Genomic DNA, 72,089 nt, shown 5'->3' with positions numbered 1-72,089 from the left:
CTTCTGGGTTTTCCGGGTGCTAATATTTAATATGCAAAACAAGTAACGGTAATCAGATAAGATCAGACAGGAATATAACACAGTGTATTAATTTCAAATCAATCGGAAAATAACATTAGCCAATAAAGATTTTTAAAGGTGAATAAGGGCAATACCTTTTAAATTAATCATAGGCTTCCATCACTTGAACACATTTAATGACACTCGAAAGATAACTTTATCATTTTGAGCATTCACAAATTTTCAAAGTAGACAAGGCAGAATATATTTTCCGGAAGTTGTTGAAAATCAGTAGGTTTCCTTGACGGGTAGACAGATGGGGGCGACGACAACATACGCAAACAATGTGAGTGTATAAAAAAATGGAGGCCATTTCCAAGACGCGCTCATCCTAACAGTCTATATATTTAGGTAGGTAACCCGCTTTTGTTTTCAACCTGGTTTCTAATGGGCCCATGACTACCGCCCAACAGTGTTTATCAATTATTTATGTCTTTTGTTTTCAATGAATGCTATTTTATGTCACTAGAGTCGAGTGCCGTCTGATTTTCTTCTATGTTGGATTTGCATGGTTAGATAAATATTGAGGATTTGTATCGATGTTCATAATTCTTGTCTACATGCCATAGCTCGTTTACTATGTGCTATTATAAATTTTTGATGTGAAATCTACAATAATATATTGATATAAGAATTCAAATCGTGTAGAAAGAGATTATATAGAGAAGGGAAAGGCTAGAAAGACAACAGTAGATTAATTGCTGTAATAACTTGACATATTGTGATGTAAATTATTGCTTTTTAACGCGTTCTGCTTCGAGCAAAAAGTTTTAAAATGTGCTTCAAATGTCGATAAACTAGCATCATTATGTACAAAATGTAAAAACTCGGCATTTGTAACTCTAAAACAGATCCAAGATTTAGATCATTTATTCATTTAAAGATGCATTATGTAAGAGTTCGATAAAGAGCTGCCCGTTCTTGCTATAACAGGTCCCAAATAGATAACGAAAAATGAATGTATTGAAAATTTCAGTCAAATTACTTTATTCTGAGCCAAGTTTTGAGCGTTTTAAGGTTTGACAAGATCTATCGTAGGTTGATCGATTTAAATCTCAGCTATCCAATGGTCAAGATTTCTTAATAATTTATATAACATTTGAAACCAAAAGAAAAATCTGCAATAAGCAGATTTAGCTCTTACATAATGCATCTTTAATGTGGACGTATATAGTTGCCATCCTTGTCTCTCTGCCCGTTGGTCCACACAAAAATTGATTATATAACAATATCACCATTCAAAAACCGACTACCGTCAAGACTGCTCGCATTACGTCTCTATTGTAGTGATTACTAGTGAAGCCTGTATAACGACGGATTCCCAGATCCATTCACTTGATTTGATATTTGGTTTTATTTCTTGCAATGTCTGTGTAGTTTGTCTTGTCCGCAGGTTTGTCTTGTCGGGTTTGTTTGCGTGTAGTGTGGTTCTCCTGCACTTACTAATAGGATATCAGGTCACCCAGACATCACTTGATCACCCTAGTTCGTCGGATATGGCTTGCATGCAACAAATGACTAATTAGCGTTTTTGTTACTATTGTTAGTCATTTATTGTACGTTTCCACGTCAAAATAATATTAAAACACAAGCCCATCCCTATGTTTTTACCCTCCTCAGGGACCAATTATGTTTATTTTCAGTGCTACCATATTTTCTAAAAGGGAAATTGCAAGTAATACTGCATAATACATCATTTCCGTGACGAAAACTTACGCTAGGTTAAACAATGAACAATATTATTTGTCTTCGTTCATGACGTTGTAAGTTATCCCTGTGCCTTGAATATATTCATCGATATTCTCTTTATTATTCATTACATACTTTCAGAAAGCCAATAGGTGCAATCATACATAACTTAAACCTCGAAAACCCGATAAATTTTCTTTTTTGCCATATCAAACTGATTATGAGTATTTTAAATTGACAATTTATATTGTTTTTCAGAAGAAATGCAACATTTACGTCGATGGTCGGCATTTGCATCTTGTGGACTGTGTCTATTTGTTCATGGCTTAATTCAACCTAACGGGTACTCGAATTGAAAAAAAGAATTAAATATCAACAGCAGATAATCTACCCGTTTTGATTTTGATTCAATCGAATTAAAAAGAGGACATCAAAATATTTCGTCGAAAATCTTAAGGACACTGTCTCTTTTTTTTTTTTTTTTTTACCATATCCGGTGTTGGCCAAGAGAGTTCATCGGGATTTTCCGGTGTGGTTTCCCCTTGTCAGTGGTGCAGGAAGGAGGGCCTGACAAGTCTACAAAGTATCTAGTCCTTCGGACTAGGATGAGAGTTCATCGGTTTTTCCGGCGTGATATCCCGTGTACACATTGGCGTGCATGTAAGATATCCCTTGGCAGATGGAATTCGATATAAGATTTGGCTGAAGTGCCGCTGTCCGGGAAAAATTTCCCTCATAGCACACTGTATGGCGTATGCCCGTCTTCGTCATTAGCCCAGTCGGAGCAGAACAGTAGGGCGTTAATCCCTATTCATTTCATTTACTTTTAGCCAAGTCAAATGCTGATAATGAATTAACTTCACCTTATAAATTATTTATTAGGTAATCGGAGATTTTCAAATGAATCCTAAACACATTTGACAAAACCTTTACTGTGCATGTAACTTAATTAAAACGAGTTGGTGCAATATGACTAACACTGTAGCTAAAGACTAGCTCACACTGTACGGTTGTAGTCTTTGGAACACCAAAATGACACGAGGGGTACCGTGAGGCTATTAAGTAAAGAAACTGGCTCAGTCTACCACTGATATATAATTGGCTGAAAGCAAAGCAGTTTCTTGTTTTTTAAGACAATTTTTGTTTTCGCGCTTGACATTTTTTGGGGGGAATACAAACATGTTTGAACTGAGCGATGAAATGTTTGGCATTCAGTTGTAGTTTTGTGGTTTGAGGGACAACAATTGCCCCGGTTACGCTAAGCATAACCCTTGAATTCCAGCCTTAAATCCAAATTATCTAGAAGAGGAAATTAGAAATCATTGTTCATCAACTGTAATTTTAAAGAAATATATAGAACTGAATTTAATGAAGGGATTTACATCTTCGGCAGTATGCATTGGAACAGGAATTTATTGTTCTTGAGGGCGACGCTCTTCGAAAAAAAAGCATAAGGCTCCGTCAATTAAAGTACGATCGACAAGAAACTTGGCACGATTATTCCTGAAACAATCGCACATCGATTAACGTACATGTACTTCCATATTATTTGATATGGCATCACAATTTCAAGACGGCTGTGATGACGGCATGTTCGATTCCTGGTCCATTATCTTAAAAACAAACTTTGTTGCCGTGTATTTTCAAAGCGAAGAGTTTTAATGTGAAAAGATTTATGTAGATTTGCAATGAGCGGAGCTAGTGAGCACCATTTGAGTAGGTGATGATGCTAAATAATTAGAGATGGATTCAAGGTTGTGTAGTATTTATGTAATGTTGTCCCTTCATGATATATTTTATGAATAGGTCAGCAGTATGACCTTTAAAAAAATTCCAATGGCATGGTATACCAAAAACATCAGTGCGTTCCCGTTATATAATTTAATGTCTTTGGACCAGTTTTATTTCGGAAATAATTTGCAATCTTAAATCGGCATACATAGGTATTTGGGGATTAACTGTTGATGCGATAAATTAATGAAGACAAATTCCCAGAACTGTATCTGTCGCCGATTCGCTGGTAATCTCTAATCTCGTAAAGACACAACCTGTCCGATAGTTCACATAGATCTAAAGTCTAAATATGTGTACTATTTTAATAAAAGAATATTGTTATTATGCAATTACGCACACATTTTTTCTTTACAACCATATTTGGATATGCGGCTACATATTGACCCGGAAAGGAAACTTAGCCCTAAACTATGGTATACCGGACAATTTATTTTAATTTTCTGTTTACATACCTATCAGTTAAACGGATTTGCTACGGGGTATACATTTTATGCAGGCTTTTAGCTAGGGGTTTATAAGTATGATATTTAACATCGAAGCTAAAAGCTGCATTAAACGTACTCGAAATATGCGATACTGCTTTATTTTAAGATCAATAAAGTAACTAGCATTCCTTTTTAAAATGCATTGTATAATGTTCCTCAAGCCTAAAAGTTTGAGGAACATTATACAATACGTTTATTTAAACTAGTTTTACTTTGAAAATATAAATGGTTGCCTTTTGTCTTCTGCAAGTCACAAGTGACATGTTTGTGCAATGGTTGTGCAAATTGGTTCTACTCTTTCGCCAACATATGGGAGAAAACATAAGTTCTCATTTAATATTAATCAAAATAATTTAATGAAAAAAAACCTTTTTAAATAGGTTTGAAACGATTTATGCCCCGGATGTAAACTGTTAAAAATAAATGTAAAATTACAGTGAAAAATATGTAATTTATTTAAACATACATTATGCAAGAGCTAAATCTGCCAATTGCAGGTCTTTCTTTTGGCCTGAAATGTTATCTACATTATTAAATAGACTCTAATTAACTTATCCAGACCATAATCAACTCTCGATGGCATCGCTAGCCTGCGATATTTGGTCTGCTGCTTCTGATTAAATCTAAAAATGGATAATCGAGACTATGTTTTTATCGTACTGACTTTAGTAATAATGATCGAGGCTAGGTCGAAATTTCAGTCGCTTAATTCTCGGTTCATAGTGGACTAATTTGACTGAAATTTTCAGCAAATTGCCTTTACATTATCTAGTTTTTAACTATTATAGTGAGAACTGCAAGCTCTTTATCTAATCTCCCATAATGTATCTTTAACATAACGCTGTAAAAATATAACTGCATGTTTTTATACTATAAATTTACTGTATTAGTGCGGTAACATGGGATTACTGTAAAAGACTGGTAAATTAACAATAAAAGTGTAGTTTTATAAGTTAAAACTGTATTTTTATTACATGTAATCTGTATTGATACAACTGTATTGGTTAAAAGTACATGTATGTTGTCCTTTGGCTGCTTTTTATGGGAAATTCTACAATTCAAACATGTTTATATACGGGATTTGTGTACAATTTACAAGAAACTTGTTACTCTACATATCTTTTGAACTTTAACTTTGATAGACCTTTTAAGGATATATTACTTTACACTACTGCTTCAAATTGTCCATTAGAACATTATTCAGGCACGGTGAAATGAACAATAAACCCCCAATGACTTCGAAACGGGAACGTGTTTATCGATATTATAGCCCTAATATTTAGGGATTTCTTTGGAACTATTTAAGAAACATTTTTACACCTAATTTAAAATGCCCTTATTTGGCCGCGTGCTGTCGTTCATATACCGACCGTCCTCTTTTATTGCAAATTTTAAAATGCTTCAGTCTCGAGTCGCTGGTAAATGAATAATGAAAGGAAATGTTATTCAGATATCGCCAATAAAATATTTTTAATGTACGAAGAATAGGACATTAGTCTAATTGCGATGCTTTTTGCCGGTAATTTATAATGTCTGCACTGTGAAAAATTTATATAAAATTACAACGAAAAATACGTATTTTTTTTTAACATAACGATGTAAAAATACCACCGCGTGTTTTTATACTATACATATACTGTATTGGTGAGGTAACATGTGGTTACTGTAACGATAGGTAAATTAACCATAAAAGTGTAGTTTCACAAGTTAGAACTGCATTTTTTTAAAACAATTTTTTACATGTAACCTATATTGATACAACTATGTTTATAAACTTTATGTGTTAGCCAGGATTGAACCTAGGACTACTTAGCCAAGTGGGAACAAACACATTCCCTTTAAAAATGTCACCTTTTCAAAGTATATTTCAAGTAAATGTACACTTCAAACTGTATTTTTGCCGTAAAATGACTGGCAGAAAGTTGCCAGTAAAATCACTGTATTTTAACACTGACTTGTAAAATTACAACTAAATGGTAGATTTATCTTTACAAACAGCATGTTAATTTACAGTGAGTATAAATAACTTTGAGGTAAACTTACAACCACAGTGTAAATTTACAGTGAGTGTAAGATAAATTTGAGGTAAATTTACAACCGCAGTGTAAATTTAGAGTGAATATAAATTTACCCCACTTTCTATTTCCAAGAACAATGCAAATTTACACCTAAGTTATTTTACACTCACTGTAAATTTACATGGTGTTTGTAAATCTAAATCTACCACTTATGTGTAAATTTACAAGTCAGTGTTAAAATACAGTCATTTTACTGGCAACTTTCTGCCAGTCATTTTACGGTAAAAATACACAAATATTATTTACAGTGTATTAGTTCAATTTTATAAGTCAATCAATTATTTTAAGGAAAGTTAAATTCATAATCTTTAAATGATTTACTTACTCGTCTTCCCAACAATTAAAATCAGCAGTAGAATTAACGAAAACAAAAACCTTTTAAAATAGTTGAAACTTGTTTTGGAACTCGGTAAAACTTGAAATGGGCTGTAGCGACTTATCCCATAAGGCGGTGCCAACATAGAGCGCGTGCTGATCAAGAACGACTGTCGATACTTGATCTGAATTTATCAAGCAGACGATCTGCGGGAGTGGTGACGTCACGGATACTTTGGCTTATTAGATCAGTTGCATTGATGGAGGTAAAGTGAGATTGACATACGTTACTAAAATGGATGAATATTCAATTATAATCTTTGTTAATGGTGTATAGATTACCATGGTGACAAGCTTGTTCTTTACCTGTGTAGGGGATAGTAATGAGTTATTGGCGAGCGGCTAGTAATCTCGTTATACTGAAGGTATCCAGCTGATTTTGGACAATTGGTTCTTCCAGAGAGACCTCCAATTGCTTGTCTATCAAACCCAAATTCATATGTCCCCAACGGTTACAAGAAATTTGTTTCGCTTTAGAATTCCTACTTATTGATCGATAGGTAGACAATTGAAGAAGATAACATAATCAAGCTTTAATGTCAAAACAAGTTACTTTTAATATGGTGACTAGTTACGGCCGATAGATTCTTAATTTTAACAAAATAAATATAGATATTGAATGATTATTATACGGCTACGCCAATCAAATCATTTCACCTGTCAGTCTATGATCTAAGAAAGAGATAGATATACGTGGATCTGTACCCTTAATATATCTCAATCTAATTTCAACTAAATAGTTATCTGAAAGTTTTCCGAAAACAACATTACTGATTGTCGTACATCAAAATTTCATTTAGTGCTCTGTTTCTATATCGATCTAACTTATGTCCATACAAAGATGTGGCAAAAACTGCTTCGGATAAAACACGAAATCTGAGCGTACCTTGGTAGTTTCAATTCAGCAGAACTGATTATATTGGAACTGCCCGTCATATTAACGTTCTTTGTAGTCCCGATTGTCATGTATACTTTATGTTTATTTTTGGACCAGAAACTGGTCCCAGAGCACTATCCATCTTGTTGCTGTTCTTGTGAGAGACGCTCTCCGCTAATTCATGTACGATCTACATAAAACTTGACATGCTTGTTTCTTGGACAATTGCGCATCGAATTATAATGGAACTCCATAATGCTAAGTGAGCAATATGTATAACTCAAAAGTAGACCTAGCATCTACAGTGGCGGATCCAGAATATTTAAGGGTCGGATGGAGTCCAGAAATTTCAGATCTCTATATTGAAGTGTTGTAGTAATAATTCGCGTGTGCCGAAGATGCGAAAAGCACACGGCGGGGGAGGGGTGGCTATCCTAGAAAATTTGGAAAAGAGAAATGCTGGAGATGCCAATTCCGATTATTTCGGAACCCGGATCCCCTATATTGAGCCTGAGCGTCTGGACTCCATGCCCCCCTCCCCCCGGATCTGCGACTGAGTTGTCCGTAATTTAAAATGACCAGCTACGGGGCCTACTATCAGTTAATCCTTATTCTTCCCGTCTTCCTAAAACGACTTTTATTCTATTCCGTGCCACGTGCTTCAATTAAAGATGAGTTGTTTCCCCGGGGTTCATCAGACCATTCATTCAAATGTAACTGATTTTGATCGGAAGATATGCTTCTAATGCACAGGTGAATTAAAATGCAAATGATCTTACACAGAAATATACATTAGTTACCAAATATGGAATATGTAATAATAAACTAATTTTATAAGCGATTTAGATAAATTCAAGTCCGCATCTTGGTCTTTGAAGTGGAGGAGGTATCATGGGACTACTAGTAAAATAAGCAAGGCCTATAGTTAAAAGTCACGGAACCGGTATTATGTGAAATATATAGTGAGCACAGACTTTAGTAAATAAAAATAGTGATATAGAAAATAAACTGAGAATAACGCGTAACGCGTACAATTTTATTACTGTACAAAAGTATACAATATTATATGAACTTATACTCAACGAATTCGTGATGCATATTGGCCGAAAAACGATACATACAAATACAGAAATGAACAATTTTTGTTGAAACTGATCTAATGTAATGATTAATTTCATGTTGAAAAAATATCACAAAGAAAAACAATACGAATTTTTACGCACGAAGCCCTATTCTAGACAGTTTCATATGTGTTTGTCGCAAGGGTCGACCGACCATTCAAAACTGTTCCCGTGAATTAAAATTATTTCCGAAGACTAATAATTTCATAACAAAAATAAAATCGCTAAAAGCACCCCAACATTTTTTTAATATCAGTTGATATTTTACACTAACAAAGATAAGGACGCTGGTATTTCGACAGTATGGAAAGCTTTCGAGCGAAACCCCGTGCTACCCAGACCCAACTCTGGGAAATTTGTCTGAAAAGCACCGATTTTACTTTACACAAAAGGACATCAGGCCCGTAGCTAGTCCCAAAATGTTAGGGGGCAAGGGCTTCTGAGGGCGCAGATGTACCTATACATTTGACGGTCCACGGCGAACGGCGCCGTAGACGCGCCTCCTTTCGGAAAAGGGTCTAGGGTGATCTCCCCCGATAAAATTTTGGAAAATAGGGTTTGCACTAGAGGAGAGGAACTATGAAAATGATGCAACATTTCAATTTTGAGGCTGAACTTGCGATATTGGCGTGTTATGATATTTTGATATGAACATAATAATTTATGAAAAAAACGAAAAGTTCGGAATCGGTTTAGGGTGCGACTTGTTTGAATTTTGAAAATTTTCACGCCTGGTGCGGGCTTGAATCAATCTCATCCCCATCGTGATTTTGACCTGGAAAATTTCTTACAATCTCCAATTGGCTTTCTTAATGCTTATGGTAGATTTCTTAGGGCGTCAGTATGCGGTCGGTTTCTTGGTTGGGCGCCCATGATCTCGTCGTGCACGGCCCACCAATCCCGGCATGGTTTGAGGCACCCAACAAATCATGCCGTTTTGAGCGCCCGATTGATCAAGTTGTGGGCGCCCAACCAATCTCACTCGGCATTATGCCGTATGTGCGGCCCGACAATCATAATATATTGTCATCATGTCATTAAGGGCGCCCCTCCGGGATGAGGCACCCAACCAATCATGCCGTTTTGAGTGACCCATTGATCAAGTCGTGAGCGCCCAACCAATCTCACTCGGCATTATGCAGTATGTGCGGCCTGACAATCATATATTGTCATCATGTCATTATGGGCGCCCCTCCGCCCTCCGGGTTAAGGCAACCCACGGATCATGTCTTGTTGCGCGCCCCATCAATCAAGTTGTGGTGTTAATCGTGTAATTCATTATGAGGCGCCTCGCCATTTGGAGGGCGCCTCATATATAGCGACATGATTGGCGAGGCGCCCATAAAATCAAGTGGGCGCCTAACCATTATCACTCGGCTTTGTGGGCACGTTGGTCATTCACGTTCGCTTCGTATTACGTCCAATGGAAAGGGCGCCGATTTTTTCTCCACGGGGAGGGGGGAGGGAGGACGCTGCCCCCCCCCCCCCACCGGTTGCTACGGCCTGTGTGTCCATTGTTGTTGTTTTATACAATTCTTATATATTTTTGTTTGAGTATAATCTATTAGAATAAACTTAGCGCAATCTGTGGAGAGAGGACAACGGCTAAAACCGGTCGCCACATACGGCGTATAACCCATGCATCGTGTCTTACTACATATTTTGGAACAGCCCTTGATCGTCTAGTATTGTCTCTGGTTATATTTGTTTCTTAATTTCTGCCACTTATTCAGTCTATGGTTACACACAGGAAAAACCATACCACATTTCGTTTCTACATTATATATTATATACAGTAGCGGATTATCAGTGAGGCTGATGAGGCTGCAGCCTCAGGCCCAAAGATTTTGTAAAAAAAATAATTTTAGACTTGTCTGATACGATTAAAAAGGCATAGACAATGAATGTTAGGGGGGTGGGGTTTAGGCCCAACGGGAATCAACATAGGCCCTGACCCGAAATTAATTAGACCCACGCCATTTTAAATAGGCCCTATTGTTTGGAGATCTGATCTTATTTTTAAACGTAGGCCTACAATGTACGTTAAATCCTTGTAAGTTTTCGGTTATGTCTTGCTTAATATATTGTATCCACGTGACGTCATGTATGGGCATATAAAGTTACATTACGTTTTTAATGTTAGCAACTGCCTTGGCTCTAACTTTTAAAAACTAAATATTCCCTCCATCAACTGTCGCCTTAGGCCTTGGTGGAGCTTAATCCGCCACTGATTATATATATAACTGGTGTGAGTGTGATGGGACTTCAGTCCGGCAAAACATGATTTGACATTCTTTTTTAAAACTCGAGCTATTTTAACACTATTCGAGCGGTGGCCATGCAATTTAGATTAAGTCGTCAAACATCCATATTGGCCCTGCATATTGTACAATACTTTTTTTTAATTATTCCACTTTAAATAGTGTACATGTGTTTGTTTTTTTGGGGACACTGACATATTTTTTCATCGTATTCTCTAGTATATTAGTAAGTGTAGGAAGACCACATTAAACACAAGACAAAGTCGACAAGACAAACCTGACAAAAGACAAAGGTTTAAAGTAAAACAATACACACTATATATGTCATTTAAACATGATGGTGTGAGATAAACTAAACAATAATAAACATGAATATTTTATTGTTCATTAACTATCCTATAGAAAATAACCAAGTTGATATTATAAACACTGATAATTCATTATCATCATAAATCAATGACCAAGTTTTTTGTATAGATATTGATAAGTTACTGCACTTTATTCCAAACAATAGTTGTAATAAAATATAGGTGGACCATTATATTACAACCTACATGTACAAACAACCAGCCTATTTACCATTCTCTTTCTGGTGTTGACTTAGATATTGAGGGTTTTTTTCAGGGATACAAGGATCACTGATTAATTAACCCTTTTGACAAAAATTGCAAAGAAAAGACAAACCCTCAGGTGAAAAACAGAAGTAAACAAAGCATTCATTATAAACATTTTATTATCTTTTTGTCCAATATACAAATCTTATGTTAGCCAGTATAAAAGTATTATACACTGTAAGAGATTAGTACAGAAACTGATTTGTTTTATCTATTTCATACAAGCACAAGATTTATAATAAGCCTACAGCTATTTTTCAGGATTTTCATATAACAAGTAAACAAATATTTATTTCAAAATAATTATCATAAAAATAGGTTGCGATGCAACAAAACATGTGCCCACAAGCAGCCAAGTCATTTGAGGGGCAGTCACATGTTTATTTTATAGGTAATGTGAGCATTTATTTACAGTACACTAAAAACTGATCAAGGACAACAACACAAGAAATAATTACCAGAAATAATTGAAGTTTTATAGGCTGCTAGTTCTTGCTAGAACTGACAGAAATTAGGCTTGTATTGTGAACAAAAAACCTGTCTATCAATTTCAAATTGAGTGATAACTTGGGTAACTTTTGTACTGACGCTGTACGACGGACAATGTGACGATAATATATAACCAAATTTCTATGTGGGCATATATCAAACTTTAGAATTTTATTTAATTGTAATTTAGATCAATAATAGTATAAGATATACTGCTTTCACTAGCGATTGACTATATGACAAATATCTGACCTCTCATGTACCCTATGACAAAAAAAAACAAATAAAAAAACGATCTGAAACATTCATGAAATATATATTTAACATGTCACACACATCAATTCAAAATAGAAGAAATCGTAATACTCAGATAAACAGTAGCTCTTAATCTAGAATAAAATCCATATGTTAATTCTATTTTACTTATATAATTTAATTCCCATTATGTGTGTGGTGTGTGTCATTTGTGATTAAGATGTTACTTGTGTGATAAATGTTATTTGTGTGATATATCTTGCGTGATGAATCCTTGCCATGTGGTTAAATATTGAATCATAAAATCATCCAGATACTTGTAATATTTTATTGAGTGAATTTCTCTTTTTCCTTGATGCCTAATTTTTAGTTACTGTTTCATATATTTTCCTTTTAGAAGCAATTAAGCATATTTTGGCAAAAGGAAAATATTTAAATATTAACAGTAATACTGTTACTCAAGTCTGTATCAATTTATAGAACACATACAAAGGGATATAACTCTAAGAGTTCAAGTAAAATAAAGAATCAATGTTTGCAATTAGGATATTAAAAAGTTGATCTGTGTATGTTATTTTTCCCCAAAAAAAGGTTTAATAGACTAATTCTTAGTGATAAAACAATATTTCAAACACAATCCTCAGCTGGGACAATTCTACGGAATACAATTACTGTTTATTACTGAGCGATATAATGCTTGATAAACACCAGAGAATTTGGATTGAAATGTTGCTTAGTAATAAATAATAATTAATGTACTGTATTCCATAGACTTATGTCCAGTGTATATCCAGTTTAATAACTAAATGCCATTGTAACAGTACATGACTCAGTATGAGCTTATTTTTATATTTTTAAAACAATCTATCTCTAATACTCTCTTTAAATGCACTGTTATTTTAAAGGTGTCGATTTTAAAAATATATTGTTTTTATTTATTAAAATTGAACATTGGCTATTTTACACAAAGCTTTAGAAAACATATATAAGAAAATCACTGACATACATGAACAATATATACTATATAAGGCATGATTTGTACGTTCTAAAAATTGTCCTTTTAAATTTGTCACAAAAACACAATTTATTAAAATATCTAACATAAAAAAAAAACATTGCACAATAATTATAATAATAAATGGACGATGGCTTACTTAAACTTATATAATTTATTTATTTCACAACATTTCTCAGAGTAAAAATGTACAGAATTAATTTCAAGATAATTTTTACTTTTTTTTGTGTCCATTGCAAAAAAAATCCAAATTTTAAATTGCAAATAAATTAATGTTTTGGTTTTCTGTTATAATGTTCCAATTACGAAAATGTATGGTAATCAATATTTCTAATGGATGTGGCCTATGAATTGGTCATCAGAAAATATGTAAATCTGTATTGACCATATTCAAAATTAATTAACAGTTAACAATAGTAATAAATACAATATATTAAGTTAAGATAACTATACATAAAGCACTAACCGAGCACTAGAATCTAGTGTTTATATAATATTATAGTCTTCTTCATATTTACATCATTTATCACAGCATAATGATATGTAAAGGCTTCATTAATGACAGCGATTGTTACACAATTTAAATTAAAAAAAGCATAAACAATACTTAAATTAGAAGTACAACATTACTGATTTCTATAAAACAAGAAAGAACTTATCAAAATAACATTAAAAGAAACAATTAAAATGTTAAAAGATAAACAATTTGTATCAAATATATGTGGGTAATTGAATAAAAGTTCCATTGTTGCGACCTTACAGTTTAAAGCGTGGTCTTCTTTGATTTGTCATCGTCAAGGTATACAATGTTACTACGACGATGTGCTTTGTACAGTGAACGGGGTAACTTGAAACATAAAACATCTATTACAAACACGCACAGGCTTTATATGACCAAAGTGGGGTAAAGGCACTGAATTAGCAGAACAACGTCCACAGAAAATCTGAAAAAGAACACAAATTTCATAAAATAACCCAGCTTGATAACTGTGAGAGTATCCTCATTGAAACATTACAGTTAATAAACTTAGTGAATGTTATTCATAAAGCTGTCAGTATCATTAAATAACTCAGCTTTGACAACCCCTTACAGAAAATATAGCATGGTATTGGGATTTCGTCTTTATACCAATATTGTGATTCCACATATAAATGTACAGCTTATTTGACATTCTGGAGACACAGAAATAGAAATTCTAGTATTAAAGATTAAATATAGATATACTTACTTTACCACAATTTCTACAATGGTGTCTTCGTCTAACAAACGTGAAGGGAATTTTACATGCAAGACAATGTAAACTGAGATCATCTGGCATCCATCTTGGGGGATCTATAAAATAAAACATTCCTATAATTAAAGGCTCAATACCACTCTTGTTGTAACAGAATTATATGTCCCAATCTTTATTCTGGTCAACAAATTGTACTATTTTACAGTATTTCAATTAATTGATGATACAAATTTCATCTTAACACACCTAATTTAAAAAATTTAAAAAATTCAACTAAATGATTTGAAAAGCCTAATGTAAAACTTTTCAAATGTGACTTGGATTTAAAAATATTTCGAACTCTCTGGACAAGTAAAATAGGATGTGATGGATAATTTACACAACAGGTAGGACACTTAAACATCTAATACTTAGAATAAGGCTAATATTTATTTACTGGAGCTGTCAAGCCAGCAAGAGTGTTATTGTCCCTTTTAACAAGTGTATACTTTTGAGAACAGTGTTGTACATACATCAGAACCCTACAGAGGTCAGTTTGAGAATAGAATACAGTGGTATTTTCTCCTTAAAATTCTAACTATCAGAAAATATTTTACATACGGTATATTTTTGTCAAACACTGACATGTGGGAACCAGATTTGAAATTTTAAATAGAAATCATATATATGCAAAAATATTTTTTTTAAATTTGAGACCAAAACAATTATAAAGAAAATACTAGCCTTGCATTCGCCTTCGTCGTCTGTAGTGGTTTATACGTCTAGAACTAGTTGTACGTGGTTGTCGGTTGATACTAGTTTCTGCATCATTACTACTTGGTGGTGTAATAATTTCTGATTTACTTGTTGTATCAAAACTCATCAATGGTTCGGAACAATTCATATCAAAAACAGCTCGTAAAATATTCCGTAGATCACTAGCAAAGTTGGTTTGAAGTTGATCAGCCACACCTTTAAGAGAAATATTTGATTAATTCAATAGCCTGATAAAAAGTTTCTTCTTAAAAAGATCAGTCAGCTTTTGCCTATTCCGACTTGCCATTCCATAAAAGTAGTACTTTTACTGCTAATAACTGTGTAAATCCCCCTTCTCATCCATTTGGTGATGCCGCTGATCAGGTAACTACATGAACTTTCTTTTTTTCGATTTAATGCTACATTCATTTCTTGCTTTAATTTGATTTCCATTTTATATACATGTCAATTATCAAAATGAAATCTTGTTTGATTAAACAGTGAGTTGATATAAATTTTACCTGATATACAAACAAATAGTCTGTGAATCATATCACTACTACTTCTAAATCTAGATCTAGCTTCGTTTCTAGATGCTGTTTCAGCAGCTTGGACAGCTAAAGCTATTTCTTCATCATCATTACAATCAGATGTATAGGAACTGGTATCGCTACTCGCACAACTAAAACACCAAAACAATGTACACTATGTTTCAATTTCTATACAGTATTTAAAACAGTATTATTTATGAAATGCACATGTATTATACCAGCTGTGATTTCTAATAACACATACCTAAGCTGGAAGCCTGCAATAAAGTCCATTCCAATTCAAAGCCCCAAAATACAAAGGGTGTTATAGAGGGGACCTTACAAAATAACTGGTATATCTATCATGCCAAAGGAACCAAAGGCCTTGCGACTTATGTTCCTGCTAGCACCAAGAATACAGTACATCCAAATCAATGCACTGAGAAAATTAAGTTAATAAGATTCAAATTTCACAAGAGAGGACTCAACAATAATCAGGTCATATAAAGACTCTAATATATCATATTTTTATTTTCAATAATTTGCTTGTGTGCAGGGGTTTATAGTAGGAGAAAACTTATGTGGTTAGGCAGGCAACCCTACTCCTTGAAGGGATAACAGGCTAATCTGGCTAGGTGATCTGCAGTACAAATGTTAGAGACCTTATTGCATTCATCTCATGAGCAAAATAGCCATCTAAAATCCCTTCTCTTCGAATCACAAGTTAAACAGGGGTAAAACTGCTAATAAAGAAACAGAAAATATCTGAAAAAGAATCTAATAAAATTATGTACCTTTCTTTATCACACTCATATTCAATACTTGAAGCTCTACTTTGACATGTTGAACAATTAGAATTCCAGCTCTCGGTGTATCTTAATCTTTGTATTCTGGGTACGGTTAAACACGTTTTGCACACCCTTTCGTCACTTTCATTAGAACCACTTTTACTGTTAATATTTAAGCGTTCAAATGGACTTGAGTTTTGACGCTGTCGTCGGCCATTTTTTGATTTAAATTTTTTGGTTTGACCGTCTGGTTTGGGTACGACAACTGGCTCAACGTATGTCGTGTCATTTTCAATATTCAAAGAAGATTCATTATCGCTTCCCGAAATAGAATCGGTTAAATCTGATCGGTGAGATTGGGTATCACTATTTACTGTTCTACAGGCACCATCAGTATCAGTCTCAGTTACACTTGGCACGGAAGACTGATTGTCACGTGAGCAAATTTCACAGTTTTCTTCAGCATATGATACAAACTGACTGTCATTTTGACAAATTGAGCAAACAGATTCTAGAATTTCATCAAGTATTTCTGCACACAATTGTCCGATTTCTTCCGTAAAGATCTCATTAAACACTTCAGTTGCTGCCTTACTTTCCTTTAATTTATCACAGGCTGGACTGGTTAATTCCTTCTCTAAACTGAACCCTATTGGAGTTGCTTCCCCTTCGCTTAATGGAGACAATTCAGCAGTGCTAAGTGTATTTTGAGAGTCACTTGAGGACACAGTGTAAAGGCTCTCTGAATTACTTGTATTTTCACTGTGAAGTCCTGAATCATTGCTATCACATTTTTTCAAAGAACCCGAGAGGGTTTCGTTCAATTCGTCAACTTGTTTTTCTATTCGAGTGGATGTCGGTATATCATCGTAGGAGCTGGTTGTAGCAATCTGCTCACCACCATTGTGTAAGTTGCCACTCTCTTCACTGCTATTGCTTTGAGAATCGACAGAGGTGTAAGGATTTTCTAGGGCATCATGAAAACTAATCTCGGAAGAGATGACGGAACTACAAATACGATTTTCTCCATCAAAATCTGTTTGACAAGAATTACCTACAGAATCACTTGTTAGAAAAAAATGATCTTCTGTACTACATAAAGATTTTTCTAAACTATCAAGTTCTTCATCAGTAAGCGTCATCAAGAGTTCTCTGAAATAAAAAAAAAAATCATGCACTTAACTTAAAATGACTTATTAAGGACTAACAAGCCAACAGTGAGGCTGATGTCCCGCGCCGAAATCCCAAAATAAATAGATGACACATATTAATTAATAACACATTTATGTGTGAATATACGCAGATTTTTGCGTGACTGCGACCTCTGTTTATTTTCCTTTTATTCAGTTTTGCTTGCTTAAACATTACTGTCAAATTATAGCCTCCAATTGAGTCAGTTTACCTTGCAAGCTTTCCCGGTAATGGAGAATCAACTCTCGAAATGTCGATTGAGACAAAAGAATGACTTTTAGCAAGCTAACCCTTTTAAGGAAATTATTATTATTTCAAACATTACCCTGCAAGGAATTTACTTAAATCTGAGGAACCCAGCAACAGACAAAATGGCAGGTTACCCAAAATGAAAAAGCTGTAATTTCTCAGGAAATGTAGAATTTTAGGAACTGTTATACTGAAGACAGGAGTGATCAAGAAATAATCTTACCTGATTTTGATAAGTAAGGTAATAAACGGACGAAACATTTCCGAAACACCCAGAGAACCATTGTCAGGATTAAGTGGTCCATCTTGATGAATTAGTAGGCCACTGTAATAAAATATTATGACAGAGTTCATGTATTTAATTTGAAAGACATCAACAAAAATCTTTCTTTCTCTTGGTTTGAAATGTATAAATTTTTTATTAACATTGCTAAATAAAATGAGATCCAAGAATATCATATACAATCAAGTATCATATAGACTAAAGTAATATTCAACTTACCAAACAATGGCTAATCTTGGGATTGTAAACATTAAGGCTGGATCATACTCATTAATCATATCTTCACTCAAATGACCTAATTTTACAGCTCTGTAAGAAGATTGAAGTGAACATAAAGATATTCGTGCTGTGGTGTGCTTATAGTTTATTTATACTATGTTGTAGTATGTATTAAAACAATCCAACAGTGAGGCTGATGTCCCCCGTCAAAATCCCAAAATAAATAGATGACACATATTAATTAATCGACATTTATTTTTTTCAAAAGTATCAAGCAATCAAACTGATTATCAACTATACACTAAGTTTCATCACTATCTATCAGATAGAATCAAAGTTATCTTGTCCCAAAGCATCGACCAATGAAATCGCTTAGGTCTGCTTAGCTTTAGCTTGAAATGTTAATCAGAAAACTCTCATCATCAAGGTAATGATATGATGAATCTATACTCGGAGTTTCATCACTCTCACTTAATTATAACCAAAGTTATCGTAGCCCAAAACATCAACCAATCAGATTGCTTATCTCTGCTTACCATAAGTAGACAATGTTTATCACCGAACTCCATCAAGGCATTCACCAAATGAACGCCTATATCACCGAACTCCATCAAGGCATTCACCAAATGAACGCCTACATCAAGTTTGAACATTCTACCTCAATTAGAAGGAAAGTTATTGTGTTCCAAAGTCTCGACCAATCAAATTGCTTAATGCTCTGCTTACCCTGAGCAGAAAATGCTCATTATCGAACTTAGTCAAGGTATTGATGTGATAAAACTATACACCAAGTTTCCTCACTCTCACTTAATTTTAACTAAATTTATTGTGTCCCAAAGCATCAACAAATCAAATTGCTTATCTCTGCTTACCCTAAGCAGAAAATGCTCATCTTCGAACTCCAGTATGGCATTCACCTAATAAACATCTATGCCAAGTGTGAACATTCTAGCTCAATTAGAAAGTCTCGGCCAATCAAATTGCTTATCGCTCCAATTACCCTGAGCAGAAAATGCTTATTATCGAACTTTGTCAAGGTATTGATGTAATGAAACTATATACCAAGTTTCATCACTCTCACTTAATTAGAACTAAAGTTATCGTGTCCCAAAGCATCAATCAATCAAATTGCTTATCTCTGCTTACCCTAAGCAGAAAATGCCCATCTTCGAACTCTATCAAGGCATTGACCTAATAAACACCTACACCAAGTTTGAACATTCTAGCTCAATTAGAAGGAGAGTTATTGTGTCCCAAAAAGTGTGACGGACAGACAGACAGACGGACAAACAGACGGATGAACCCAATTTTAACAGTCCCCTGCTTTTTTCGAATGGCGGGGGACAATTAATATAGAATTTGGTTTATTAATAAATTATTCCTCAATATTCAGTTGTGTTGAAACTTTTAGTATTTGGCTATTCATCTGCACTTTCCAAACATGATTGATAAAACCAAGAATAGAATGAATAGGCCTAGTCATCCAAAAATCTTGTAACCATGAACAAATATTCAGATACAAGTTTCAACACTAGTATCCAGAAGAGAAGATGGATTTGTCTAAACTACTGAATTATTCTTCAAAAATATTCAGCTTAATTTATAACTTGAATACTAATAACAAAGGTATTTACACTCAATTAGACAAAAAACATCCTAAAATTTGTCTTCAATTCACAATCAATTGGGCAAGTATAAGTTATACCAATATCATTCACAATGGTCTTACGACTCGTACGCCACATTTTTAACATACCTCTCCCAATTCCTAGGAAACCAGCAGCTGCCAGGAAGGATATGCCCACATTTTCGAGAGATGGATAGAAAACAAGCTAAAACGAAAGTGATTTTTCCTACAATCAAGGGCCATAATTCAGGAAATTACAATTCGATATGTGCAAATATCGAAAGGAACCAAGATCTTTGGGTTATAAACTTACATTTCAAGTTTCAACAAAATCGGATAAAAATTGTGACCTCTATAGGGTCCACACCCTTGATATACCATATTTTTACGCAATTTGAGAACGAGGAGCGTCCATTTTGTCTGTCAGTTTTGGGCCGATATTTCACGAAATTCAAACTCAGTCGTCCTTAGGGTTAATACGTTTTTTTTAAATCGGATAAAATTTATGACGTCCATAGGGTCCACAAGCTAAAAACGCAATTTTCCGTACAATCAGGGGCCATAATTCAGTAAGTTACGGTCCGATATGCGCGAATATCGAAAGGAACCAAGATCTTTGGGTTATAAACTTACATTTCAAGTTTCAACAAAATCGGAGAAAAATTGTGACCTCTATAGGGTTCACAACCTTGATATACCATATTTTTACGCTACTTGAGAACGAAGGGCGGCCATTTTATCTGTCAGTTTTAGGCCGATATTCACGAAATTCGAACTCAGTCGTCCTTAAAATGTGACGGTGATATATTAACACGGTTTTTTAAATCGGATAAAAATTATGACCTCTATAGGGTCCACAAGCCCAAAAATGCATTTTTACGTACTATCAGAGGCCATAATTCAGGAAGTTACAGTCCGATATGCGCAAATATCGAAAGGAACCGAGATCCTTGGGTTATAAACTTACATTTTAAGTTTTAACAAAATCAGATAAAAATTGTGACCTCTATAGGATCCACAACCTTGATATACCATATTTTTACGCTATTTGAGAACGAAGGGCGGCCATTTTGTCTGTCAGTTTTGGGCCGATTTTCACGAAATTCGAACTCAGCTGTCCTTTGGGTGTAACGGTGATATAATAATACGTTTTTTTAAATCGGATAAAAATTATGACCTCTATAGGGTCCACAAGCCAAAAAACGCGTTTTTGCGTACTATCAGGGGCCATAATTCAGGAAGTTACAGTCCGAAAAGCACGAATATCGAAGGGAACCAATATCTTTGGGTTATAAACTTGCATTTCAAGTTTCAACAAACTCGGATAAAAATTGTGACCTCTATAGGGTCCACAATCTTGATATACCATATTTTTATGCTATTTGAGAACGAAGGCCGGTCATTTTGTCTGTCAGTTTTGGGCCGATTTTCACGAAATTCAAACTCAGTCGTCCTTAGGGTGAAACGGTGATATAATAATACGGTTTTTTAAATCGGAGAAAAATTATGACCTCTATAGGGTCCACAAGCTAAAAACGCGATTTTTCGTACAATCAGGGGCCATAATTCAGGAAATTACGTTCCGATATGCACGAATACCGAAAGGAACCGAGATCTTTGGGTTATAAGCATACATTTCAAGTTTAAACCAAATCGGATAAAAATTGTGACCTCTACAGTGTTCACAAGCCAAAAACGTGATTTTTCGTACAATCAGGGGACATAATCCATGAAGTTACAGTCCGATACATGCCAATATCGAAAGGAACCGAGATCTTAAGGTGATAAACCTATATTTCAAGTTTCATTGAAATCGGATAAAAATTGTGACCTGTAGACTGTTTACAAACAATTGTGGACGGACGGACGGACGGACAGGGGCGACAACAATATACGTCCACATGACAATGTGGGCAGATAAAAATATCAAGTAATGCTGATCTGAAACAAGTCTGACTGAAATGCACAACACAAATACATTGACAACAAAAAAAATACCTCTGAACCGTTTCAGAAAACAGAACTGTGATTTCTTGTACCATATCATACTCTCTCATAGTCTTTACTGGTACCATTGCACTTACGTAACTACAAGACAAGTACAAAATAAAGATCACTTTGGAATTAAATAACTTCGCAAAACCGCTAAAGTTCCAACATTTATGTGAGCACTATTGCAAAGCAATAGTCATTAGTGTAGAAATACAAATATACAACAGCTATGTGAACTTCCCAAATAAATAACATGGGGTTAACGTTCTATAGTTCTGTACCAATTGGGCTAATGAAGATGGGCATACACCATACAGTTTGCAATGAGGGCGATTTTGCCGCAGTGGCCTACTCTTATTTTGCATAACAACATTTTTTTTTACATGCACGCCAATGTGTTGGCTTACACAGGGGCTCATTTTTTTTTAATCTTCCAAAGGATTAGGCACTGTTCCTTGTTAGGCCCTAAATCTTGCACCACTAACGTGGGGTAACCACACCTGGGTAAATCCTGAGGAATTCTCTCGGCCAACACCGGGAGCGAACTCAAGACCTCCTGGTTAGCATCAGGTGTTTACTACATGTAAAATTAAGCAAAAGAAGAGACTTTTCTATCACTTTCATTGAAATTATCATAGGATTATTATAAGCTGACAATATAACTCATAATATCTGGTCAATTTTATACACTACTGAATATACATAGACACTGCCAAATCAATAATTCAATAATTATCACAGGTTAAATATCAATGTTTCATGGTAATTTCAAACCATTAGTCTACTTCAATACTGTTATAATAGTCGGTTTGAATTCTATAAATAAAACATATTCTTAGTATGCGATCTTACCTCAATTCAAATTCAGCAAACAATTTATCAAATATCACCAAGGATTCTCTTATCTTAAACAAACAAAAAAAGAATAATAATTAGCATTAATAAATATCATGAAATTTGTTTGCAGTAATTGAAGAAAATTCAAGTCTCTGTACACCATTCATATTTTTCCATGTAATCCACGCTAAATGTAGGCTACTCAATTTGATCATTTAAATTTAAGATGTATAATTTAATTAGGAAAACAAAATGAAAATATCAACAATAAATGATATCCCAGTTTGGATTCAACCAGATCAAAAAGAGGAACACCAATAGACTTCATAGAAAATCATAAATTTTGCTAGCTGGTGTTGACTGATACCCTTTGCATGTATATCATCTGCAGTGGATGCCCAGACACAACTGCAGCATATCCAAAAGGGAAACTTGGATGTTGACCAAATTTAATAAGGATCTAGGCTCTTTCAAGAAATCTAATATCGATATGTATTGTGTTCACCAAATTTGCAAGGCAATAGGGTTAATCTTCTCACAGTCCTAATGCTTTGCACAAACTTGATAAAAAATATGTTAAAATCTCTATCACGTTAACGAGCAATTGTTGACGGAAGGACAGAGGGGTACGACTACTATATCCAAACTACATGTCGGGCGTATAAAAATGAAATTAGAAAAATGAAAATGTATGTATAAAGAGCAGTGAACTAGATTTATATAATCTATTGGATAGTTCATACTGTATCATATCTTTTTTTCCATTTTTCTCATTTCATTTTACTTATTTGTGCTTATACGCTTGCTCAAAAACGACTTGTGGAATATTGTTGAAACGTCGCAGTGTAATAAACAATAGTAATTGTTATCCATAAATAGTGTTTAATTTGAAAGAAATCATTATTAAAGAGTCAATAACTAATAATATTTATCAAAGCTACATACCCTTTCTGAATATTGATTAATATTACGCAGACACTGTTCCCGTAGAACAGATCTGAGACTGTCTAAGTTCTTTGTTAATGCTCTGGCTAATGGTCTCATACTGGCACTTTCTATTTCTCTATTCATTATACTAGAACCAGCTGCTAAACACTGTAAATACATACAATATTTATATATCATTACTAAAATAACACACACATATACACCTATAGTAGGCTATTCCAATTAAAGTTACAAATTCATATTTTCTTAGAAAGTCAAAACATAATTATTTCTATGTCTTTTGCTTAAGAGGTTGTCAACTCACTATTATACAATCATAGGTGTCATTCTCACACTTAAAACTCATTTACACCGGAAATAATAACACAATTACCTCCCAAGTTTTCTATTCTCCACCATGGAGAAGCTTTTTCAAACGTTTGAATTTGAAGAGGAAAATGATATTTTTGCCAATTTCTTAACTGGCAATAGTGAATTATAGGATTAATAGGATTATTCTTTAACAAGGTAGGACTGTTTATAGATACCATCTATTTTAAGGCTTTATTTTAATAAATTTTAAAAATATAACTTAAAAATATGAAATTGCAACTTTAATAATCAGGACCTCCAACAGTGCCATAGTAATAGAAATTTAAGAATAGAATAATATCAACAAATCCCTTATTTACATACTGTAGACAATATGTAATTTACTTTTCAAGATGTATTAGAATTAGAGCTATTTTGTTTAGCCTCAAATTAGAAGATAAACACTGCCTGTTTAGAATTTAGAGGACCGTTATTGTCCATTTGAACCCGCTTAAATCATTAGTGATCGAGCGCCTCTACTAATGAAAAACTGATTCATTGATAGATGTCTATACATTCGTGTGACTGTGTAGATATATGCAGCAGATATATATCCTGTGGTTGAATTTCAGTATTGATCATATACAAGCAAAATGTCCTAAAATAAAGTTTTGAGGTGTAGAATTTTGGACGCTGCAATGCAAAGAGAGACTAGTACCCAGGAAATATTCATTTGCAGTGAGTCATCCTAGTTGCTGTTCTTCGTGTTTAATGTCCGCTTCCACCGCAGGTGATATTACAGACAAGTCTTAATTTTTATTATTATTATCTTAGTGCATGCGCAGGGGTCTTTCCTGTGGGAGGAAACCGGCCGGAGTACCTGGAGTAAACCCACAAGGTTGAGAAGACGCCCCTTTCTCCCAGCCATATACACTCATAACAGGGATCAAAACCACAACCACAAGCCAGAGGGGACCAGCCAGCTGGAGGTCGAGCGCGACACTCTAGACCACTAGGCCATCCCAACCCCCGAGTCACCCTAGAAATTTAGAGGACTGTTATACTCATTCTACACCACTTTTCGACCAATCGGAATCCAAGAAATTTCCAATTTGGCCTCTAATATTAATCAGACATTTAATCAAATGCCAAGCCCAAAATTAACTCTCTAGACCATCGGATTTAAACATGATTGCAAGTTAATAATTTAATCAAAAAATGGATAATCAGCTGAGAATGAAGTAATTTGACTGAAATTTTCAACATATTCCCTTTTCATTATCTATTTGTTAACATTATAGCGAAAACTGTCAGCTCTTTATCTAAATCTTGCATAATGCATCTTAAAGTTACTGAGGGTGTATGTTAAGCATACATGTACATTATACAAGAGCTAAATCTGCTTATTGCAGGTCTTTCTGTAGGTCTGAAATGTTATATAAACTATTAATTAGACATTTATTAACAAAATAAGACCATATTCAACTCTTGATGGCATTGGATAATCAAGATTTTAACAAGCCAACAGTGAGGCTGATGTCCCCCGCCGAAATAGGAAAATAATTAGAGGACACATATAAATTTATCACAAATTATCTTTTACAAAGTATTGAACAATCAAACAGTATATCTTTACTTATAGTCTAACAATCAAAGTAGGAGAGTTATTGTTTTCCAAAGTCTCGACCAATCAAATTGCGTATCGCTCTGCTTACCCTGAGCAGAAAATGCTCATTATCAAACTTAGTCATGGTATTACTGTAATGAAACTATACACCAAGTTTCATCAATCTCACTTAATTAGAACTAAAGTTATCGTGTCCCAAAGCATCAACCAATCAAATTGCTTATCTCTGCTTACCCTAAGCGGAAAATGCTCATCTTCGAACTCCATCAAGGCATTGACCTAATCAACACATACACCAAGTTTGAACATTCTAGCTCAATTAGGAAGAGAGTTATCGTGCCCCAAAGTATCAACCAATCAAATTGCTTATCTCTGCTTACGCTAAGCGGAAAATGCTCATCTTCGAACTCCATCAAGGCATTGACCTAATAAACACATACACCAAGTTTGAACATTCTAGCTCAATTAAAAGTTATCGTGTCCCAAAGCATCAACCAATCAAATTGCTTATCTCTGCTTACCCTAAGCGGAAAATGCTCATCTTCGAACTCCATCAAGGCATTGACCTAATCAACACATACACCAAGTTTGAACATTCTAGCCCAATTAGGAAGAGAGATATCGTGTCCCAAAGCATCAACCAATCAAATTGCTTATCTCTGCTTACCCTAAGCGGAAAATGCTCATCTTCGAACTCCATCAAGGCATTGACCTAATAAACACATACACCAAGTTTGAACATTCTAGCTCAATTAGGAAGAGAGTTATTGTGTCCCAAAAAGTGTGACGGACAGACAGACGGACAGACAGACAGACAGACAGACGGACGAACCCATTTTAATAGTCCCCTGCAGTCTTCGAAAGGCGGGGGACAACTAGACTAGACTGGTTCACTATTTAAAACTTCAATTTAAAAATGGGAAAGCGACGCTAAGTCTCAAATATACCAGTGCCCTGGTTACCATAATGCACACATCTTGTCAAAACTACAGTGATACATTTGTAACTTAGCTAAGAAGAATGAAGTAATTTGAATGAAATTTTCAATATTTTCATTTTACATTATCTATTTTGAGCTATTATAGCAAGAATGGTCAGCTCTTTATCTAAATCTTACATAATGTATCTTTAATCTGTTACTTTAATTATGAATTTTGGACCAAGATTTTATGTGTAAGCTTATACTAAATATTTTTTTTTTGTTTCTTTTCAAAAAGTACCTTTGAGTGTGAATGGGGTCTAGGGTACTGGCCAAACCTATAATAATAAGTTGTTAAATGAAGCTTCTAGTCATTTTTGTAAATAATACATGTATGCTCGTCTGTACATTGTATTACTTACTATAAAGATTACATATAATTTTCATATTGAGAAAATAAATTTCTTCACAAAAAAAATGCTCTAATCTTTTTTTTTAAACTGTTTATAATATTCAAATAAACTGCATGCACTTAATAATGCTTTCACAAAAAATACATCAAAACAAAAGACTTCTGTTGAGTTTACACAAGTCAATCCGTTTTAATATATTACTTGCTACTTCAGTTTCCTTATGATATCATATATAAATTATTTCCTGAATCCATTTAAAAGTATGATCACAATAAGATGATCATAATCATCACAATAAAAAAATTTATTCTTAAAATTTTTCAAAAGTATTCTATTCAGCAGGGGATAATTATTTTAACAATTGGTTTTATTAATTAACATTAACCTTTTGATTGTACATGTATACTTGTATAGTAACATAATTAAACAATAATAAATAGCTATTATTCATCAACTGATTGTTCAAAGGTTAAACTCAATGCATCTTTTGAAGAACAACGCAAGATATAAAAAAAAAACATTAACAACATGTTGTTTAATTTGTTTTTTTTTTAAGACTTTAGCAGTTACTGTGTAACAGTTATTTAAAAGTATACATGTAATAAATATAATCCGTTAGTGGCATTTAGCGTTAGGGAACATAACAAAACTTGAACAATTATATGGGACAACAGTCACTGGTTTATTATACAACCACAGAATGTTTTGATAATAAGTGCATACATGTATCCTCTTTAGTATAACTTATAGTTTAAATGTACAAGCACAAAACTGTAGTCCTATACATGTGTAACTGTTCTACTAGTTTTGTTTCATAATAAATATCACTGATATAACAAACTAGAATATAATAAACTCTTGCCAAGAAGTATTTTTATACTGTATTGTACCATATATATAAAAGCTATTCATTTCAGTTAATAGTAAATACCACAAGTACTATTACTACTACCTATCTTTTTGACATAGGTGTTAAATAAAAAAACATAAACATAGGTTGCCAGGCAACAAACATCAGATCATAATTATAGTGTAATAAGTTGTTAGCAAGATTTCATAACAAATCATTTATGACTGTAGGACAACAAATTTCAAAAAGATCTACTAATCATGTAAATGAAGCCTCTATAGTATAGTGCTAACAGTATTTCGCAACAAAGTTGGAAGTTATCAAAAATTGTTGTAAATCAATGTGGGCCTTCCTTTCAATGGGACAGAAAACCAATATAAAGCTATCATAGAAAAACTGTTGAAAGTCAATATGGTTCTACCTTTCAATTGGATAGACAAAAGACAACTTATATCAATTTCAGAAAGATCAGATCATAATTGAAGCTGTTGGCTCAATAGTGCTAACAAGATTTCCTAACAAAGGTGAATAAATCTGGAAGTTATTATCAAAACTTTGAGACTAACAAGGAGGTACAGTACATGTATATCAATTTCAAAAAGATATGGATTATTGTAACGTCTCCTAACAAGACATCATGAATAAATGAGAATGGACATACATGACAGCAATCAGCTATAAATACAACCACATTATGGGAAACTAAACTTGTACACAAAAAACAAAAACATGTATTTATCAGTACCAGTATTACAGCTACCCATCTACATGTAGTACAGAATTGACTGAAATGAAATATTTATGCTATATGACATGTAATTCATGTTTTTTGGATTTTAAATCATTTAAAGTAAAAATAATCCAAATAATACATGTATCTTTATAAATTACCTGAAAAATCTGTGGAGAAACTACCGGTATACATAAACTGACAAGGAACAGGAAATATAATAAAATGAACACAAATAATCTAACATCTAAAATCTAATCAAGAAAATATCAAGCTGACAATAATTATTGATTTCACCATTAACTTTTAATAGAGAAATCATTTTTTAAATCAAATACATGTAGCCAAGGTAGGGAGTACTACAGATATACATAGTATTAAAAATACATTCCCACTACAGTACTTCAGAATCTGAGATCATCAGCAACAGATCTAGCAATAACATTTGAACTTTAAAGTAGCTACATGTATGTCTCTAACTCAATATCATCCAAAATCTTCGACATTGAAAACACGATTTATTTGTCGCTTTAAATCAACATTGATGTTGTGATCTTACCGGGAAAAGATGGGCTTCTGATATCCAATATTTAAGACAAAATAAACATTTTAACATTGGTACACGAATCGTGTACCATAATGCGTTTAAGCGCTATTTGTAATAAGGGACTCGAAAAATGAGGCTAGGCATATTCCATAAGTCATGTCATACGGTGACGCTATATTCTTATCTGGGGAGCATGCCCAATAAATACTATCGGTGTAGACTGGAAAAACCAGACGCTATATATTGAAATTCAACTGAGAATCCGGCGTATTTCGCCGAACCTAACTGATTAGAAATTACAGTAAAAACAGAAACCATTGAATGTAAATCAATTTATATACATTCATATTACATTATTGCATGCGTTGCGACCCATTTGTGTCAATTTCTAGGTCCCAAATATTAGCGACTTAGCTCCTTTAAACCAAATTTACCCCAACCTGACAACCGGTACATCCTTCCCCCAAAAAGTAAAAGATATTAAATTATTACCTCTGCTCCAAACCAAAGCTGTCCAGAAAGATTTTCCTGTATGACATCGTCTGGGAACTTTACTCGAAAATCTCTACTTGCTCTTTGATGAGGTATAGCTTCATCCATTATTTGCTGTATTATATTGAGTACCCTGTCTTGACACGAGCGCAGCTGATTAACCAATAAAGAACATCTCTCAGGATCCTTTCTTCCATCAAAACTATCAAGTTCTGCCGCAACCAAATTTAAGTCCTCATCGGCATAGAAAAACTGGGCTAACATCGAGGTATCTGTCCTCTGAAAAAAAATAAATAATAAACAATAAAATAATCAAAAGTTTAACTGATATGGTGACTTTTGTTAAATCAAAAATATTCCATAAATTCCCATAGGAGAAAAGGTATGATTACCAAATATTTTCTGATTTTCTTTTTGTTTAAGTAGCGAAACATTCTGAAATACTGGCAACTAAACTACAGGAGCTTCCGATATACTGATAGAGATACAGGATATGACAGAAGGCATATGATAATCTGGACATAATTGACCAACTTATATAATTGTTTGTAATACAGTAATGAACATAAACATGTCTATTTTCTCTTAATTCAACTAATTTGAGTGTCTAAGACAATGATATTCACTGATCGTCATAGTCTGTATTATAACAACACAATACAATCCATCATAATTAATTATAATAATAATAGAACAATGACAGTCATTAACCCCTATATAACAATAACTGAAATCAATCCATCATTAATGTTCATAAACCTGCCTTAAGTTCTTAACACCTTTTAAACTACTTTTGCCTCAACTAATTCATCTCTGATAAAAATCTACTAGAGAAAACTAAGTTGTCTTAATGCAATGTCACCTTACAAGCGAGGAACTGATATTTAAAAACAATGCAAATCATCAGATTAGGAAAGCTTGTTGACTTTTTCAAATTACATTTTCAACATAATAATGGTCCAGGGTTTTTTTAAATTTCTGAATTGATCTTCAAGGATGCAAAATAAGTTGAATATACATAAAACAATAGCCAAATATAAATTACCTGAAACTAGAAATCTAAATTTGAACTCTGAAAACATGCAACAGATGTTATTTATAAACCACTTCAAGTGTTTCCGTCTCAAACAGTTCTGTACAACAAATCAAATACACAAATCTTTTGTTCTGTACACTTCAAGATTTGTTCAACTAATAATAAGCAATTCTATTTCTGTTGGTGTATGGTATGACCTATCAACATCTACATATGATTAGTTATAATGCGTCCGTGGATTGTTTTTTTTTAAAAGAAGACATGTTTAACAGTTCGCTGTAAACAAAATCAGCTGACTCGATTACGTAATTAGATGAAAAAAAAGAAACAAACAAGTCTTACATGTGATCAGTCAGTACATGACAATATTCAATGGCTATAAGAATTACTACACGTTACTATAGTTTTAACATCCTTTGTACATTGAATGAAATCATCAAAATTTAAGGAAACGATTGAAAAACTGTTAAGTTAATATCAATTGAGTTATCAAGAGGTTTTTTTTTGTTGGTTGGATGCATAAAGGATGTTACTTTTTTCATATTCATTTCTGTTCCAGAACTGCTCTCACCTACTTGTCCTCACGCACATCCATGTATACATATGTACATGCTAATTAGAAGAGAAAGAAATGGCTTTGAAAATAAATTTCAATCAGATAAAATTCATGTAACATGGAGGAAATGTTTTTATCTTAAATACTGTGTATAAAATGTCAAGCGGTTAACAATTATTCCAATCACTCACAGTCAGTTGTTTGATGGCTAGGTCAATCATATTGATCTTATTTTCAGCGCCTGAATTTGATAATGATGCATATTTTTGAAAACCTAAATCACGTTTAATGTTTCTCTTTTAAAAGATATCTTCCTGCGAACAAACGGTGTGATTTGATGATATATTTGGACTAAAAGCATACTCAACTTAATTAATCCATCAAAATTTTGCTTTAAATCCTTCACAAAACATTGTATTAGTGAGGAACTACCCCAAGCTATAAAAAATCTATTAAAAGAAGTCATGTTTGTGTCATGTGATTGGCTTTCACAGTACCAAACAAAGGGTGTGAAGCCGGAAGAGAATTCACTGCATATAAAAGATTGTGTTAGCTTTAAATTAATCGCTGTCCATTTATCATAAATAATGAACCCTAATTAAATTCTCAGATTATTCACTGCCCACGTCTTTTTCTGTGATTTTTATGTCAGAAACTGTAGTAAGTTTTAAGTTTCTGAGTTTTTCCTAGTATGCTCACCATCAAGTTTATCAACGCATACATCAAGCGCTCCCTAGTGCTGAGAGATCAGAAAATCTTCGTGCACAACCTTTGATGTCACTCGAGCAGACAGCCCTTAATTGTCAGGCTGCCAATTGGTGACACCCTCTCATTTTTGTCCTGTGCATTCTCCATGAGTGTTTTTCAAGGAATCCAGTATTTTTCTAGAACGATTGGGCTTCTCCACTTTCCATATATACCAAATTTTCCATGCTTTTATTGGAAATAACCACCCAATAAATACTTTTGTGGGTAGGTATCTTTAAATCTATTCAGATGACTAGTTTTTGTTCTGAATAATCTTACATAAAAAAGCTTAAATCTTATAAGATTGAACTTCAATGATCTGTCCTTAACAAACTTCAATTTTGAATTGCTGTCAATTTCTATCCAGTAGGAAGGGATTCGAATTGGAAGCTTAGTCTAGTGCATCTACATGTATTCAAGTCTAATCTTATATTGCCTCCAACTCAGCTGAAAGTTGGTATTCTATGAAAATATATAAAAAAGCTTCAGATAGTTGTTTGTTCATCATTAGGGTCTGTGACACTTAAAGGGGCCTTTCTGTCTATATAAAGATAGGTTGCCAGGCAACGAAACATACGCCCACAGCAGCTAAATCGCGCGGGCAGTCAACAGGAGTTGTTGCATATTTTTACTTTTTTCGGTAATGAAACATTTATAATACACTAAAATCTGAATAAGAATAACAACATTTAATATCATGGATTTAGATGTTCAAGTTATCAAAATTCATTGAAAATCAATATACTTGTTCGCCTCAAGACCTTAAACTCTGTGTATCAATCTAAAGTCAATCGGATAATATCTTTAGCCTCTAGAGCAGCACAAGATTTTTCAAAGTGATCAAGGGCCGAAACTTTGGCAGTAATTATCAGAAATCGTTGAAAATCAATAGGCTTCTTTGTCTCATGACCTTAAACACTGTGTAAAAATCTAAAGTCAATCGGATATTCACTTTAGCCTCTTAGAGTGTCCACAAGAATTTTTGAAGTGATCAAGGGCTATAACTCTGGCAGTAATTATCGTAAATTGCTGAAAATCAATAGGATTTTTCGTCTCATGACCTTAAGCACTGTGTATAAATTTAAAGTCAATAGGATATTAACTTTGGCCTCTAGAGAGTCCACAAGATTTTTTTTGAAGTGATCAAGAGCCTGAACTCTGGCAGTAATTATCGGAAATCGCTGAAAATCAATAGGCTTCTTTGTCTTATGACCTTAAACACTGTGTATAAATTTAAAGTCAATCGGATATTATCTTTAGCCTCTAGAGCGTCCACACAATTTTTTAAAGTGATCAATAGTGAAATTCAACAGGATTCTTCGTCCCATGACCTTAAACACTGTGTATAAATTTTAAGTCAATCGGATATTAACTTTAGCCTCTAGAGCTTGTGGACCCCGGACAGACGGGGGGATATGACAATATATGACCAGATTTCAATGTGGGCGTATAAAAACTGTGTGATTTAATGATATATTTGAACATAAAACATATTTAAAATATTTGTCATTGGATGCTGTTCATTTACCACTACCACAGATATCAATGTCTAAGTAAATTCTTGATTATCAGTTAGTGACACCTTTCCGTTTTAGTCACACCAGTGCTCCATGGGTGTTTTTCAGGGAATCCAGTATTTTTCTACTAAATTTGAATGCCTCTACTTTCCATACCAAATATGTCTGCCTTTTATTGAAAATAACTACCCTATAAATACTTTCTAGGGAATGTATCTTTAATGAGTCAGTTTTATTAACAGAAATATCACTGCCAGTATGGGAATTTTCCTTTAACTAACTAAAGCTTTAATTGTGTGTATATAATGTATACATACATGTTATACACATATATTAGAATTTCTTTATCACATCGTTATAGGTACATAAACATGGTATATTTTATAATCTATAGTCGTATGGTACATGCATATGGCTTTGTTTTCATATTAACCCAGCTATGTGGACATTTAATAACTCCATATTGATCTGTCTTCTGTGTCATTTTGAACTACATGTATAATATTTAATATGATGTGAAACATAACCAACCACTAATATAGTACACACAATAAATAGTGTTGACATACGAACAGTCAATATGATTGCCCCATTATCTTAATAATCATGACCTCCACTGGGAATTATTTTATTATCTGGTACCATATTACAGATGTATGGCATACATTAGCTGATTGTTGAAAATTAAATGCTATATGACATCATACACATAGCCAAATGTATGCTTATATTGCAAATAATTAGTCTATATTAAATTTTATCATGATTCATGATTTATACAGCTTACTATATTTTTCAGAAATATCAAATTTATAAGTTGTTTACTCGTCCCAGAACACCTGATACCACTCTACACAGATCTTGTTTTGTAAGGAGCATTCTGCCTTGTGGTACATTACCAAAGACATATTTGCTTCAACTTGAATTTAAAAAGGCTTATGGTCCACAGGGATGACAATGCCCTAGAAATAAATATCATATCATGGTTTTAACATTGAGGTTGTTTAAAGACATGCCCACTGAGTGTATCATGACCAGACCAAAATTCTATTTCCAGGACTGCATGATTCCTACTGACAGAAGTCCATATAAAAAAAATGTAAATTAAAACAAAAGAATAATTATTATCAGATATTGGAACAATTATTATGTAGGAAATAAATTTCAATGGCTACTGTTATACTTCCCATGATGGTGTCATGGGTTTATGTCGTTTTCTAGGACAGAAAATCAAAAACCTTGAAGTTGTCATTGCAGTTCTCTCTTTTGGTGGAAATTTCAAATTTACTTTTGGAATTATTGACCCTGTGTTATTTTTGTGATTTACAACATGACGCAAAGCAAACACATTTAGGTTACCTTTAGATTATTGATCTAGGTTGTGTATTTTTCTTCCAATTTCTTATTTGTTTATTTTTCATAGTCTTATATATAAATTCAATTCATGTGCTCTTTTTGTGTAAGGCTTGACATTCGAGTTGAACAACTGGAGGTTGGTCTTCAGATGAATGTTCTTTCTCCACACTGGTTTAATATGGTGAACACAGCATAAGCTATAAAAAGCCTGTCATTGACATCCTTGTGATTAATTAATGGTATAAGCTATGTACATTGTATGAATACCACCCTTGCTGAATGTTTGATGCTAAAAATATTTGAATAAAAGTTTGAATTTTAATCAGTTTTCTGCTTCCTGTTAAATTCGTCATTTTAATTCTACTTTTCAAAATAATAAGCTTAGCTTCAAGCATGAAGTGTCAGTGTCACATATGTAATATATTCTTAACTGATGATAAGAAACAAATATATATAATTATAATTGATCTGTCATAATGCACTATAAGAATAAGTCATTTCTGAAGTGAGTCACAATATGCACATGTACATGTGTATGCATGTCATGAGCATGACTGATTCCTCAATTATAACATCACAAATTAAAACAGTCAGTTTTATCCTGATCTGCATGTACCATGATGTGACTCTAAAATATATGTAAATTTTTCAGAAAATATTAATTAGTAGTAACAATATTCTTAAGTACATGTATGACGTATTCAACCACAAAAGTTTAATCATATTCATTGTTTGCATAATTTTTGAAATATGCTTCATCAGATTCTAATAGGCCTACCACCTAATTAACTCAAACAATTTTAGAATAATATGATTATATCAGAGTCAAAATGCCATAAAATTAAAGTTAGAAATTTACAACTTGTCTGACAGCAATTAGGATAATTTAATTATACTGCCTTTTACATAACGTCATTCAGCAGACGACTGCCCCCAAGGCTAGTCACACATTTTCCGATTGCTTCTTTGTATTCAGTTCTGGGGTTTTTTTTTGTTATATAAAAATAGGCCTTATGCCCTAACTCTGTAATTAATACACCTCAATTCTTTCGAATGCTTATATAACGTTTCTAACTACTAGTACTACATAGGCCATTTATAATTTAGCTGTACTTGGCTTTTTACTACATTTCACCGATATGGTTATTTGTATAGGCATTTTTGCTTCAATGTGCTTACATTTATTTTTCATGTAGCATAGCAGACCATGACTCGTATTAATATTATACAACATTTGGGAAATATTCCCCGTTACTATCAGTTGTTTTCTTTTTTAAGTGAACTCTGTATCTCTACAGACCCTGAACTGTACAGAGCAGTGGACGCTTACACCCAGCCCCTGGATACATGTGATTTCTGTGTCTTGTCCGTAGGTTTGTCTTATGTAAATGTTTGTGTGTGGTGCATTTACTATTACCATACCAAATGTCATATGAACAATTCATTTTAAAGGTCTTATTAACATGAATAAATTTAATAACAGAAAATCAATTAAGAAAACATGACAATAAATAAAATCTAATAGTCTACAAACCGTTTTTTGGGTGTACTGGCATTAAAATTATTTAAACAACTAACAACTTGAACAAGTAAGCTTAAATGTACATTTTACATGTAGGTCCGACAACATACATCCTGGATTAGATTGTTGAAATTCTTAGAAAAGAATCAATAAACTTTTATTTCATTCTATCAATCAAATTTATATTCCCATTGCTGTTCTACTAAGAGAACCAGGAGGAATTGAGTCATATTGACCTATTTACAGAATGATGTTAGTGGGTCAGCTCAGCTGTCCAGATACAATGAATGTATACTGGCCACCATCAAAGAATAAAAATATACATGAAACATATATTCTTCCTGTAGATCTACTTGTAATTAATTTCTAAGGGAAATGAGTAAAGTCACTAATAATTGTGTTAGATTAGAGGAACTTCATGGGAATGTTAAAATCATACTGTCACATAGAACAGAATGTTCTATCCTGGTAAATTTTTTGGACAACAAAGAAACATTTAATACACCCAACTAACAGGCTGACAACCCTATAATAAAATAACCAACCCAATTAAGAACTACATGTACATGTTGCAGGTACTACCTGTGGTGTGACAATCATGGCCCATTATTCCTTATGGGAACTCATAATTAATGCAATAATAATGGTCCATTGTTTAGTGTCATTCACACTTTTTGATTTAACATAAGTATTACCAAACACACCCAAACTTTATATCTATAATAACATTAGAAGATTATCGATGGTCTCAGTTCATTCTATTATTATCATTCTTAATTGTTGATAAATATATAATAATAATAATATCATTTTAATTCTCAGACTGAGTGACTAGACATAATCGCAGTAGGCCTGCCGCCTAGCTAATGGAATCAGAATCACCATCGTGAACTGTCAATTAATTGAAATTAAAAATAAAACCATTATGTTTCATATTGATTTAATAACCTATATATATATATAAATAAACATCACCCCACCTATGTATTCGAACACTGCATGAGAAATGGGTTTACTCATCCAATTCACTTCAGTGTTCACTCTCTCACCACAACAACATTCATACATTGAAAATAAGCCATAAGGAGATGGTTTTGTTCCTGTCAAATTTACCCTCAATAAAAACCATATCATACCTTTGGTCGATATAACCATCTTCTAATAGAATTCATCTTGTAACTTAGCTGTAAAAGATATTCGCAACGTCCCTTAGATCATGTTAAAAACAACAAAAAACACACATTATTCTTCTATACAGAACAAAATACACAGCTATCCCACAAAATAAAATCTCGTTTACGTCACAGGTGACGTTAGCCAACGTGACTTCCGGTTAATCCATTCAGACAAAAACGAAACTAAAAAAGGGATGCTGATAAACTTGTTTTGTTGTTTAGAACGGTCATTTTTTTTTTTTCAAAGAAGACAAACAGGGTTGCTAAACTAGTTACTGGAAAACGGTCTTGACATAATGTCTAGTGATGATAGTTTTCCACCAGAATGGCAAGATGACCAGCGAATGACTGTTTTATTTGCAGCTTTCAGGGACAAGTCATTGAACCCCCATTCCTGGAATAAAAAAATGAATTTTTGGATGAATCTTATCACAGATAGATGTAAAAAGAATAATTCATGTGTTGTCAGTTTAGATGATTTACCCACTCAGTTTGAAAGAAAGGGGAAGACACCTAAATGTTTGGATTTAGTTGTTCAGGAAATGACAAGGTGCATTCCAATGGTTTTGTAAATTCTACCAGACTACCCAAACACTAGATAACAAACCTTAATCTCTCAACCCTCCCTGTTTCGAGATAAGAGATGATGCCATTACCTTCAATGTAGCACATGCGGGAGCGATTCGCACCCGGCATTTGTAAACAAAATTGACAATATTTTTAATCAAAAAAACGATTGGTTATTGTTATTTATAATATTTCTGCCACACCCAACTACAATTAAGCATATAATCCTACCTGAAACGGGTACAAATCCCCTCTTTTTAAATCGAAGCGACAGTAGATTGCTTTTTCAGACATTTTAAATTTACGTCTGTAACACATAAAGGCGGGGCCTCGTGTGCAATAGGCAATCAATTCAAAGTACCCATCTGATCAGAGTCGCGCAGTAGTAATACAGCGTAATTATGAATGTCCGAATCAATTTTGATAAAAACAACGCTTGATTTACTTTATTGTCAATATTTGCTGATAAATGAATGTTGTTTCAGTAGATTGGACTGTGTATGTGTAATAAGTACTAATAGTATAAAATTAACTTATTTTTAAGAAGGTACATATTAATAAAGAAATTTGAGTTTGCCACTTGGAACTTAAGGCATCCAATCGTAGCTAAAAACAAGCACATCAGTATATCTCAGCGTTTTTAGTTACGTTCTCATAGCTACCCAAACACCCAAGCCAAGGCAAATGATATGTTATTCAATGTTTGTTTGAACTGAAGACATTTTTTTCAGTTTATATGCCTATCTTATGCTGACTTATATGTGTAAAACAAATATCTGATCGGCTACTTATTGGAAATCATATTTTAAAAAAGCTTTAAAATTACTTCCAAGAATAATATTTAACTTTTTATATGCCCACATTGAAATGTGGTCATAATATTCTCATCGCCCCCGACCCTCGTCCATCCGCCTGTTGGTTCGGCATCCATAATTGCTTGTGGACATTCTAGAGGCTAGAGTTAATATCTTATTGACTTGAAGTTAAATTTATACACAGTGTTTAAGGTCATGAGACGAAGAATCCTATTGATTTTCAACGATTTCCGAAAATTACTGTCCGAGTTATGGCCCTTGATCACTTTGAAAAATTTGTAGATGCTTCAGAGACCATAGTTATCATCTGATTGATTTCATATTTATATACCATGTTTACGCCTATCATTTCGATTGACTTTAAATTGATACATAGAGGTTAAAAGGTCTTGAGACGAACAAGTATATTAATTTTCAATGATTTTTCATAACTTGAACAGCTAAATCTATGGGCCAAATAAATTCTAATGATTTTCTGATAATTACTTAATGAGTTGTTACTCTTAAATCAGATTTTAGTGTATTATGAATATTTCCAATCTTATTAAAATACAGATCTATATTTCGTTTCGTTTTTTTTAATACTTTCGATGGCCTACACTACATGAAGATCTGACAGATTGTACTGGAAGGTTGCGTCAGAGGTCATATGCACGGCTTTGACCCTATAACGTCAGTCATAGATTATTCGATCCGTGCATGGCATGCCAAGAACTCGCCATAACAGACCGTTTCATTCGCTAATCCCTCACTTCAACCAAAATGCCGGTAATAGAACAACTCTTCCAGATCCTATTTTAGTACAATCTAATTAAAATACAGATCTATATTTCGTTTCATTTTTTATACTTTCGATGGTCTACACTACATGTAGATCTAACAAGTTATAGTTATAGTTGGAGTTCACGTTCTATGACGTCATGTACCAAGCAAGCGACATTTGACCCGATTACGTCAGTCATTCGATTAACCGATTAGCGACCGCCATGTATTTTTTATCTACTTTTGCTTTGTTTTGATTTCTATTGCCGCTCGATTCGACAGACCATTTGATTGGCTGACCCCTCATTTCAAGCAGAACACGAGTTAAATAACAACACTTCCAGATCCAAGTGTAGTAAAGACAAGTAAAATCGAAATTTTGAACTATAAAAACGAAACGAAATTGGATCTGTGTTTTAATCAGATTGATTTTAGTAAAGACAAGAAAAACAAAATTTTGAACTATAAAAAAACGAAACGAAATAAGATCTGTGTTTTAATCAGATTGTGAATGTTTCATTACCGACAAAAGTAAAAATATGCGACAACTCTTGTTGACTACCCAAACGATTTAGCTTGTGGGCGTATGTTTCGTTGCCTGGCAACCTATCTGTTTGTATTGATTTGAATCTTCGAAACATTTCTTTAGAAAGATTGATTCTTATGTTTGATTCTTATGTTTAGAAACCATCAGGGTTCGCCCACTAACTGACAAAGACTGAAAGAGTAAGAAACTGCACATTGCATAGTAGTCCTTCAAATTATTTTTATATCAATCAAAATTAGCTAATAAGATTAATCACACATTTTAAATAAAAAAAGAACAGATGATTCAAATTACATAAAGGAGTGTTGAGTTCAATTGATTGACTAAGTCAGAGTTACAATAGAGATGATTAAAAATGATAAGACCACATAAACTTGTTAACATTAGTTTAACAGAAAAAAAAATGGTTGTTGAGGGTTTTTTTCTCTTAGCAAGAGAAAATATTTGTTACATGTTAACCTCAATAAATCATACCAAATCATTGAAGAATTTATAGCTTTCTTTAATAAAAGTTGAATGTGTGAGTAAAACAATAAAGTAGGGGATTATACCGCTCTCTGTTAAATCTACTAAGTCATAAGGTTAATCTTGTTAGATAATTTAAGCACAAGTCATAAAAATGTCAAGGATATAACAGAACTGAATAATAATCTTCAATGAATTAGGTTGTTTTTTTTAACAATAATACACAAGTCTCATGACATTTTTTGACATAAAAGATGCTAATTTCAAACAATATCTTTTGATCTACATGTATAAGATTTTCCTTTATGCTTACAATTTCTTCTAGTAAACAAATAATATTTTAGACAATGGATATTATTGTTTTGAATAGGATAAACTGTTGACCTGTCATAGATAACCCAGCTGTTTTGGTTTTTTTAAATCAAGATTCAGAAATAAACAAGGTCAACATTGTTTTCACAGACTGAGAAATAAGAGTGTTATTTGGTTATTTTTTACACTTAGATCTCCAATTTTAGAATTCATTTATTTACCTAATGCAATGCTAATATATTAAATGATGTGTTTTACAGGTTAAAAAGATTACGTAATATATCTGATATTGAAGCTAGTTCTACTGGTTGGTTATCATGGGGTTATAATGTAATGAAGAAACCTGTATCATGGAGTTTAGGTCTCCTTGGTGGAAATAAAGAAAACACAGAAAAACTATTTTATATACCAGATTTGTTACAGGTTAAAGACGTATTTATATACATTACTTCTGGAATGAAATAATCTTAATGAATCTGAAATAGACTGGAAACACTTGACTGAAAGATTAAAATGTGTAGTCACTCCTCCACTTCTTTCCATAGCGTATTCATTTTTTTGACCAATATTATTGAAACTGGGTTTGTGACAACCATGTATAAGATCTCTGATGAGTTCAAATTTGAACAAGATTGATCTGTTACACGATTGAATTTTTTGTTGTTGTGTCATCAGACCTGCTATATGGGCACATATCCAAGTTTGGGTTTGGTTGTCGTCATTTAAGAAACCTCAGTCTGCTCATTAGATATCTTAATAATGTAAAAAAGAAAAACCTCTCTTTTTTTATATGAAACATCCATATACATGTACTAGTCAAAGGCTAAAGTACTTTGTAATATTATTACACTTCAGTATAAAGCAGGTGTCAGTATTATAGGAAAGCCCTTGGGTATTATGAAAGTATCAATGGAGTCCAAATTTGCTGTTTTAGTACAGCCCTAGGATACTATTTTTATACGCCCACATTTTCATGTGGACGTATATTGTCGTCGCCCCTGTCCGCCGGTCCGTCCACAATTTGTTTGTAGACACTCTACAGGTCACAATTTTTATTTGATTTTGACGAAACTTAAAATATAGGTTTATCTCCCAGAGATCTCGGTTCCTTTCGATATTGGCATATATCGGACCATAACTTCATGGATTATGGCCCCTGATTGTACAAAAAATCTGATTTTGATGAAACTTGAAATGCATGTTTATAACCCAAAGATCTTGGTTCCTTTCAAAATTCACGCATATCGGATCGTAACTTCCTGAATTATGGCCCTTGATTGTACGAAAAATCACGTTTTTAGCTTGTGGTCACTCTAGAGGTCACAATTTTTATCCGATTTAAAAGAAACGTTTGAATATATCACTGCTACCCCCTAATGATGTTTGAGTTCGAATTTCATGAAAATCACAATTTTGATCCGATTTTGATCAAACTTAAAATATATCTTTATAACCGAAAGATCTTGGTTCCTGTCGATATTTGTGCATATCGGAACAAAACTTCCTGAATTATGGCCCTTGATTGTAGGAATCATTATTTTTTGTTTAGCTTGTTCTCTATCCATCTCTTGCAAAATGTGGGTGTATCCTGCCTGGCAGGCACAGGTTTATGCCTTTATAAAAAGGGATTGGGTATTACATGTTTTCATCCTTCAATCTGTTTCCACTCGATAATTTTGGTTTTTCATGACTGATTGCCTAGACCTTATAAATGGGTGAATTTGGAAATACATGTAGATTGTATCTACATCAATGGTTTGTCTGTGATGGATTGACTGCCAATAGCAGACATTAAAAAAATGTAACCAACAAAATGTTGGGGCCAATATGTCAGGTATATAATCGATGGGTGTGTACAGGCCTTTACATGTATAGTTTATCTCTTATACTTTATTACAGGATAAATGTAAGAAACTGTTAAGGAGACATTATGATACAGTGGAATATGAATCAACAGATAATCTAATAGAACTATCGATATTAAAAGACAAGTATCATGATTTATTTACACAAGATTTTGATGTAGTTTTACGACAGTTAGAAGTTGATAAAAAGATAATTATTGCTCAAACTAGTGATAATGATACAGTAAGTTGAAAACCTCACACAAATATTCTTTAGTATTTGTCATTCGATGTTAATCAAAACTAACAGAATATGATAAGCTTTTTTTTTGTCTACTGAAATATTTAGTGATATCAATTCAATAAAATCTACATGGCTAAATAAACAAACAGATAAAGGAAAATATATTGTGAAAACTGACAATGCATCAAAAATGGTAAAAAGTTTGATAGTTAAGAGTCATTCCATGAGAACCATGCAAAATCGTGCAGTATCGGGAAGAAGGGGGGGGGGTGGAGTCGACTGATCGAGTTCAATTTGGGGCCAGAAGGGCAGATCTAAAAATTTCACCGTTATTGAGGTACAGCCTCTGGGTGATTTGGGCCAATTTTGCCCTTTTTGGCCAATTTTCAGCCCCCCCCCCTCGAGATGAACTCGATCTTCTGCCCCCCACCTTCCCACCTTCTACATGGTTTTCTCGTGGAATGACTTTAAGTTGTTTAGAATGTTGGAATAATTGATTTGATTATGTGGCTTCTAAAATGTTGTTGATAGATACTGTAATAAATTCATCTTATGTACGAAAATAACTCAATGAATTTTGGAAGAAGGATCCTACTGAATAACCATGATTAGACTTGCTCCGTTCTGTAAAGATGACTGAAATGGCAATATAACTTTATTGAAAGTAACCTCCATTTTGATTGACTGGAGATATAGAGAACATTTGGATAGCAATGCATGCTGTATGCTTTATCTGAAAGAAAATTAGCATGCCAAGCTTCTGAACAAGTAAATCTGTTGAATGGTTTTCGGAATACTTCAACACACTACTTAGTAGATTCTAATGATGAAATCTCAGAGACAACTGCTAATTCTACAGATCCTTTTCCTCTTAAATAGATAAAAATGTAGCACAGATAACAGAATGTAAAAAAGTTGCAAAGACAATCCTCTTTATTTAAAACTAATTTATTTTTGTATGAAATATGTGTATTTTGTATTTTTAGCTTGTTAAGTTTTGTAAACAGAGTGATAAATCAGTTGAAACAATACAGGACAGTGATTTGAACGTGTACAGGTCATTATCTTTAATCGTTTTTGTTTTCATAGTAATTTCACAATCATTTTTGGACCAAACATTATGTAAAATGATAAATGATTTCAGACTAGGGCTGCCGACAAGCAGTATCACAGCGCAATTTGGGATACATATTTTGTCTGTTGCTAATCAAAAATTAAAATCTAAAGTTTTTGATTTGCATTTTGGATATTGACACAAAGATTTATCCACATTTTGAAGACTAGAAGGCTTTCTCAACACTTTCAAAGTGTATAAAATGTCAAATAAAATTTAATGAACAAAACTGAATTCTCCGTCTGACATTTTCTTCTCCAACTACCCAGACACAATCCATTATACTATGTAATACTGGGACATAACTCTATGAATAGGGACTATTAAACTGAAAATAGGGAATCAAGTAGTACTCATGTTGCGAGACAGGTCAATTTCGAGTAATTATATCGGTATTCAATTTTAAAAAAAAAAAATCCAGTGTATTCCCCACGTATTATAGATAAAATATAAAAAAATAAATACATGTAAACGTATTGTGAAATGGGAAATCAAAGCAAGAATTCACGTACAATATTGCCTGTGTCTAGTTAATCGAGTTTATTCATTAATTTTCTCGTGTGTCCGATTGAACAAAAATAGTAACACACAATAAAAAGCAGACGAAATTGTTTACTGACGAAGAAATAACAGTTAAAATAAATGGGGCTGCAGAAGCCACTGCCAAGAATTGACATCAGACATAAGACCTAACCAAAAGTCCTCATCACATTCACAAACTGTCACAGCTACCTGTAGCAGTGCTAAAAATCTAAGAATGAATTCTAATCATTTGTTATGAATTAAAGTAATATCTTGTTATTTAGTTGTTGTATGTTCAAACTGAAAAACTGCTAATCAATTTTTAAATTTGCTAATCAATTTTGCAAAATTGGACTTTTTGATTAGCAGTACTGCTAATCAACTGTGAAAAATTATCGGCAGCCCTATTTCAGACTATTGTTGACCAAAATAAACGAATCTAACGCCCTACCATGCAGTGTGCTATGAAGGAAATGTTGTAGGTCAGCAGCTTTTTGCCCACTCTTCTTTGATTTCCAACTGCCAAAGGTTCTTTTTATATGCAAACCAATACTGTACACTGGTCATTGATTTTACATCCAATCCAAATGACTATATACCTTTCCGTGCCAGCCTGTCAGTATTGTATCATTAAGCGGTGGACACACTAGACGAATCAATCGGCTCCAAAATTCGCCTAGTGTGTCCACTGTCATTCAGCCGAATGATTCGCCCAAATCTAACATGTTTGATATATTCGAGTAAATGAAATTTATATTCGCCCAGTGTTTCCGCTTCACCGAAGCATTTGCCCGATTGTAGAATTCATTAGCTAATCACAATTCATATAGAGAAGTCACACGATTGTTTGAGGACATGGTCGCTGCCATGATTAATCATGTGACGCGAAAGGTGATGCAATCGACTGGTGAATCGAGTGAAGGATTCGTCTAGTTTGTCCACTCATTCGGCGCTGATTGATTCGTCCGAATCATTCGGCTAATGTTCCCACCACTTTAGCAATGGAAAACCAGACTGAGATGACATTAACGAGTAGAATATGATTAAAAGGGTTTGCCATACACCTGTGTAGAATTCTCTCTGTAATTTTATATTGCTCAGGTGTCTGGTTTTTTTTCTAGAATCTTAAAAGTACAGAAAGATTTGGAAAAACAAGTAGAAATACTATCTGAGAAATGTGACAGGTTTGTATTTTTCTCAGTAGTCTGATCAGTAAATATTTTGAAGTCATAAGTTCTGTGAAATTTCAATTAAAATTTGATATCAATTGTATTAAGCATTTGACATTTGGACTTTTCTGTTCTTCAATAGAAAAAAAAACGTGAATATTTCCTCAGTGCACAGACTTGCTGGATTGATGTTTGGACAATATAAGCAATATATGTGACTGAAGACTGGATATTATGATTATCTAATATAATTTGGATAAAATTGATTTCAAATTTTGTTTTTTTTTAGATATACAGAAGAAGCTAGATTATTTGTAAAACAAGGAAAAAAGACAAAGGTACACAGATACAAATAAAAATTTAACATCCAACTTGAATTATATGTTAGTAGCATAGGCAAGATTTGCTAAAGTAGGGGGAGAGAGGGCAGAAAATGGTGAGCATTATGAGAGCGTTAAATACCCCCAAAATGCACATTATTATGGATAATCTTCTGGTGTTGATGACCTAAGTCGGTGGCAGGAATGTACCAGTATTAGCTTTTCTAGCTCTCTTTTTACCCTGTTGTCATCTTTATTATTGTTTGATCCCTATACTAAACTAATATGTATCTGATTATGGGAGATTAGATAAAGAGCTGGCAGTTCTCACTATAATAGTTCAAAACTAGATAGTGTAAAGTGAATTTGTTGAAAATTTCAGTCAAATTGATCCACTCTAAACTGAGAATTTAGCGAATGAATTTTGGGCCTAGCCTAGATCATCATTACTAAAGTTGGAATAATGAAAAACATAGTCTCGATTATCCATTTCTTGATTTAATTATGAATGAGCATTGAGCAGCAGATCAGATCCTAATCCAATAAATATCGCAGGCTAGCAGTGACATTGAGAGTTGATTATGGTCTGGATAAGTTTATTAATGTCTAATTAATAATTTAGATAACATTTCAGACCTAAAGAAAGACCTGCAATAGGCAGATTTAGCTCTTGCATAATGTATGTTTAATAATTTCTCCTAAAAATATTGGATAATTAATAATCACCTTGCCCCAGTTTTTTTTCTAAATAAAAAAGTTCCTACCTACCTATTAAAAAAAGCATGATCTGGTAACTAGTCATAATAAGTAGTGTTTATGTGTTTAAATATATTTCAGGCAATACATTCATTAAGAAAGAAGAGAGCTATAGAAAAGTCTATTGACCAGAAAACTAACTCATTAGATATACTACATACTATGACACTTAAAATACAAGAAGCTGCTAATAATGAAATGGTAAGAATACTTTATCTCAAATAGTAAATACATTGGGTCTAACAACAGCTTACTTATAGCTATAGGTATCTCCGGCGAATACAAAGTTTTGAGAGGGAATTGAAGCAAATATTTGATAGATTGGTTATTTTGAATATGTCTTTAGTCCAAATATATCATCAAACCACAAAGTTTGTACTCGGGAATGTATTTTTAATTAAATCAAATTTACTTTATGTATTAGTTCAAATATGATCCAGTTGTGTTGTTGACTTTTTTAAACTTGGTATTCTTAATATAAAAGTTTATACCCATACTTTTTCTCGACTCTTTGATGAAAATGGGAGGGTATACACCGATACACGGCCACTTTTCAAGAGTCATCATTTTCAACTGTCTCAGCACTTTTCGAATGTGCGTCACTCTCAGTCATATTCTTACATTTTGTCTCACATTTCTTTACATTTTGATATCTAGTCGCACTTTCACATGTTGTCGCACTTTCACATTTTGTCGCGGCTTATGCTAATCCGCAGCACATAATCCAAATATTTTACTATTATAAATTTTTAAATTTATAATAGTAAAATAAAAATCTCTTGGCATTTTCAACACTAAAAACTTTCACATTTTGTCGCGGTTTATGCTCATCCGCAGCACGTAATCCAAATATATTACTAGTATAAATTAATCCATTGGCATTTTCTACACTAAAAACTTGAGAACTCTACAATTCCAACTCGTCTTCATTTAATGGCCGTTCTTGTTTTTGTCTGTCAGTGGATGTCAATACCTCGCGAAGTTAATGAATTGATCTGTGCGGAAATTAGCAAATGTACCTTGCTTATCAAAAAAGTTAAAATCCAATCTGTTGTACTGATCTCGAAGTGTCACCATATTCCTATGCAATTGGTATTTTTCCTCTGCCATCCACTACAATCGACGCAGCCAGGATGTTGGCAAAACAACAAGAAATGGCTATTGTACAAAATGATTGGATGACATTTGCTTTTCTCAACCAATCAATATCCCTGTTATGAACATTTTCCCTGACCTGATTTAAAACGTGAAATGCATGTGCAGTGTACTGACATCATTTACCTGAGTAGAAATAAGCGTTTGCGATGAGATAATTGGGGGGCTCTAAATGGGAAACTTTGATAAATTTGTGAAATGAAAAATGCTTTTGAAATTGGGAAAAATAGAAAAATCTCTATTTCTCGAAAAAGTATTTAGTATAAGTCAGTTATATACCTTGTTTTCTCGGTGTATAGTTTGATACACCGTCTCTTTTTTGAATGGAGATCTCCTCGGCTTCGCCTCGGAGCACTCAAAAAAGAGACGGTGTATCTCCCCATACACCTTGAAAACAAGGTATATAACTATTACATGTTTTCCATAATTTCTTAGTCTGTAATGCTAAAAATGCATTAATGTAAAATTTAGATAAAGAGCTGGCCATTTTTGCTATAATATTTTCAAAAATGAAAAAGGAACTATCCGGTCATCATTTTCCTAGTAATGATGACATCATAACAGTTGTGAACGACTTTGTTAGGGTGGCTGAAGAAAATGTCTTTCTAATCGGCATTCAGACCTTGCATTATTGTTGGCAAAAGTGTGTATACTTCAAAGGAGACCATGTAGAAAAATAAATGGAAACCATCAACTTTGTACAGGTCTTTCACAGATAGGATTAGAACTTTTCAGCCAGCCCTCGTATATTGAATATTTCATTCAAATTACTTTATTTTGAGCGATCTTATCACTGTTTGAAGTTATTTCATAGATTTTAATTATCATAGCAATGTTACTTGTTAATCAAGACTCCACCACACTTCTCCTTCTTTATACGCCCACATTGAAATGTGCTACACTGTGTTTAAGGTCATGAGACGAAGAAGCCTATTGATTTTCAGCGATTTTTGATAATTACTGCCAGAGTTATGGCCCTTGATCACTTCAAAAAATCCTGTGGACGCTCTAGAGGTCAAAGTTAATAGCCGATTGACTTTAAATTTATACACAGTGTTTAAGGTCATGAGACGAAGAAGCCTATTGATTTTCAGCGATTTCCGATAATTACTGCCAGAGTTATGTCCCTTGATCACTCTGAAAAATCTTGTGGATGCTCTAGAGGCTTAAGTTAATATCCGATTGATTTCCGATAATTTCTGCCAGAGTTATGTTCCTTGATCACTCTGAAAAATCTTGTGGGCGCTCTAGAGGCTAAAGTTAATATCCGATTAACTTTAAATTTATACACTGTGTTTAAGGTCATGAGACCAAGAAGCCTATTGATATTCAGTGACTTCTGATAATTACTGCCAGAGTTATGGCCCATGATCACTTTGAAAAATCTTGTGACACTCTAGAGGCTAAAGTTAATATCCGATTGACTTTAAATTTATACCCAGCGTTTAAGGTCATGAGACGAAGAAGCCTATTGATTTTCAGCGATTTCCGATAATTACTGTCAGAGTTATGTCCCTTGATCACTCTGAAAAATCTTGTGGACGCTTTAGAGGCTAAAGTTAATATCCGATTGACTTTAAATTTATACACTGTGTTTAAGGTCATGAGACGAAGAAGCCTATTGATTTTCAGTAATTTCCGATAATTACTGCCAGAGTTATGGCCCATGATCACTTTGAAAAATCTTGTTACGCTCTAGAGGCTAAAGTTATCATCCGATTGACTTCAGATTGATACACAGAGTTTAAGGTCTTAAGTCAAGTATATTGATTTTCAATGAATCTTTTTGACTTGAACAGCTAAATCCATGATGTTAAAAGTTTTGTATACTAAACGTTAGCATGGGGCAGAACTTTATAAAAACCAAACAAATTCTAATGGTTTTCTGATAATTACTTAATGAGTTGTTACTCTTAACCTGTTAACTGTGTAGTTTTTAAAACGTTAACTACCCCCTTAAGTATTTTTAATTCCGTTATTTTCCGTTTCAGAGCTGACCATATTCCGTTTCTTCGAGATAAAATGTTATTTTAAGAATAAATGAATAAAACATCTTAAAATGCCTTTTATTACAAAACGGATCATTTTAAACCAATGATAACAAATGTTGAATTGTGAATGACATGTAATGTTCAATGACTAGTTATTCTTCAAACCTGTTTCCCGAATTAAATAACAGAAAATTACATCTTGTGAGCTCGTTTCATCTTTTTAGCAGACGAAGCCATTTTTCTCAGCTGCTAGTTGTAGTCGCAATTTATCCAGACATCTTCGTAGTTACTACCGTTTCTTCGAGAATAAGGGCTGGATTCACAAGGCTACGGCATATTTGTGATGTCACATGGTTAATGCGGATAAATACGAGTCACGAGCCCGGCAGTAAAATAAGAAGTAAATGAAATGATTTTTACTTTTATGAAGTGACAGAAGTTTTTTTTAAGACATATATATACATTACCATGTTTAATTCAAGTTCAACTACAGAGTAATTGTATACAGGGATACATGAAAGACGGGTTTTCGTTTCGAGTAAAATTATGATTCCTAAATGATGAAATGAAAGTAGTTTAATACTAAAATAGACAGTAACAAAACCATGCGATATCCTTCAATATTTCCGATTTTTATGAATAAAAAGATGAAATACTTGGATAACTGCAAAATTGTTTTGAGTTTGTGTTTAGTATCGGCAAATATCGGCTTTTCCGTCTTTTTCCGTGTGCGATTTCAAATTCCGTTTTGAGTGGACAATTCCGCGATTTCCGCGTTTTTTCCACGATCACGGAAAATCATCACCCCTACCCCCTATTGTGTAATTAATTTGACGAAAAACGTCATTTTTGGACCTTTTTATTCCTGAAAAAAAAAATGATAGTAGTCTGAAACCATATTAAAAACTAACGGTAAATAGAGTTGTCTCCCTTCAATTAGATTTCCTCGACCAGGCGTAATATAACGTCCTACACATGCTGCGATCGTATGTTCGAAGAATAGGTTGGGGAAAATACCTCCAAGGCGTTATATTACGCCCTACACACGGTGAGTTGCAGTTGTCCAGGACGTTATATAACGGGTTAATCAGATTTTAATGTATTATAAATGTTTCATTACCGAAAAAATTAAATTGCGACAACTCTTGTTGACTGCCCGGACGATATAGCTGCTGTGGGCGTATGTTTCGTTGCCTGGCAACCTACACTAGGGACCGGGTATCATTCAGATTTGATAAAAAAAAAGGAAAGAAACTGAGCTTACCATCTATACTATTCAAAAAAAGTAGGGGATATTTGATTTTGGGGGCATAATACTAAAATATGCAAATGACTACGAAAAAAGTCACTATAGAACCTAACAGAAGAAACATTTCCAGTTACATGTGACGCCCAAACGCACCAATAGCTATCGCATGGAATGCAAGTGATACTTGGGATCATCATGGGGGTCCAACCCAAGATTTGCACGACTCTGACTTTGAATGTTACAGTCATTGTGGCATTGAATTCCAGGGTGGAAACATCAGTTTAATTGTTTTAGTGACCAGAAAACAAATTTTGATATGCGTCGGCTTACCCAAAATGAAAGGTTACGTGCCCTTGGCATGCTACAGATCGGCACAACACAGGCGGTTGTGGCGCGGACGATGAATGTTTCTCAGTCTGTCATAAGCAGGCTATGGTCCAGATACCGTGATACACAATCTGTACAGGACAGACCACGCTCAGGTCGACCAAGGGCGACAACTCAAGCCCAGGATCGATTTATCCGTACCTTGGCCTTGAGAAATCGTGTCATCACAGCAAATCAGATCAGCGCTCGTCTTCAAACAGACACTGGTGTGAGAGTGAGTGGCCAGACGATTCAGAATCGACTGCATAGGGGTCACCTTCGCGCCCGACGTCCTCGCGTGATGCTTGTTTGAGAGATCATCACATTCAGGCAAGACGTCGTTGGTGTAGGGATCGTCAACACTGGGATAATCGACGCTGGAGCAATGTGATGTTTTCAGATGAGTCAAGGTTCACTGTTGATTTTTTGGACAGACGTAGGAGGGTGTGGCTTCGTCGAAACGAGCGCTTCCAAGACGTTAACGTCATCAGACATGATCGATTTGGGGGTGGTTCTGTTATGATGTGGGGAGGCATCACTGTTGCTGGAAGAACGGCTTTACATGTTGTTGCAGGGCGTGTTACAGGCCAGTACTACCGGGACAACATCTTGGCAGCCCATGTTGTGCCGTTCGCACGACGTCATGGCCGCCGTTTCATCTTCCAGGATGACAACGCAAGATGTCACAGGGCCAGGATCGTTACAGGTTACCTCCAACAACAGAACATCACCACATTACCTTGGCCCGCACTGAGTCCCGACCTCTCCCCCATCGAGCATGTCTGGGACATGCTTGGACAGAGGTTACGTCAACGTCAACAACGTCCTGCCAATGTCCAAGAACTTGCTGCTGCGTTGCAACAGGAATGGGACAATCTGGACCAAAATGACCTTAGACGTCTCATTAGGAGTATGCCACGTCGGATCAATGCTTGTTTGGCAAACAGAGGAGGATTTACCCGTTACTGACTTGGTTGTGATGCTGTGGTAACTTTGCTGTTTGACCCCGGGTATCATTTTACCCTTATAATGATCAGTCTGTGCCTTACTTAGTCTAACGATCATTTGGAATAAATCGATGAATGTGAACTTCATTTCATTTTGTCATTTGTTTCTTCGTCAGTTTCATTAGGTGACTTTAATAACACTTAAAAATCAAATATCCCCTACTTTTTTTGAATAGTATATAATCTAATACACATATTCAGTTAATAGATTGCCATGCAGAAAGTGTTAAATACCATCAAGATTCATCAAAAACCGCCCAGTTTGTGCTACCGTTTAGTTTGACATCAGTTTTCTAGTTTATGAAACTAAATGGTCATAAACTGGATGACCAATATCAAAACTAAACTAAATGGTCATAAACTAGATGACCAATGTCAAAACTAAATGGTGTTTCTTAAACTAAACGGTAGCACAAACTGGGCGTTATTTGATGAATCTTGATGGTATTTAACACTTTCTGCATGGCAATCTATTAACTGAATATGTGTATTAGATTATAGATGTTAAGCTCAGTTTCTTTCCTTTTTTCATCAAATCTGAATGATACCCGGTCCCTAGTGCTATCTTTAAATTAAATCATTATGTGGCGATTGTTTCTTTTAATTCGTTTATATCTCTGCCATCAGATGATCGTATATTAATGTCTCCCTCGTCTGTCCGTCTGTCGGCTAAAGTTAATATCTGATTAACTTTACATTTCAACAGTGTTTACGGTCATAAGAATAAGAATCCTATTGATTTTCACCGATTTCCGATAATTACTGTCAGAGCTATGATGACCCTTGATATCTTTGAAATATCTTGTGGATGCTCTAGAGGCTAAAGTTAATGACATGTAAAGTTATACACAGTATTTAAGGTCATGAGAAAAACAATTGAAACAAATTCTAATGATTTCTGATAATTACATAATGGGTTTGCGAAATCAGATTTTCATGTGTTGTAAATGTTTTCATTACATTGTTCTTACAAAAGAAAAAAATATTTGACAACCCTTGTTGACTGACCGGACACATGTTTTGCTGCCTGGCAATCTATCTATGAAATATATGTCTTTTTTGAGATACATATTACATGTAGTTTAATAAGATGGTTTTCAAATTTTGAGTTGCAGGTAAACAAAGAAACTTAAAGAGGCAATATGTAAGATTTAGATGGAGCTGGCCGTTCTCGCTACAATAGTTCAAAAATAGAAATGCAATGAAATGAAATGAGAAAAATAGATAATGCAAAATGAATAGATTAAAATTTTCATTCAAATTACTTTATTCCGTGATTGCAGTTTTCACAAGATATGTATATATCATTAAATGGCCAAGCGGTTCTCCTCTATTTAAAATCAGAGTTATCCGATGACCTAGAGAGTTGATTATGGTCTTGTCATGTCAATAAATGTCTAATTCATAATTGATATAACATTTAAGGCCTAAAGAAAGACCTGCAATAGGGAAATTTAGCTCTTGAATGATGTATCTTTAAAATATGTTATGTTTATTTTGTAGGTTATAAAAGCGTATGAATCGGGTGTGTCTGCTCTTAAAGCTGCTGGTAAAGATATTGATATTAATAAAGTTGATAATGTTATGGATAATATACAAGAGGTAAAACATCATTATGTTTCAGCTTATTTAGTATCTATTCCTGCTGCTTAGTGACATTTAATTATCATTTAATTATGCTCATAAGGATTTTTTTAAACGTGATATTTAGAAGAAAGAATTGTTTTTGTATAAATAGAACAAATCTTCCTAACCTTTTCACTGCTACTAGTTGAAAATATTCTTACTTGCACTTAGTTTAAAACATTACGGTAGTTTAAATATACATAAGAGAATTTATTTCTTTTTCTCCATAAGTTGCTTGAAGATCAAGAGGAGATAAACCAGACTCTATCACGAGGGGAGGTAACTATGGGAGATACTACTATTGCTGATCTAGAAAGTGAATTAGAAAATATGTTATTAGAAGATAAACCTATTACAGAAATTGATGATTCAACTTCTTCTACAACAGCAGGTTTGTATTTTAGTTTGATAAATCTTTATGTTTAAAGATGCACTACATATCATGAAGGATGTTTTATCATATTATACAATAAGATACTTTTCATTCATAAGATACTCTATTAGAATTCAAAATATTTACATATTTATTAATAATTTGCTTTAGATTGCAATATCATTTCAGTTTTTATCCTCTGATTTTGATTTTTACACTATGTTGTAATCTAACCTTTATTTTACTTTTCATCAATGTGATTTTTATAAACTATATACATTTTATCATTTGGTTGATGACAAAGATACCTAGTAGAAACGTTGCTTAGTAATAAACAGTATTAACTACTGTATACCATAGAATTATGCTCTGTGATTTTAATCAGATTGCTCTCTGAATATCAGAGTTTTTATTGTTACACAAAATCAGATCTTAATGTTCTCCTCAGGGCGCAATAGAATAACTTGAATACTGTTTAACTATAATCGTTTGGATGCTTTTGTTTCAGATCTTAACTTGCCAAGTGTTCCAAGATTTTCACCTACTGGTTATGCTACAGGGAGCAGTTCCAGCATAGTACCTGGCAGTTGAACTTGAATATTTACACTACCACTGTTCTGTGTTATGTTAATTAAAATAGATAAATGTTTCTAAACATACATTCTCGCGAAAGTATTTATCAGGTGGTTATTTCCAATAAAAGTATGGCAAATTTGGTATGGAAGTATAGATGCCCAATCTTACTAGAAAAATACTGGATTACCCAAAAAAAACACCCATGGGGCAAATACTGAGCAAAAATGTCAGGGTGTCACAAACTGGCAACCCGACGGCTTATTGTCTGCCAGCTTGACTTGGGGAGCGGTTGTTATTTCTTGATTGAATGGTTAGGCGGTTTTGGGAACATTGAGGGGTGTAAACGTATAACAACAGAAAGAGAAGTTGGCAGAAAATAATTCAAGAATTTACTTGGGCCTCAATATGTATGGTAAATGGACAGTAAGTAATGACAAATACATTTTGAAAAATGGGCCCTCCCTCAATCAAGTGAGTTGACAAATATGACTTCTAAAAATAGATTTTTTTTTATAGCTTGGGGTTTTGAGATGTATTTGGAGCAAATTTTTGATATATTAATTAGTTTGAACATTTATTTAGTCCGAATATATCATCAAATCGCACAGTTTATACACAGGAAGGTATCTTTAAGTACATGTATTGTAAATGTAAGGTTTGAATGTTTGATTTTTCAGTTTTACTGCAATAAAATTGAATATGTTAATTACCCATAAACCTCAAAATATCAAATTTCTCACGGCTTAATCAACACTAATATGTACTTAGATTTATTATTCAAGAATTATGAAATCAAAATATGGATGCTAGATAATCTTTCAACTTGGATTCAATCGGATTAAAAACAGGCCAATCTATTAGTTTTTGTAAAAACAAAGACGGTGGTGGGCAACATACCATAGATGATGAAATTTCAGTTCATCATATATCTTTGTAAATACTGAATGGAATCAAACGTTTTTCAGACTGATATATCTGTTTGATATTCAACTTTACAATATTTTATTTTGCAAGGGATTCCTATATTGCTAAAATCATGCTCAAAGGTTTGAAATAAATGTCACTATTGTAAATACTTATACATAATTGAGTATGGTTTTGATATAAAATAAAATGATACTGTATAATAATATATTTTCTATTTTAAAAGACTGTAATAGTTCAAAAATAGATAATTATGCAAAATGAATATATTGAAAATTTCATTCAAATTACTTTATCCCGAGCAAAGTTATCATGTTTGTTCAAACAAGATGTGTGCATTGATTGTTTATTATTGTAACCATCGTACTAGTCAATCAAGACTTGGCCTTGCTTCTCCATTTTTAAATTGAATCATTAAATGGTCGAACCATCTTAATCTACTTAAAATCAGAGCCATCTGATGGCCTAGAAGGTAGATTATGGTCTTGTCATGTTAATAAATGTCTGATATAACATTTAAGACATACAGAAAAACCTGCAATTGGCAGATTTAGCTCTTGAATAATGCCTCTTTAATTCTTTTGCAGTTTTAGGCAAATGATTAGATAAAGAATTTACCTGTCAACCATCTGTTGTAAATAAATCAAGGCAGATAATATTATATTATGGCATTGCATTTCGTTTACAGATGTATGATACATGTATTTTTAGTGTGGTTTTAGATAACCAAATATCAATTTGAAATTATTTTACATATAAATTAAGTTATTGTAATGCATTGTTTGTGAATGAATCATGATGTATAATATATTGTTAAAGTGCATCTATTTACATTTCACTTTAATACAATCTTTATATTATTAATGTTTGTTAAATGTTGTGCTCAGACTGGAATTTACAATCAATATAAATAACAAAACCATATTTTGTTTGTTGTAATGTATGCCCTTATTAAAATTTAGTCATATCTTGTCATCACCTATGCCGTCAGTCCGCTGTTCATTCTTTTCTGCAGAAACTCTAGATGTTGTAGGTATCCAATCGTATTTTTTTTTAATTGAAATGCCTTTGATTTTCATTTATTTCTGATAATTAATTGTAGAGTTGTGTCTCTTGATCAATTTTAAACAATTGGGAAGAAAAAACAAGGTCCCGTGTACATGTTGGGAGTGTATGTAAAAGAACCTATGATAGAGTTTGAAATAACAGTAGGCTGTAACGCTGCTGTATGGGCAAAATTTCCCTCATGTCACACTTTATACCTTTGCTCGGCTTCATTAGCCCAGTCGGACATTAAACCCCATTTCATTTCATTTCATTTCATTTCATTTCAATTCTCTTAGACATGGCAATATTCTTATTCTTTATTTTTTTTTATCCGCCTTTATGGCTCTGGTAATACTATGCTTACATAACTATTCTGGTCTGGTCTGGTCTGTTTATTAGGTGAATACCTTGATGGAGTTCGAAGATGAACATTTTCTGCTTAGGGTAAGCAGAGATAAGCAATTTGATTGGTTGATGCATTGGGAGACAATAACTTTAGTTCTAATTAAGTGAGAGTGATATAGTGTATAGTTTCATTACATCTATACCTTGACTAAGTTCGATAATGAGCATTTTCTGCTAAGAGTAAGCAGGGCAATAATCAATTTGATTGGCCAAGACTTTGTAACACAATAACTCTCTTTCTAATTGAGCTAGAATGTTCATACTTGGTGTAGGTGTTTATTAGGTCAATGCCTTTATGGAGTTCGAAGATGAGCATTTTCTGCTTTGTGTAAGCAGAGATAAGAAATTTGATTGGTTGATGCTTTGGGACATGATGACTTTAGTTCTGATTAAGTAAGAGTGATGAAACTTGGTGTATAGTTTCGTTACATCAATACCTTGACTAATTTCAATAATGAGAATTTTCTGCTTAGGCTAAGGAGCGATAAACAATTTGATTGGTCAAGGCTTTGGAACATAACAACTCTGCTTTTAATTGAGGTAGAATGTTTAAACTTGATATAAATGTTCATTTGGTGAATGTCTTGACTGAGTTCAATGATTAACATTTCGAGCTAAAGCTAAGCAGAGCAAAGCAATTTCATTGGTTGATGCTTTGGGACAAGATAACTTAGATTCTATCTGATAATGTATAGTTGAATGATAATCAGTTTGATTGCTGGATACTTTTGAAAAAAAAAAAAATGTGCGATTAATTAATATGTGTCATCTATTCATTTGGGATTTCGGCGGGGGACATCAGCCTCACTGTTGGCATGTTTTTGTTGGGATCAGGTTTGGTGGACTCCAGATTCGGGAGTAAAATACAATTACTCGCTCAACATTTATGCATAACCAGAAGATGCGCCCATATCAAGCTTTAAAGAATTTGTTTTTATATACTACCTTTGCACGACCTGTCAGAACACAAATAACACAATTATCTTAATACTGAGTTAATAAGATATCCACTCAAAGCATCAAAATACGCCCACACAGCAGCTATGTCTCGAAAGGAGCTTATCCGAAAGGAAAACTTTGATATTGACCAAATTAGCACAAAAAAAGTCTGATTTGCGTTATGTTCACAAGATTGAAAAATCTGTTGTATCTCTCGCGTTTACAAGGCTTGTTGCAAAGGGGGATAACTCTGGAAAGATAAGTCAAAGAACGCTGAAGTGAATATTGAAAGGGTTTATCCTCTCAAAACCACAATGCTTCCCACCAAATTTGAAAAAGATCCGATAAAATCTAGAACCTCTATTACGTCCATAAGGTTTTTTGAAAAGGGCGTATAACTTTGAAATTTGAAAAGAATCTGTTAAAAACTATAACTTATATTGCATTTACAATTTTTTCTGCAAAGGGATAACTCTGTAACGGAACGTCACAGAATGCTGAATACCTATAGAGTTCATGGTCTCATATGGCCCCAATGCTTCCCACCAAATTTGAAAAGAATCCATTAAAAACAGTAATCACAAAGTTTTCGGCAAAGGTGGATAACTCCAGAATCCAAAGTCGTAGAACGCTGAATATTTATAGGGTTTATCCACTTATCAGCCCAATGTTTCGAACCAGTTTGAAAAAAAAACTGTAGCCTCTATCACGTTCACAAGGTTTTTGGCACAGGGGGATAATAATTACGGAACGCTGAAAATCGATTAGTATCATCTTCTCACGACCCCAATGCTTCTCAACAAATCTAAAAAAATCCTAAAATCTTAGACAAAAGTCCCCAAAATGTTTGGTTTATCAACATGGATGTGCTTTGAACTGGTCAAACCTTTTAAAATATCCAGATTAGTTAATGTTATTTCTGAGAATTACTTACAAACGACGTCATCGTTGTGAAGTAATGTTAAAGGAGACTATGAAAAATTAAATTTTTTCTAATTATTCAATATTTGTCCGTGTATACTTGTTTATAATTGAAATGATTTGGGGTTTGACGTGTTACTTTTCTGCACCAACCAATCAGACAGAGACACTACTCTTATTTTGAATTCTTTAACGTGCACGCAGGTGTGTACACAGGACCTTGGTTTTTTCTTACCATCCAAACGACCAGACCATGTTCCTTGCCAGGCTCTGTCACCCTCGCATTGGACACATAATCTTATACTGTTTCTCTTGTTAGTAAATGTAAGCTAGATTAAAATTATTTGTTTTGTTTGTAAATGTATATATATTATTTGTCCTATTGTTATGTATGTACATGTTTATATTGTATGCTGTCCTTAATGGATGTTTCGGTATAATTAAATCTTATCTTATAATTTCTTTTTGATATGTCAGCCTTAAATTACTGAAGTATCACATTCCATTCAACAGATGAGTAAGTTCATGGATTGAGTGTTTTAATCTGAATTCAAATGTGTAGAATCCCGATTCTTGTACCCCGGAACATAATTTGCGAGCACACTGAACTTAGCCTCTACACACAAACATCAAAGCAGAATTCTTACTACCCAAAAAATGTTCAGTTGTATTTTGCTCCCCATGAACCCCAATTCTTTTAAAAGTAACATAATTGTTTATCTTGATTTTCAAATGTTTTTATCTTTCTAAAACTATAAATGAATGTATAGAAATAATATTGAAGACAGATAGAGAACATTCTATTGACATATTACACGATCATGTCTAACATTCATACGGTTTTCATATTTATTAACATAATATTGACATCCGGTGACGCTCGTCTTTTCGTCTTCTTTCATCATTTGAACATAAACATTAGTCATTTAACACAGCTGCCCCATTTTACTATAATCCTGTGTGATCAATGACAAACTTTTAAAATAAAAACTTGACATATCTGTTTATTCTTGCCAATAGATTTAGAAACTATACTTTATGAAGGCAGTTAATAAAAGTATAACGCGTGCAGTCGCTGCCCTGGCAAAGATCTGTGTATATCATGATCGGGGATGTGGTTGCATATAATATTAGTATTTTGTCATAGTTATTAAATCTTTGTGTAGCTGGCTGTGAAATATTTTTTTCAGATCTACGTATGATGATTGAGTGTCAGACGTAAAGATGAGAAGAATAAAAGCCCGGAAGTATACATGTATACACTGGAAAAAAACTTGTGTTGAAAGAACACAAACTTGTGTTAAATTCAACACAAGTTAGGTGTCTCTATTTAACAACACAAACTTGTGTTAAAACAACACAAAACTTGTGTTAAATGTTGAAACAACACAAAACTTGTGTTAAAATGTATCAAACAACACAAAACTTGTGTTAAAATGTATCAAACAACACAAAACTTGTGTTGAAACTTGTGTGAAATCTACACAATACTTGTGTTGAAACTTGTGTTGAAATTTCTGAAACTTGTGTTAAAATTTCTGAAACTTGTGTTGAAATTTCTGAAACTTGTGTGGTTTCATACAAACTTGTGTATAACCATCATCAAAAACTTGTGTTGTATTTTTCCCCAATTTATATCCAGCATAGCAACCTTTCTATGCAGGACCCCTCTCTTTGCTCTGTTAGACCTGTAAAGTTTGATAAAAGAAGGAAACAAAAAAAAAATTTGTAAGATTATTATTTATTCATAAAATCATAGGAAAAAGTAAATTAATACATCAAAACTAAATAGATATTTGAAATGTTAACAGAAAAACAGAGACTTCAATTCTAATACAAATTATGTTGTGTTATATATAATGACCCCTCCCCCCCCCCCCCCACTTTACCCATCACAAAATATAAAATAGCTATTTAAATTGTTCTTTACCCCAAAACAAGAACTGAGAATATAAAGATATGTACACAGTATCCCTACCCCATACCCCAAAATATATAATTCAAATATATCTAAATTTAATAACATCCAAACTAAGCACTAATAAGATTAATTATGCACTAAATTGAAACAATTTCAAAAACTGAAAAATGCTACAAAATCACACTACAAGTGATTTGTGAGGCATCTAGAAATAACTAGCATACACAGAAAACTAACAAAAGAAAATTGCTCTATTTTGCAGGAGTAATAAAATGATGTAGAGCCTTTTCCTCATTAAAAAACCCCCAAACAAAATGAATATTTTATAAATAAAAGAAGCAAAGCATCAAGATTACAGGATTGAAATAAAAAAATATCATATGTACAAAAGATTTATATACAATCACAAGTCATAAGCCACAGTGGTTCAGTGAGCATAAGGCGTTGGCCGCGAAATTTCAACTGGATTTTCCGGCATAGTTCCCACTTTTCAGTGTTGGATATGGCAAGGGATAATTGGGTACAAGCCCAGAATCAAAAGAGAGAGAGACAGAGAGAAATGGGGTTTAACATCTACTCGACACAAACTAGATCATTTTGGGATTAACATATGGTTTAATTTTATTTCAATAATTCGCTAGCGCGTAGGGGTCTTTAGCAGTGGGAGGAAACCGGAGGTCCCGGAGAAAACCCACAAGATTGGACAGGCGACCCTACTCCTTGTCTACAACCGGGGATTCGAAACCATGCCAGTTGACTCAATGACAGGAGGCCGTATGATACAGCATGCACGTGCTAACCATTCGGCCATCCACCCCCACCCCCCAGAATTGAAACCAACCCAACTGCGTACACTTTGAAGAACCCTTGAAAATTGAATTATTTGAATCAATGACAGACCTTCTGATCAAATGTGTGCGTGTTAACCATTCGGCCCCCCTGGGTACCCTTTAAAGAACCCTTGACAGTTGAAATATTTGATATAAAGGTAGGGTAGAATCACTCTAAGAACACAGAAAAGCAGGATATTAAAACGTATTTCATTTCATAAGCAAGGGAAAGTCACCTTAATGTAGGTCAAGGTTTTTTGTAATTCTGGGTGTATTTGATCTACATTTGGTTTCTAGTAATGCCTATTAAATACTTTATGATTTCCGACCAAATTCTAAGTGATTTATATGTCAGTTTACTTGCTATATTATACATACATATTTGAAGAGAATTAAAATCTAATTGTGTTTTGGAAGAAAATTTAACATTAATAACAAAAAATAAATATTTAAAAATTGGGTCAAATGCATTCTTTCCCAGAAGTATAAAATAAATTGATGCTTGGGTTCTCTTGTTGTTATCATACACCAAATACTCTTTCAAGGGTGTTCCAGCCTAAAAAATAAAAAGTAGGCAATAAGAATACGATGTTTAAATAAACAATTTATTTTGCCACATCGAGACTGAGTCTCTATTTGGTTTCAACTTTGCGTAACGCTTATTGTGTCTTGTCCACTTAAAGACCCAGGCAGATTATTATGCTCAAATCAAATGGGTTAAAAGTCAGAAAAATGAAATGAAATGGGGTTTAACGTCCTACTGTTCTGCTCCTATACTGGGCTAATAATGACGGGCATATGCCACACAGTGTGCTATGAGGGAATTTTTGCCCGGGCAGCGGCACTATCATCTATTCTTATATCGAATTCCAACTGCCAGGGGATCTTTTACGTGCATTCCAATATTCGTCTCATCGGGAGGACTAGACAGCTGTCATTGTCAGGCCAAGTCAGAAAAAAGTCTTGAGATTTGGGACTGAAGTCTCATAATAGGTCAACTATTCACCCGGTTCATACATGTATTGTCTGCAAATCCAGATTCCCTACTACATCATTGGCAGCACCTATTTACTTGGCAATGTCTAATTATTTTTGGACCCATTCTTATTTTATTTCCATTGACAACAAATTGGATATTACCCTTTAAAATCTATTGAAATCTATTTGAAAAGTAAAATATTGTCCATCATTATTTTACTGCTATTTACTGTAATGGATGTGATTGGCAAAAATCAAGCATGCCAAGTACTTGAAATAGCTGAGTCCTAGGCATTGCCCCAAGAAGAATAACTAGATTACCAAGCAAGTGTATAGAACTAGTTGATGATTAAAAATACAAATATGTATGTTACTTACATTTTACCTGATTATCAAGCTCTGTGAGAAAAAGTTTCCATAATATGAATAGCCATTTTCAACTGTCTTGATCTTTCTGATGTAGTTAACGGAGAAAAAAAACATACTATGTATTAGTTGACTTAAATCGACTCGACAGTTAAAAGATGAAAGTTTTAATTTAATTACATTGTATTGTAATGTGTTGGTTTGCTTTGTCACAGATGAGACAAAATGAAAAAAATGAAATGGAATGGGGTTCGGCGTCCTACTGTTCAGCTCCGACTGGGCTAATGAGGTTGGGCATATGCCATACAGTGTGCTATGAGAGAAATTTTGCCGGGTACCGTGACCCTAAGGCCTACTCTTGTATCAAATTCTAACTGCCAGGGGCTATTTTACATGCACGCCAATGTGTACACGGGACCACGTTTTTTTGTTCAATCTGAACGACTAGACAGCTGTCCTTGTAAGGCCCTCCGTTCTGCATTGTCTTACTGCAAACCCGCGACCTTAAAATATGCGAACCAGTGTCTAACCCACTTGGTCACCGTAGGTCCCCACAGATGAGATAGTCATATCTACATGTATCTGGACATAAGTAAGATTCTGTCTGTGCACATACATGTACTTCACAGTTTTACTATACTAAACTGAATTTTAAATTCCAAATAATAAAATGAAATTAAGGTTTATGTCACATCAGCTCCAACCGGGCTATATTGTGCCAAACACATTATGGTGAGATTCTAAAATACCACAACAACAATCTTTTCTATTAGAATTGAACACTCACCCTCAAAAAACAACTATGAGAAATCATAGGTGCTCAAATCACCATTTCTTCAGCTCTTTTTTTCCCATATTTGGGTTTTTTGACTTATTTTATTATATGATCTTTGATTTGCTATGGCATCTAATATGGAAACTGAAAAATATAAATATGTGACATGTAATTAACTGTTTAAGATACCTTACCATATACAAACTGTGTGATATCTAAAACCATTTGAATCCCGAAGATCTTACCGAAGCCGTGAAAATCTGTTTTAATAACCCTTGTTTGTCATGTGACTGGACTGTCACAGTAATTAGAAGAGAGCCATGTGGCTTAGTGTGTAAGGCACTGGCTTGCTACCCGGGAGTTTGTAGGTTTGCTCCCAGTGTTGACCGAGAAAGCTCATTTGGATTTTTTAGCATGGATTCCCTGTCTAGTCGTCATGGTGACTAAGTGGGTAAGACGCTGGCTCGCTAGCCTGGAGGTAGGGTGTTCGATCCCTGCATTGGCCGAGAAAGTTCACCCAGATTTTCCGGCGTGGTTCCCCCTTGTCAGTGATGCAGGATGGAGGGCCTGACAAGGACAGTTGTCTAGTCATTCGGATGATACGAAAAAACGAGGTCCCGTGTACACGTTGGCGTCCACGTAAAAGATCCCTTGACAGTTGGAATTCGATAGACCGCAGTGCCGCTGTCCGGGCAAAATTTCCCTCATAGCACACTGTGTGGTGTATGCCTGTCTTCATTAGCCCAGTTCGGAGCAAAATAGTAGGACGTTAAACCCCATTTCATTTCTAGTAGTTTCAATGGAACACAAAACCTGAGGTCCAATTGGCGTGCATTTAAGCCGATAGTATGGTAGTTGGAATTTGTTGGCTGTAGCACCCGTGTCACAGTTCGACTGCTAGTTTGTGATACCCACTCGATATAAATGAGTGGTGATTGGCTAATGAATTCTAAAATCAGACGAATGCTTCGGCGAAGCGGACAGCAGGACACACCACTCAAATACAATTCGACCAAATATATTAAACATGTTTGATTCGGGCGTATGTCAGTGGATAAACTAGGTGAAGTTTAGCGCCAATTGATTCAGCCGAATCCTTTGGCTAGTTTATCCAGTACTGACGATTTAAGTTTGTACTTTCTTTATATGCAAATATCACATTTGAAAGAGGCTGTAGGCCTACTTTCTTTATATGCAAATATCTTATTTGAAATAGGCCATTATTATGTGATTCCCCACTTGAATGTGACTAGGAATAAGGTCGCCTGTCCAGCCTTGTGGGTTTTCTCCGGGTCCTCCGGTTTCCTCCCTTTGCTAAATACCTCTAGGGTGTATTCGAAACAGTGTTCCGGTGCAGAGAACGGACGGAGAATGGGTTCTTGTCGGACTTGAGCAGTCTGGAATGCGTTCACGAACACGTTCCCGTTCTCAAATCCCACACTACCTCATAGCTGGTGTGAGGGAGAACAAACATGGTCGACGCATCGATAACTGCTGAGAAAACAGCATCATGGGTGCATTTATTAATTTAAAAGTTTAATACCGTTCGAAAATTGGATGTAGTATGTGGCCAGTATAACATCAAATAAGTTAGGTTGCCAGGCAACGAAACATATGCCCACAGCAGTTTAATCGTTTGCTCAGTCAACAGGGATTGTCGCATATTCATTCTTTTGTAGGTAATGTGGGCATTTACAAGAAAAGATTATAATTTTTGTCGTTTGTGGGTTTACAAAGGTTCTACAAACTGAAACAAGGGCCTTAATTGTTGAAATTTGACAGATTTTTTTGTTTTGTGTTTTACTAATTTAAATAATGCATACAAATCGGATGATAATTTTGTTGTTCGCGCGTCCACAAGGTTCGAAAAAGTGAAACAAGGGCCACAACTCTAGACATAATTCACGGAAATCGCAGAAATTTAATAGATGTCTTCGTTTTACTAATTTAAAAGATGCAAATGCATTTCACAAAGTGAAACAAGGGCCATAACTCCAGAAGAAACTAACGGAAATTATTGAAATTAAATAGGATTCATCTCATTAAAATAAACAACATATCAATTTCAAAATAATCAGGTCTGTAGACGACGGACAAACCTACGGACGAGGGCGATGACAATATGCGACCACATTTCCATGTGGGCGTATCAAAAGGTGATGTAATCGTCATCCAAAGAATTGAAAAGGAGTAAAATGGAGTCATAATTTATCATAAGTATGCCTAATAGCGAAGTCAATACCAAACAAGTTATCGTAACAGATTGTATAAATTTAATTCATCTTGTTACCATGGATACCGTTCTCTCATGTTCGAGACTCATGAAAGTGTTTTCATGTTCTTCAGCCGTTCTCGAACCTGCGCGAACACTGTTTCTAATACACTCCTACGGTACGCGCAAGCAAATCATTCAAATAAAATTGAACAATATTAGCCTCAAAATTACCTAGCGCCAGTAAGTATAAAGGATCTATCCGACAAACACTAACAACAACTCTAGGTTTATGCAGAATTAATATAACACAACATACACAGATGGCAATAGAATGAGACAGTGTTCAGGAAAAGGGCGGAAACGGAAGAAGACTACCCGTCCTACTTGATTCTAGGACATAAAGCATGGGCCTACTTGATTCGACCTTGTCTGCGATATCACCTCGGTGGAAGCGGACGTAAAATACAACTAACCCATCATTGATTCGACCAATTTAATACAAGGAAATGAATGGCATAGTTTGTGTCAAGTGAATTTAGTGAATTTTAAACCCCATTTACTCGCCCTCTCTCTACAGAGATAAATACTTTTCCTGTTACATACAATAACAATTATTGGCCATTATTTAAAAAATATATTAAAAGGAAATGAAATTCTGTTACCTGTTTTTCTTTGTGTAGTACATATGCTAACATCAATGACTGGAAAAAAAATAACGAAACTGTAGAGAAACTTCTGAATCATTGAAAGTCTAATTATTAGGCCTACACATTGATGACATTGATATAAAAAAAAGGCTGATTTGTTTGTTGTTGTTTTTTTCTTTTACAGAAATATTAAGATTACATTTCAAATAAACAACTAACACAAAAGTTAGTATCTAGCTATAGTCCATGTCTGGATATACATTTCTCCTTTTTTTTGGCCCGAACGTCTATAAAAATCAAAGATGGCGGCCAATAATTGCAACCGGGCATTACTATAAAATCAAAACAGATTCTTACCTGCTGGTCCTAGTCGGGGGTTTCTTGCAATTATAAGTATTTGAACAACGGTGTAGCGCCGATTAGCTAATAATAATTAAGCACGATTTCAGAAAAATTAAGACAGATTCATTAGATTGCTGAATTAGCGGAACACTTTTAGAACACATCAAAAAAAATTTCTTTGTGGCGCCATTATATAAATAGAATTTCGGTGCAGTCAGTGGCAGTGGTTCTAAATCTGACTGTTTTAAACGAAACGAATTATTATATACATACAAGCAATATATACATGCTAAATTAAATACACGGTTTTATTTTTTGTAAAAATTTACAAACCTGCGGTCTGGTATTCTATGTGACCATTATAATTTTTTTTTTAAAAATATCACGGCTAAAGCACTCTGTTGATGCTAACGTCACTACATCTAACTGAATGTCGCTGATATAATATCAAAGAAAGAATTTGTCGCAATGACTAAAGTATAGATACTTCTTCTTAGTTAGTTGTATTTTACGCCCGCTTCCACCGAAGTGATATCGCAGACAAAAAGTATAGATAACTTGGAGAACCATTATATCAATAAGTCGATTATGAGATACACGTGGATGATCAATTAAATTTGATTGGTTACTTTTCAGTTAACCAATACTGTCCAATTTCGATTACATCAACCAATTACATTATTAAGAGTTTTACTCATTTTTTTTGTTCATTGCACATTGAATCAATTTTCGAAAACACCAGGGTGCTGAAAATCACATGTACACTATATATTCATTTGGTCTATCAGTTTATTGGGTCAATAAAAAAAGACAGACATTTTAACTATACAGACAACTTAACACCAATTAACATTCAAGTCTGTCTGGCAATTGTCTGATTAATTGGTACTCACTCCCTTCCAGTGATTTTCGAGATGTGAATTAAGCCCTTTATTACTTTTCTTAAAACTTGACGACTCCCGAATTCAGACTTTGTATGGAGTTTTTTTCTTAAAAAGAAAACAAATCGTGGAAGGTACACATTACTTGTGTTAATGATATGAAAAAACACACAAGATTTTATAAATCGACACAAGTTTGTGTTAATGCAATGCAAAACAACACATAACTTGTGTAGATTAGTTTTAACACAAGTACTTGTGTTGAGATCCAACACAAGTGTTTTTTCAGTGTACATAATAGCAACCCACTGATCTGTTGAAACTGCATGCAATTAAGGGTTAACAATCTGTTGAAACTACATGCAAGGGTTAGCAAGTTCATTCTGAGCATATTAGTTTGTATGTTTGCGCGATGAGGTGGAATTTTTCTCGGACTGGTGTTTCCAACTATTAAAATAACCCACCCGATGGACTAAACACACATTCTCCGTCACATGCGGGACATCTGAGAATGGAGAGTCGGTCTTGGAAGATTCCTGAAATCCCAGAGATACGAATCCAAGATATTCACAGAACAATATTTTATCAAAATTTATTTCTTCTTCATTATAATCTCCTGTGTTAGATATACACTAGATAATAATTTTATCTATACAATATAGATCCATGTACATGTTGGATGAATAACTGAAGACTTGAAAGGAGCTAGTTCACCTGTAGGTATATTATTTGCGGAAATTGTCCGATAAGGATGGAAATAATGAAGAAAGGAGTTTGTTGAATGCGTGGTTGTGTTTCGCCGGTATTTTTTACCAAATGGTGATAATAGAAAGATACGGATGGGTTGCTTTTATGTACTAAAGGTAGTTAATTGAATTTTAACCAGTATACGTTGTCCGAACTAAACCTCTAACTCGTAAACAAGATTTGTCAATCATTGATAAGCATATCTCGATCTGTTTAATGAGGGGGGGTCAAGTCATATATTAAACAAGTACATGACTAAAGCAACGGTAACGTTTGAACAAGCTTAATAAAACCAATGAGAAAATCATTGTCCTTTTCTAATATATACAAAGCTATTCATTTATCTCTTAATATCGTCTACAGAAAACTTGACTTTGAATAGTGAAGATAATGGGACTATTAACCTTAAGAGACACGCGTTGATCGTTGATATTTCTGTGATAATATCTGGAGTTCAACCTATCATCGAACGACCGTTAATATTAATATTGCATGATATATGCCTTCGGGGCAATTACTAGTTTATTGCTAAATTCTTTTCGACCACAAAGGTGAGTGTTTTACAGCTATAATTATTTGTATTGTCTTTTAGTTTATATGCGATTCTGTATCTGTGCCGTGCAGCATAAAGGTACGAAAGCACAATTTTGTTTAAATTTGTATTGGGGTTTCTATGTTGTCTTTGCAATGCATGAAATGTGTCATAATATAAATCGAAAATGTATATAGAACAACGACTGCCGACACATGATAGATATACCAATATGTACGCGCCAGAAAATCTTCAGAATATGGATCCGAGAGAACTAGTCCATGATGTAAATATAAACTGTTTCAATGTAAATATACTTAATTTACAAATAGATCTATAAGAAGTGACGCCGCAATTTGTAAAGTTTACTGAAATACATTCTGATTCCCCCATTCAAATAGTGACTCATTCCTTTTAGAAGCAGTGCATATTAAAGTCACACATGATTCATTTGTCTCTAAAATCATTTTGACGATGTTTTCTAAAACAGAACTATAGTCTGAAGTATTTTATAAATTACACCAGATAAATTTAAAATGTTTCATTACTCAATATCAGTATACAACGTTTCATTAATATACGTTCAACTACATGTTATTAATATACACAGTTTTTGTACAAAATATCAATTACAATGTTTAATGTGTGTGAAATAGCTTTATTTAACGTCTGCTTTCATCGAAGTGATAACGCAGACAATGTGTTAGTTGTATTTTACGTCCGCTTCCACCGAGGTGATATCGCAGACAAGAGACAATGTTTAAATGATATAACCTCTAATATACCATAATATCAATATACACGATCCCAATATATATATGTCAATATATAAAGTGTCTGTAATATACGCTCCGATACATCTTACTTATATACACAGTTTCAAGATACGGAGTTTCAGTAATATACATTCCAATACATCTTATTAATATACAAAGTTTCAATAAACAATTTCAATACACAATATCGATATTCAACGTTTCATTTATATACATGTTACATTCCAATATACAATGTCCATATGTGTATATAACGTTCTAGTGATATAAATGTTAATATATATTATATTAATATACAAAGTTTCAACATGCAGTAATAACATGCAAAGTTTTATTGCTCGTTATCATTATACAAATCATTCAAATACATTTGATTAATATACAATGCTTCAATTCACGATATTAATATATGCACAGTTTTAATACATTGTAAAGCATTAACATACAGATATGCCTTGCTTAAATTATGCGATACCAAATTCACACTGCGTATATACAAATAATTTGTAATATGCAATGTTTCAGTAATATGAAACGGCCAAACAAACATCAGAAAAATTCTGTCCAGTTTTAATACATTCCAAAGCAGTGAAATGTTTATAACAATTTATGATAGCTGATCAAGTCGAGCCCTCTAAGGCTTGCATTTCGGTCAAATTCCGAAGATTTTCACTGACACTTGGTCTAAGCTACTTTGTGTCAACGTGACGATAACCTTTCTTTAATCGACTGGACACCTTTATTTACGCCGTAAATGGACATTTAGACACGGTCATTCTGCTGGTTTTCAGTTGGGGAAAAGGGACACAAAAATGTAGATGGCTGGTCGATCAAGACAGTCGTATTATCGGATTTAGTTTAAGCTGATGTTTGCCAACCTTCGTGCCTCTTCAACTTTCTGTACAAAATATTCCGTTAGAGACCAGCCTGTCGACCATGTCATCAGTAAATAGTCCATATATCGTCTGTGTATTGACACGACCCTCCAAATACCCTGACCAAATGTACCTGATCTTTTAGTCGCGATGGTCTATATGAACGTTTATTAAAAATGTGAAAAACGTTTTATCTGAAGTGAGATTTTTTTTTCTGGAATACATCCTCGACAGCTGTTAAAAGACAATATGACGATTACACAAAGGTATTTCAGTTATTGGAATATAAAATTATTTCGATTTTTTTTTCTGTGTGTGTTTTGTTTTTGGGGGGGGGGGTTTGTTTGATATTAAATGTTGTTTCTTTTGCAGAGTTGTGTATGTCATTATTTGTTTATTCAAATACGTCTTTGGAGCTTAAAATTTTATCGCTTCAGTAGTTTATGAATAATCCAAACAATTGTCAGATTAATGACTGAATATTAATTATTTGTGTAAGTCGGTCATCTGTTCACCTGACAATGGAGGGAAATTAATATATTAATTAACAGCACTGCATATTTTATTAGCAGTCCAGACGTGTTTCATTTTGAAAACATATAAAGTTCTTTTATTAAGAAATATTTAGTGCGGAACTGATTACATTTTGATACGGTTTATTAA

At 33.8% G+C, this 72,089-nt stretch overlaps 2 protein-coding genes and 1 long non-coding RNA gene across 6 annotated transcripts; 1 reads left to right on the top strand and 2 right to left on the bottom strand.

The window, feature by feature from the left end:
* Positions 1-11,455: 11,455 nt before the first annotated feature.
* On the bottom strand, positions 11,456-37,649 carry LOC126815637 (lateral signaling target protein 2 homolog). 3 transcript variants are annotated; one of them, XM_050541380.2, is made up of 12 exons: positions 37,487-37,649; positions 29,617-29,895; positions 23,745-23,894; positions 22,815-22,867; positions 21,969-22,058; positions 18,344-18,433; positions 18,065-18,166; positions 16,408-17,553; positions 15,605-15,765; positions 15,072-15,299; positions 14,343-14,446; positions 11,456-14,057 (listed from the first exon to the last, which is right to left on the bottom strand). In XM_050541380.2, the coding sequence occupies exons 1-12, from the start codon at positions 37,520-37,522 to the stop codon at positions 13,926-13,928; spliced, it is 2,571 nt and encodes an 856-aa protein (XP_050397337.1). In that variant the 5' UTR covers positions 37,523-37,649; the 3' UTR covers positions 11,456-13,925. The 3 variants fall into 3 exon arrangements, with proteins under 3 accessions (XP_050397337.1, XP_050397338.1, XP_050397336.1); XM_050541381.2 differs by lacking the exon at positions 37,487-37,649 and adding an exon at positions 30,662-30,803; XM_050541379.2 differs by lacking the exon at positions 37,487-37,649 and adding an exon at positions 30,009-30,115.
* A 31-nt stretch (positions 37,650-37,680) lies between these two features.
* Positions 37,681-57,173, top strand: LOC126815643 (charged multivesicular body protein 7). The gene is made up of 10 exons (XM_050541396.2): positions 37,681-38,075; positions 41,254-41,416; positions 42,893-43,081; positions 44,068-44,138; positions 45,839-45,901; positions 46,176-46,224; positions 47,044-47,163; positions 54,234-54,332; positions 54,588-54,747; positions 55,238-57,173. The coding sequence occupies exons 1-10, from the start codon at positions 37,822-37,824 to the stop codon at positions 55,318-55,320; spliced, it is 1,251 nt and encodes a 416-aa protein (XP_050397353.1). The 5' UTR covers positions 37,681-37,821; the 3' UTR covers positions 55,321-57,173.
* Positions 57,174-61,424: 4,251 nt separating this feature from the next.
* On the bottom strand, positions 61,425-67,849 carry LOC126815650 (uncharacterized). Of its 2 annotated transcripts, XR_007678014.2 has the most exons (5): positions 67,631-67,849; positions 67,289-67,327; positions 64,424-64,555; positions 63,649-63,724; positions 61,425-62,848 (listed from the first exon to the last, which is right to left on the bottom strand). It is a non-coding gene; the product is annotated as an uncharacterized LOC126815650 (long non-coding RNA). The 2 variants fall into 2 exon arrangements; XR_007678013.2 differs by lacking the exon at positions 67,631-67,849 and having other exon boundaries at positions 67,289-67,601.
* Positions 67,850-72,089: the final 4,240 nt, after the last annotated feature.

Source organism: Patella vulgata, chromosome 3 (assembly GCF_932274485.2).
Source record: "Patella vulgata chromosome 3, xgPatVulg1.2, whole genome shotgun sequence".
Lineage (NCBI taxonomy): Eukaryota > Metazoa > Mollusca > Gastropoda > Patellidae > Patella > Patella vulgata.
The sequence above is the reverse complement of the archived record's forward strand: the minus strand, read 5'-3'. Positions and strand labels throughout refer to the sequence as shown.

Excerpts from the sequence above, each read along its gene's own strand:
- LOC126815637 (XM_050541379.2), bottom strand. The coding sequence starts at position 30,050 with ATGTTTCGCTACTTAAACAAAAAGAAAATCAGAAAATATTTG. Across the intron at positions 29,896-30,008 it reads AGAAAATCAGAAAATATTTG|AGGACAGATACCTCGATGTT; the intron begins GTAATCATACCT and ends ATTTTTTTTCAG. Across the intron at positions 15,300-15,604 it reads ACTATTTGTTTGTATATCAG|GTGTGGCTGATCAACTTCAA; the intron begins GTAAAATTTATA and ends TTTCTCTTAAAG.
- LOC126815643 (XM_050541396.2), top strand. The coding sequence starts at position 37,822 with ATGTCTAGTGATGATAGTTTTCCACCAGAATGGCAAGATGACCAGCGA. Across the intron at positions 38,076-41,253 it reads GTTGTTCAGGAAATGACAAG|GTTAAAAAGATTACGTAATA; the intron begins GTGCATTCCAAT and ends TGTGTTTTACAG. Across the intron at positions 43,082-44,067 it reads AAACTAGTGATAATGATACA|CTTGTTAAGTTTTGTAAACA; the intron begins GTAAGTTGAAAA and ends TTGTATTTTTAG.